We start from the raw sequence: 72089 nt of genomic DNA on the forward strand, positions 1-72089 counted from the left end.
CAGGGAATCAGGTAATGCTGCTAAGGCACCCAAATAAATGATATAATCATAGAGGGTAGGGGTGGCACTTTTTTCTGTGGAAGCACACATTTAAAATCTACTCCTGACTACCAAGTGAGGGCAGACCCAAAGTCCCTCTCAATAGCATTCCTCAGAGCTCTTAATAGGCTGATCACATTGCTCTAAAAACTCTTAACTTAAAATGACTCCACATTCATACATTAATTATACTAGCTCAAACACACAGAAAGTGTAAAGTTGGGTCTCAAACAAACTTATGAATGTTTTTAATGTTCTATTGTAATGTTTTGCTGCTCAAGAAACAATTTTATCAGAGGAAGCCTTGCAACTTTCAACAAGCTACAAAGATGAAGCTGAGGAATTCTCACTGAATTACATTACTTCATAAGAATTGGACTGTTTTAATGCTGTGAGGTAAGCCGAACTCCATCCAAACTTACATACTTTCTCAATTTTGTTTGTTCTCCAAGATCCTAAAACAGACAGGTTTCTGCTGGCCCTATCAGTGAACAAGTTCAGTGATTGAACATGCCATATTTATATTTTCAAATCCAATGAGCAGTACAAGTACCAGAACTGATACATAGAGCGTTCAGGGGATATAGTAAGTTTTACAACACACAAAGCTGAAAAAGCATTCAAGCTAGGATAAAGTGTCACATGCGAAATAAAACATGTTGGGTAAATATTGCTATTATGATAAATGATTATCAATAGGATTTTGGCACCAACATCAAAGTTACATAGCACAAAGAAATGCAGGTGTTTAACATTTGATTAAATGTTTAGTTCCATTCAGAGTTGCAACCAAATAATGAGCTTTTGGTTATTTTCCAGTTGGTAAGAGTATACCAGAAGTCTCTCACTTTGTCTTTGCCAGGGAAGTTTTGTTTCCCCAGGTTATGTTCTAAGAGGTATACCCGCAGTCAGTTAGGTTTTCACCAAGTTTGCTGGCACGTGTAGATCTGTAAGGTAGTGATCATATTCTATGGGATATATTCCTTACAATCACCAGAAATTATGCATTATCTTAGAAGGATCATGTGAAATGTCCAATCACTACAGTGAATGTCATACTAATAACAGTTCTTCCACATGATCAGTCCATAACATCACTACATCTGAGCCAAAAATAAATAAATAAACCACCCTATATTCAAAGATATTACAGATCTAACTTTCTATTAGTAATGGCAAAAAAAAAAATATTCACAATTAAGAAAAATATTAGATCAGTTTAAGTATTGTTTATTGATCAAAGTCATTAAAAGCTGAACAAATCAACTTTCTTTTAATATAAAGGCACAAGAGACAGTCCTTGAAATTCTGAAATTAAATAACTTTTAGGACATTTAATGCACATAACCTCCAATAGTCAAACCAGTCTCAACATATTGGCAGGGGCACAACATAATTTAATCACTGTTAACTAAGCAATGATTGGTGTAAAGCAAACTAGATTTATTGCTCTGTATATAAACCCCGTTCTGTAAAGGGAACAAAACATCTGCATTTTGGAATGAACATTTGCTAGTATTCACTTTTTTAAATTTACCCCTTAAGAATTAGTGTCCAAACTACAACTGTATGAAATTAATTGAAAGACAGGCCTCTCAAAGCTGGCAAGAGTTACCAAACACATTCTTAGAACAATTGCTGTGCTCAAACGTTTTGAGCCAGGAAAGCGATAAATTATATTAAGATTTAAAAAATATGCAAGGATTGTAAAAACAAGCTCTTATTTACCTGTAAATAACTAAACACTCCAAGCAGATTTTTTTGTTTTGTTTTTTTAATAGTGGGAAAGCAAACTGACTTGTTAAGTGCTTTAAAGTTTGTGGTGTAGAAAAATATTCAAGCAACCTTTGAGAAACTAAAATGAGCATACTAGATATGCATTCTTTAGCCAATGCAATAAAACACTGCAGACTAGTGAACCAGCTGGAAATTTACTTCACTCGCAACATGCTAACCCAATTGTACACAATCAGTAAATACAATACTTGCAAGTCAAATGCAAAAAAAACAATGCGATGGAGATGCCTTAAAAGAAATAAGTATTAACAGATTCTATGGCATTAACAAAGCAATCATTTCCATTTGCTGATGATCTTTCTATATGGATAAAATTAATATCCTTGTTCAAGTTAAAGGAAATTTTGAAGCCAGTCATGAAGTGGAAAACTTGGATGGAATGTATGGAACAAGCGTTTTTTAAACAACCCATGAATTTGATGAGTCAGGGACTGGTGTGTTACACTGGGGACACAGGGCAAAGGCTTGCTGAAGTCCACATAGGCCCAAGACTGAGGGATTTTAATACAGAAAGGATAACTGACAACCCTTTGCATGATTGAATTACCTCTTGCTACAAATACTACCAAGTTAGTCTTTCAAGACTGGAATGCAGTGAATGCTGTCCTGGTTAGAAAGCCCAGCAAAAGCGCCCACAACTTAAGCACTACGTACTGCAGAAGAAGTTAATAGTCATGCAAACCAATTTCTTGATAAACAAGCTATCAGGCAGCATCATGGGCCACAGTATATTTTAATCAAAGAGCAAAGTAACCCCCACAATGAAAGTGACATAGGCACTCACACTTTTTTAGCTATCACCATCAAGACTTCTAGGTCCACATTTACTAACACTTTGTACCAGATTTGCATCACAAAACTGATGTAAAATGGCAGTGTTTTGCGATCCAGCAAAAATCTTCTTTTGCACTGAAAAATATCACCAAAATAAAGTGAAGAGTGGGTGGTTTTATAGGAATACACTTGTATCACCCTTGGAACAGCCCGGTTTACTTTAAGGAAAAAGAAAAAAAACTGCAATGCAGAAAAATAAAGTAAGCCCCCTCAACATGGTTGAAACTTTCTCTCGTCTCTAAATGTTTCCGAATTTGCATGTGTAAACAGCACAGCACATGCAAATTTGTAAAGGTTTTGAACTGGGAAATCATAGTATTTCATACTGAAGGATACCTTCAAGCACACACCATAGCAGTAAGGTGGAAGGATGGTTGCATGGCACTAGCCTACCTAAAGTTCACCAGTGAGAAAAAGAACTGCACCACAACTTTGTAAACATGGCACTGTCCTGCTCGCTGACTTTCATGCAACAATTTCAGTTGTTGAACTTTGTCAAATGTTATACGACTCTGCCCTTGAACTCTACTTCTCTTCAGTGTGAGCTAAGATATGCTATTGGCTCCAGAAAAAAAAAAAAAGAAAAAAGACAGGTGGTCACTTTCAGGACAGTAGGCCTGTTGACTGCTACTGATTGATTCAGCTTCAGTAGGTGATTTTTCAACAAAATTGTCAAGCTCCGTTATAAATTCAAACTTTTTACTGACAACCACCACTGAACAGAGTAGAGAAACTACTTTGCTGAAGCGGAGTAATGTAGAGCAAAGAAAGAACAGATTTAGAACACAATAACTAAAGAGGAGTATTTGTGTACCAATCTCACACCAAACATTCTCATATCCTCCAATGAGAGTTTGGCCTTCGTTATGCTAGTCTAGTTTTTACTTTTTGTTTTTGGTTGGGGTGGGGGCACTTTAAGGAGAGAAAAAAAGTCATTGTTATGAGAGGTGGCTAGCTGTAGTTCATTCGGAAAGGCCGATTGAGAGGGCACTTAAATCACCTACTAATAACTGAAATGGCACCGACGAAAGAATAGGACTGTCCACGTTTGGATTATTTGAAGATTAACGGTGTTCTGTCGGATAAATAAAACCGAAGGGAGATCAGGAACTCACACGATTTAACACATTTTATAGCTTATGAGATGTTGACTGCCTAATACTGACAAATTAGATTAGAACATATCAAAGAAAGCAGAATCGGCCCTCAGTTTCGTACAAACTGGGATTGAAATCTGGGAAGGAAACTTCAGTCTTGCATGCACCTCTTTCCTCACATCTATCATAAGGCATTCTACAATGGTGGCGTTAGGACCTGAATCACATGCCAATATCCGATGGAAACCCTGTGAACTGTCCAATGAGGTAAGTAAGGGCTTCCTATCAGTATATGGTGCCATCATCTGGTTTTACAACTTCTTAGGCCAACGTTCTTGTTTGGACCAAACAGGCTTTCCCTAAGAGATTCTATTCAATCAGTTAAAAATATTTTAGGGCTTTCCACAAAAGGTTAGAATGGAAGTAGATGCCCTGGCACTGTCCTACCACCACCCATGTTTGGTGGGGTTGGGGTGGGGAGGCAGCTTTTCATTAATGAAGATGCAGATACCCATCATTACCCTATACAAATAAGGGGGATATTTGATTTACCACTGCTTGTTCTACTACTTTTCATAGGATCCTTGCTTTCAGTCACTTGCAATGGATTAGCTAGGTGGATGTAAGGCTGTGTATGCACACAGGAAGTCTAGCATGCCGAATCATTCCAAATCTTAACTTTCCACTAACTGCAAAAACATTTTTCGGCATAATCTTACACAGACACTAAATTTGGTTCTTGCAAACTGTAGAAGTTATAAATGAGTACAGTATATGGTTAAGTTTAAGGACAAACTCAAATTCCTTCAACCATTTTACTAGACTCAATTTACTTTGTTTTGGAGATAGTTTTTAACTCCCTGTTAAAAATGTTACGGAATGCTGAAAATCTGATGAAGTTAATTTCTTGCTTTGAGCAGTTTGAGGAAATTTAATTAAAATTGTTTAAAGAAAAATATTAATCTCTTGTGTATGGTTTCCTCAGCTGCATTTCCACAAACATTTAATTACACACAATTCACGTGGTTTTATAAGTTCATTTAAGCAAAAAAGGTATCAAAGTAATTATTTTAAGAGCTTATGGCTGTTTTTTCCATTATTTTGTGTAATTCATCCGGTTTGAGCCCTCAGAACTGAAATGTTCCCGTTTAAATGGCCTCACACTTCTGCATAGTATTTGCCTCATAGGGATGACAGAACTTACTGAAACAGTGAAACACAATGGTTTATTTTTAGATAAAAGCAGTATCAGAGCCACTGCAACTGCCATTCTATATCAGGGCCAGAGGCTCAGATTATGCTACTCTTTCTTTACTGCAAATGTTAACAGCGCCCAGAGTTTGCCACACATTTATGTATTTGTGACATAATTCACTATTCTCTGCATAATTTGCAGATTAACAAAAATTGTAGGAACAACATGAACTACTCGAATCTGCCCCACCTGGTTCCGGCATACTGAGCAACTAAGTCACCAGCAAAAAAAAAAGCAAACTTGTGAAAACCTTCAACACGAAGACCTCAATTGTTTTACATTTTATCTGGATCTGCCCCTTTCAGTGAAGGCTGCTTTATTGCTCTCACACAATGGAGTATCAGAGTAGCCATTAGCCCGTTTAAAGATGTGCATGTTTGTCTGTGCAAGCTCTATCTGCACAACTAGTTCAATGTTGAGGGGCAAAGTGGTTAGGCAGCTTAAACAAATAAGCTGGCTTAGGCGACCTAGCAGGACTTTGAATGTCTAGGACTTCTGTAGCATGGCCTCTGCCTATCCTTTAGTCTATTGCTAAAAGTGCATCAGCATTGTTTTGACATAGGTGAGCTTTAATCTGGGAATTGGTGGTCAAAGAATTAGCATATTAAGGCAAATAGCATAGAGAACAGCATTGAAACAAACAGATTGCACAATGTTTTTTTTATTGGGTTATCTCAATGCTGCCAGGAATTATGGGTTACAACACAGGTACTGCACATAGTTTGTGCAAACACCACCGACTATTAGAGTTACATGTCGTAGATGTTTCCTGGTACTGAATGTAGCCATCTAAGATGTCGAACAAAAAAAGAAAAAAAGCTCAAACAATCTGGGTGGGGCTAACATTTTTCCAAAAGAAAATTGGAGCAGCCAGTTCCCTGTAACAAATGATACAGCAGACAAAATCTGTTTTTAACTGACATTTTGCATCACACCTCATGAGAGGCAGGAAAGGTTATGGTGCATGGCTAGATTTCAAACCCACCTCTAGATCATTTTGACTAAACATCTCATGCCACACAGCCTGCTCTAGCTTAGATTGGCTCCCCCCCCCCCCCAGCCCAAAAGCCTTAGACGCTCACTGTCCTCCATTAAAAACAAACACTTGTGTAGACGCTAAAATGAACCAGCATGGAGACTTTCATGTACATGTGCCTTTTAGTAGAAATAAAGTTATATAAGCTATTCTGTATGTAAACTGGGAATATTTACCTGCACAAGTATAAAAGTACACTAGCAACACATTTTAAAGAGATCAAATTAACATTACAATCTTGTGCTGAAATAGTCATTGCTCTTACAAAATGTGCTCTGCTTACACGCATGAACTACAGAAAACTTTCATAAACTTCAGAATGTAGTGCATAACAACTGCCTAATAGTCACGGCAGAAAGTTTAGTGGATGTAGTTTTGAAGACTGACTGAAAAGGGTCTCCTCGAGAAAGATAGGCAAGGGCATTTGGGAGAGAACTGCATACTTGGTGTTCAGATAAGCACTGTGTTCGACTTGAAAAATTAAGGGCCACCTTCCAACCATAATTTGTTTGGGCAAGGACAAATGAACATTGCTTTCTTAAATGCAACTGGCTGTATCCAGTGTGCACAGACATTCAGCCAGCCTTTTGCCCTTATAATTAAGGTGATTATCATGCTTAGATTTTGCAAAAAGAAAAAATGGTTAACTGGCACAACATTTGAAGAGAATACAAGCTAGTTCTCATGGACGTAAATGTTGGTGTTAAAAAAAAAAAAAAACGGACAAGAGAATAAGGGCCTTTAAAACAGGCCATTTGTCCAACTTGACAATCCAAGTAAAGGCATCAGCTTCGCAAAATGGATACCAATGCAGTGTTACTTCAAGTATCATGTGATACAGAAGTCCTTAAGCAAGAAGTCTAGACTCCAGGATGTTGAAGTCTGCCAGGCTCGTACATCTGTTTGACCAAGGAGCACAGTGGAAAGATCAGGTGAGAAATATGTACCTTTTTCGTAAAGAACATATGTTCTCTCCAAACAAGTATCAAAGTTCATTAATTAGAATAATGAAATCAGAGTTACAAAGATCCCTCTTAAATATATTGTTGACAGTAAAAATAACTAGTTTTTTCACAGCTCCCCTCTCTTCAAAGCGAATCCCGAAAGTTTTAGGATGGTGCCTTTCTGACTACCTCACATTATTAGTGAACTGTGAAAGGTATTCGCGCAACTCTTTTGCTGCTTGAAATCGACCATATCGCTTCTTTGGATTGGCACACTCATCCAGCAAGGCTTCGAGGCGACCATCTTTGGTGATTTCTGCCGGAGGATCATGAAGAAGTCCTCCAGACGTGCCACGCCAAGTTGCATGTCTGGACAAGAGGTTCTGACAGATAGCATAGTAATTGTGGTCCACAGTAGTACGAGAACAGAGAATTTCTTTTGAGAATGATAGGCAAGCTTCTTTATCACAGTCATCAAACTTGCTTTCATACCAAACATCCCAATTTTCAGGCTTGTCTGGAAGAGAAGACAGAAGAAAGGGTCAATATGATAAGGAGACAAAAAGATGATAAAATTTAGCACTGTAATTTAAAGGTTAAACCTGTGCCAACAAAAGAAAACAGTTTCACTTTATTTCACTTGCAGCTTTTGATCAAGTACCAGCCAAATGCACAATTACATCCACAGCTGAATGCTGTACCTTTTCTTAAGGCAATAGTTGATTCCCAAGAATATATAAAAAAGTGTACTAAACAGCTATTCTGATTCATTCATATTCATTACACGCCCTTTCTGGAGGGAGCCAATTAAGCTAGTTTAGGTGCCCCACACCACAAAATACAAAGTATAAGTAGTGAAATCAACTTACTTTGTTTAATTAACCTTTTATCTGCCACCAACACATTTTCAGCATCTACAATTATGACCTTCCCATCTCTTGGACCCACTGCAAAGTTGTCAAAGCTGACATCTAGGAGGTAGAGGGCAAACTCAAAGTCATTGTTTGTTAGCTGTTCAGCTATTTCCATTAATTGCCAGGCAAGGTCCACTCTCTTCTCCCATGGTGCATAGAAAAAACTCCACAGCTCCTCTCCAACGTAGTTTACTGCAACCATTCTTCCACATGCACCCAAGTATTTTGCAAAAGGCCATCCTTCATCTGATGGAAAACTCTGCAACAGAAGAGTAAAATAAATTAATACAAAAAAAAAAAAAAGATTAAACCATGATTACATGTCAATTCCTCATCACAACAGGACAAATATTTTAATTAATACTTTAGACAAACATGTTTTTCGTATTGATAATACTGAACTGTAACATGCCCTTTCAGGAGTGGGATAATCTGTTTGCTCAGTTTGTCCCAACCTGTGGTCCATGGACCCCTGAAGGTCTGCAAAGCCTCCCATCAGGGGGTCTGTGACTACTTAGAAAATTAACTAATGTTAACAGATTAATAAAATGTATATAAATAAGATGGCTAAATGTACAAATTAATTTTAAAAACTCTAAATGTCCAAGAATTTGAAATTGGAGGCTAAAATTTAAATAGGATCCTTAGATTGATTCATGGGAGCAGTGCAGGCACATCAAACAGAATATAGTATGGACAATGGGGTGCTTCAATTGATGTTAGAAAAGCTCCAACCTTTCTATTAAAATGGAAATTTTTATTTGTTTGCAAATTAAATGTGCTATTTGTGTACGAGTCTGATGGAATGCCTGTTTATTTTTTGTGCATTATTTTGCGGTTCAAATCATCAACAAAGTTTAGGCCTGTGCCCTGGCTTCCAGTAATAACTCTGTGGTGGTCCCCAGATTCCAATAATGATACAATGGGTATCCCTGCGTTTCAGTAATAAGGGGGGTGGTGGCATGGAAATCGAGAGCTTGGGATCCACTGGGTTAGTATGTGGAATGTAAAAGTTTATTTGACTTCACATGGTCAAGAGGTGAACAACGCAGAAGCTAACCTTTTTCCAAATTTGAAGATTAAGATGAACAAAGGAAGCATACACAACTGTAAACATAAATAATGCACACACAAAAAAAAAAAAAAAAAAAAAAAGACTTTCTGCTACAAAGATTACATCCAAATCATAAGAAAATGCTAACTCAAAAGAACAAAAAGAGTGAGCAAGTTGGTACTCAAATACCTGAATCGACAACAGAATAAGTCCACCTCAAACATGCCCAGGAAAAATCAGTCATAAAAAGCTAAATAAATGCCAAATGTCCACACATTAAGATGTTCTACTGTTTTTGAAAAGCCATACATATTCTTGTTTACACCTTAAAGAAACTGAAGTTAGTCATTGTTACACTGTTGAGACATCAGGTAAATAGGACTATGATTTTTAAGGGCTAGAAGTCAAAATTGGATGTGGAAACCTGTCAACAGAAAATGGTTGTAAGTATTTATTCAGCACAGAATCAGCAATAAAAATTGCTAACCAGTTTTGAAAAAAAAAAAAAAAAAAAGAAGAGTATATTTAATAAATAAAATGAGACCAAAGCTTCAAAAACAACCAGTAGAACCAGCGATTTGCAAGTTTAAAAGGTTCAAATAATAATAGTGCCACGAGGCAGAAAGTGCTAACTGGATGTCTGGTCGTGCTGGACCAGGATAAAGTCACCAGTTTAAGTAGACTGCAATGACGTGCAAGCTGTATACAGGGACCAGGGTATTCTGCTGAAAATTTCACCTTTTCAGAGTACGGTATGCAGAGTTCAAAACTTCAGGATTTTACAGCAGGAGCACAAATAATGCCAGACAAGGGTCCAGGACATGGGAAGGAACCTCCTGCGGTCCAGGCACTCAGTCTAGCAGAAACCAGTAGTGCTCAGGCAGATCAAATTGCTGCAGAGGCCTCTGCAGCTTAGTGTCCCTGTAGCTCAGACAACTGACTCCTGGGATCAAGCAGCAAGGCAGTAAGTACACTTAAGTACAAGTTAACCCCTTCTGGGGCTCTTCTCCAGGTCCAGGAGTGAAATGTGTGGCTCAAGAAGTCCAATATTTATACTGTATGCCACCCTTAAGTGGAGGACAGTTTTAGTCCACCTTCATACCTGGAAATGTCCTTCCTTGCCCTTTCATCCCGTGCCCAGGCTCCAGGGGATTTAGGGTGACAAAAGACTGGTATTGAGTTCCTTTGTGAGCACTCTAGGTAAGCCCTTTGAAAAATAACAGGGAAAAGCTCAGCCCACAATCACCCAAGCAGGATGACCCATCTTGCCCACACCTAGTACCCCTTTTTGCTGTCTGGGCCCAATACGCATTCCTGCTAGTGGAGCAACTAACAGGCCCAGGCAAGTGAACCTCAGAAAGACTAGGGCAGGAAAATGACAACCTTCTAAAAGGAATACATACAAAAGAACAGCCCAAAATGACCTTGAAGACCTGGGTATGAACGTGGAAAAAGTGCTGACAAGTGTATATGACATCGATGTTAAGACATACCATCAAATCAATGAATGACACCCTCAAAACAATTACTCAAATGAATTGAGATTTTCTTGAAATAAATCCCTTGATGGCACCTTTTCACTTTTTAAACTTTCACAAAGTGGCATTTTCAAAATTGTAATCTAAAAAAATTAGACTTTACCAATAAAGATGTTACATTACAATTCATTGGAGTCCAAATATGACATTTTTACCTACTCCCAGTCAAACGTTAACACTTACTAAATGCAATGAGGTAACCCAATGTTAGCCTAAGGCAGAGGTCAGCCTAACAGTAATGAAAAACTTATTTCCATGTTTTTCACTACCAGAATATGCAAAACTTAAAAACACACGTCCTACTTTTTAAATACAAGGCTCCCTGCCTTGTTGGCTGTTCAGGACCTACTTTAGGAGTGCCTTAAATGTAATAAAAGGGAAGGCTTAGGCCTGGCAAAAAGGAGTATCTTGCCAGGTCAATTTGGCAATTTACAACTAGCCTACAGACTTTAATGGTAGGCCTGAGGTGCATTTTATAAGGCTACTTTTAGTGGGTGGCACAATGAGCAGTCGCCCACTAGCTGCATTTAATTCAATGCCCTGGATACCTGTGGTACCATATACCAGGGACTTACAATTAAACTTAATGCACCAATTGGGTGCAAGACAACTGTACCATGTTTTGGAGGGAGAGCATAAGCATTTTAGCACTGCTTAGCAGTGGCAACATGTACAGTCTCAAAAGCCAACAAAAATGGGTTCAGAAAACAGTAGGGAAGGTGGCAAAAAGTTTGGAAGAAAATCACTCCAAGGCTGTCCAGTCTAACAAGTGGGATCGGTTTAGGCCAGCTCTAAGTAGGGCTTTTTTTGATCAAAATGTTATTAGCATTTCTAGTTTTGTTCCATTTATAGAAATGAATGTCACGAAATTGAACTCTATGCAAATGTCACACAGCAATGAGTCCATCAATACACTGTTGCTCATTGTTTTGTGGTCTTGCGGCTTAAGGTGTACAGGGTCTTGACTAGTCCATTGGATCACAATGGCAAAACAGCAATGTAGGTACAAGATGCATGTTTTAAGCATTGTACACGGTTAGCTTCAAAGTATTGACAGTGACAAATGCCTGGAATTAAAGACTAACAAAAAGATTGTAGAAACAGTTACAAACCTAAACCTCCAGACTGCAACCACTTGTCTTGTGAATTTACATTCCAGTTTCCTGCCTTGGGAGTCTTAAGTTAACAATCTTTCTGGATTGCACCCGAACAGCCTTTTGGATAGGTTCATGTTCAGGCAACTACCATGCCGGGCTCTCAAACCGTTGTGGTCAGGTTACCACAACCTTGAGGTGGGCGAATATCAGACTTCGCCTCCATTTTCTCCAGGTATGAGTCCCACAATGTAGCACTTTCCCCTCTTCCTTGCCTACTGTTGGGAACTGCTAATACCACTAGCTCAACATATGCCCAGCTCAAGGTATCCCGCTGCAAGTCATGGAAGGAGGGTGCAACTGCCACTTTCCAAGTCATCAGAATGTGTCTTTCTGCGAGAATGAGAGCTAAATCTATGAAGGCTCACACATACTTTGACTCCTTAGTGCCAGCCATTACACCGAGGAGCAAGCAGTGGCGGTCTTTTCATATCAATCTTCACATCAATTCTGTGACACCCTGTATATATAGCGCACCAGTAGGCAGTGCCACCCCATATGCAAGAAATCTTTCTCAGTCTCACTATATCTGGGGCAGACAGCAGCAGCCAGAGGGTAGAGTCAACCCATTTGTTTTGGGGTCAGGTGCACATGATATACAGCAAAATTGAGGATAACGCAACCTAGACTTCCTGGAGATCTAACAGTCTCCGACAGCTGCGTCCACTAAGATCTCAACTGTCCTGTATTCCAGCCCAATGTTTGTTGCAACACTGAGTAAAGGCATGTAATTGCTTTGCTGTTAGATGCCCATACTTTATTTCCAGCCATCAACCACTCAAGTTTTGGGTATCTAGCAATTGTTGCGTGGCATCTTTGGTTCCCAGGTCCTAAGCATTTGAAATCCAGCACACTGGCCATTGTAGCTAGGCCACCGCAAAGTACAGCCCATAAAGAGTTGCCTCTAATCCTCCCTCTGCTAGTGGGACACAGTTGAGGAATTGTCACTTAACATCTACCACTGGCCCATACCACTATGGTTAATAAAGTATACAAGTCTGAAGAAAGATTTCTTTAAATGACTGGTTATGCAAAGAAGAAACACAGTAACCTCCATTGGATCAACATTTTAGAAATGGGTACATTAAGGGTGGACAGCAGGAGTGTGTTCAACAAGTTGAGTTCCTAATGGATGTAAATGCTTTGCGTAGATTACCATCCACAGGTCATGACCCACGATATATCTGTAAATGCAAGTATTTCATGTAGTCAAGCATAAGTCATACCCCATATGTGTGGGTGATTCAGCTGCAGTCATTCTGTGCGCTTGATCAGTGGGAACAAGCAGTACTTGTCCCAGTTAAGTTGCAGTCCTGATAAATGCACTTCTTCATCTAGCAACGTTATCAAGGGGCCATATGGAATTTGGAACACCCGAGGTAGTTTACCACATCATCCAAGTACTGCAAAAATGATATGGTGTTCATAACTGATGGCAATGCCCTATTCAGGGCTTCACAATCTTACTGCACAAACAAGCGGTTCAATGGCCAGTGACAAAGCACCAGAGTCAACTGGCAGCCCTGTCTGGTACCTATTAATGAAGATGGGCTCACTGTTCAGTGCAAACCCGAGCTCTAAAGGTCATTTATAATAATAATCGATTCTAGCCCAGCAATTCCTTATGTAGACCCAGCCAGCCCAGTATTGCCATCAGAAAGGCCCAACTCAATGAGTCAAAAGCCTTCTCATTATTAATGGGGACCGCCCGGTAATCCACAGCTAACCATCTGGCCCAATCCATTATTCAGACAGTCTGCGGAGGTTCAAAGTGTTTTTATTGGGAATGAACCGTTTTTATTGCTCTGTACTAGACTTTGTGAAACCGGGGAGCAGATTGTTAACCAGTACTTTCCCCAATATCTTACAGACTAGGTTCAAAGAGCAAGAGGGGCATATATGAACCCACCAAAAAGGGGTCCCTGCCTGGTTAGGAGAGCACAACAATTAAGACTTATTGTATAGAGGTGTATATATACACACCAGCAGCTTAAGTCTCCCTATACCCACAGCAATCTAGGGGCCAGTCTTGAAATATACACCCTACAGAACTCCACTGGGTGTCTGCTGGGTCCATGTGGCCTCACTCTGCTCATTTGTGTGATGGCCAACTGGATTTCGTACAGTTGTATGGGATCACTCAATTTCAGTCACTCAATGTCATAGAGTCTTGGAAGCAGAAGGTGTTTAAGATATTGTTGTAACCTGGACCCACGTGCCCCCTCTGGGGATTTGTATAATGTTTCATAATATCAAAAAACACTATTGATCCCCCTAGGAATGTGGATTATCTCTGCAGTATTATCACATACTGCAGACACCACAGTTCCAGGGGTCTCAGCCTTAAGCAGCCATGCCAATACCCAGCCACTTCAGCGTGTTATTTGGAGGCGTATTCCTTGTAATTCAAGTTGCCCAGGTGCTTTCACAAGTGTTTGATGTTCTCCCCTGACGTGCGTCAGAACATGTACAGAGCGTTCCTGCGTGACAGAAAATTCCTAGTGTTTAGAAACGGACGCTCTCACCACCGCTCTCACCACCACCACCACCTTAAATGCATTTCATATCAGTAACTCAGCAGTACCAGTCATCAGCAAGGTATTTGTCTTTGTGGCTCAATAGCTTCTGCTTGATCCAAGGGTTGTGTAATAATGTCAGGGAGAGGCATCATGTGGGTATACATGGTCTTGTCCCCACAATAGTGTTAATTTCAAGAGATTATGATCTGACAGAGAACGTCCTACTTATTGGGCACCTGCCACCTCATGACAGCTTCTATGTTACAATAAAATAAGACTATGCCGGAGTGTAACTTGTGAAACCCTGAGTAGAATGAGTATTCATGATCAAGAGGGTGAAGATTTTGCCAAACATACCTCACTAGAGTATTTCGCCCACTGGGATAGATGGTAGGAGGCAATAAGGAACTGAACCTCTGGCAGCAGCATGGGTCGATCTGTCCAGATCTACTTTGGGAAAGCAGTTGAAGTCACACAGACCCACCCTCCCATATACAAGGATTATCAATGGTAGAGAGTAGGGGCAGTGGGCGCAGCCAGAAAATCTGCCACATTAACATTTGCGGCCTACACAGCAACTCCCCATCCAGGTGGCTCTCCAACATCCCATATATGTCATCTAGATCTACCTTGCTGTGTGTGGCTGCAAAAGGGATGCCTGCTGGGATGCAAATGAGCACACCAGAGTACTCTGCTCTCTCTACACACTGCCACCCCTTTCATTTTGAGTGCAATTTGTTAAGTTCAGGGCCCTTTAAGTGTGTTTCCTGCTAACATGCAAAATGTATATGCCTTCTCTACAAATGGGCATCTACAGTAACATTTCACTGATATGGATTTCCAACCCGACCATTGCAAGTCAGGCTGCTAAACATACATGCTATGGTTGCAGTGTGTGTTGTCATCTGCCAAAGTGGATAGTGTTGGGGCCTCGGCATATCCTTTGCATCAGCAGTCCCCACGGTGTGAAACTAAGGTGTGCAATTGGGTTTACAGCATTGTAACACCCACCTCCTCTTTAAAGAAGTTGCCAGTAACCCATCACAGCTAGAGTGAGAAACATGCAATGTCAAAGTCAGGTGGGCAGAGAAGCAAACGTATGTGCAGGCTCCCTGCGCCTGTGTGGGAAGCCATCACCACCCCCCCCGCCATTACCCCATAAATGTAGACACCTTGTCTTTTCAGCCCCACACAAATACACAACTAGGCCCTAGTGACCCCCAATAAATGTTTAAATTGTGAAAAGTAATTGAGTGATCTAAAAGACACTAAACTGCCCTCTAGTCAAGTTCATTTTAGAAGAGGGTGAAAATGTAAACGGATAAGATCCAAGTGCTCAACGCCAAATCTTTTATTATATGGACTTAAAAAAAAAAAAGTTCATTTAGTCCAAACGTAGTAACCGAGATCAGTTGGAGTGGACAACATAATGAATTAACACTTCAAAAGAAGAAGAAAATAAACATTCAGAAACACCTCAGAACAAAAAAAAAAAAAAAAGAATTGTGGAACAAGCTTGACACATACCTTTACCTAATCAAACCACTATGATCAAACATGTTTCTCCAGCCCGCCTCACAGCTCCAGTGATACTCACCTAAGGACCAATCAATACAATCAGAACAGTGTTTCCACACACTCAACACATGCTCAAAAGACAGCATGTTCTCCTTTTCTTCTCCCCTTACTTTCTCGCATCCCTCTTCCCTCTTTTCTAAACTTTCAGATGATTTCACATCCTTAACCAGTTTCATTCAGATTAACACTAAAAATCTGTATTTCCTAATATTATTTTGTAATTCATCTTATGCAATCGATGAAGGCACGCCACCAATTCTAACCACATGCTAACAGCCCACACATAAAAATGTAGCTTTAGCATTGGTTATTTTTTTTTCACAAGAAATTCATAGTCTACTTACAAATCAATACATATTTGAGTCTAGAGACAGTCTTCAGATTTTCCCTTCAGATCATCTGTATCCTACAACTTGATGCTGCATTAAACGTTCTCAAAGTGTCAATAAAAAGTTACAAAACGAAAAGAGCTGCTATAGTTTAGTCAAACAATCTTAAGTTTTCATCTCTTTTCATTTACAAATATTGTTTCAGAACATTTTATTTTGAAAGTAAACAAAAGTAAAAGTGCATGGTAGTTTATTTAAAACTATCTGCGATCATCATTCTCCCCAACCCCTTCAGACCCCTCATTTTTTAGTATATTTTATTTTTAACACAAATCACGAATCCTGCTGTTTTTATACAGGCAATGGCATACTATCAAGAAGCATCCCGGAAGCATTTCAAGAAGTACAAGTATTTATACTTTTCAAACTTGTGTGCAAACATTTTATATTGGAACACTTGTCAATAAGAAAGCTAAAATTACAGCTTGTCACATTTTCTTATGAGCGCCTACCTACCAGTATGGTTTTAGCAAAAGAATTATACAAGTCTGAACACCTAAGATAAACACCTTGCCTTAGCAGTAGCAGACAAACCTGCAATGGCAACTGGCAGCCAAAGAGTTTGGGCTGAAGTGGGTTGGTTCTACTTGTGGAGACAAATTTGTCCTCAAACCCAAATAGGTCTTTAGCTTCAGGTGATAGGTGACAGACACACGTATCTTACCCTATTTACAATTTCACAAAAAAACAAGTTATCTCCCACAGTCGCTTCCAGGTCTTCCCAAGCTTTCCGTCTGACTTCCTCTTTCAGAAATTCAGATATGGTTTTATAGGATATCCGACTTTCTTCACATCAGCATTACACCTTGTAGTTGTTTTAAAGGCAAATTTCAACGCTCTGTGTGCTGCTGAACATGCCTCAAACCATCTGCCTAGGTGAAACACACCAGGCTGCTTTGTCAATATTAGCTTACCCGCAATACACCGATACAATGGACTACAGCCCTCCAAAATGGCATCCAGACTAGAATCTAGAGACAAACAAGCTTGAATCGCCGAAGCATTCGCTATAATCAGGTTACACAAGATAATATTGCTATCGAAATCGATCCCAACTGGCATAGAGGCCCTTGTTATTACTAAATTGAAAATCAGCCTATCAACTGCCAACTCACCGTTGTGAGAGTCTGACCTTATTGGTTTATTATAAATGGAGAAGGGGAACAATACATACAGTTCAATGCGCAAAACCTTGCGACTTGATCCGCATATCCATTTCCCATTGACAAAAAAAATCCTGTGATTTCAGATGTGAACTGCATTTCACCATGGCAATCTTTTCGGGCAACTGAATAGCTTGTAACAGTTCATAGATTCTTTCATAATTTCTCACTGGTGAGCCAGAAGAGGTCAGAAAACCACTCTGCGACCATAATTGGCCAAAGTCATGGACTATCCCAAATCCATACTCACTGTCTGTATAAATAGTGACCTTAAGCTGTGCAGAAACATGGCACGCTCTAGCAAGAGCTACCAACTCTGCCACTTGTGCAGAATATACTCCTTGGAGAAGGATGCTTCCAGTATACCAGAGAGTGCATACAGCATATCCTGCTCTTAATATGCCTGTGTGATCCCCAAAGCAGGAACCAAAGACAATTTGGTCATTCTCTTCCAAACAAGTATCTATAGCATCAGGTCTTGGTTTTGTGCATAATTCAGGTACTTCTAGACAGTCCATTTCAATGTCATCCATTTGGTCAATTTCAGCATTTTCATTTGAAAGCAAAGATGCCAGATTAAGCACTGTACATCTTTTGCTCGATACATTAGGGGATCACAGAAGTGCTGGGTCTTTGATCTTGTGAGCAAAACTTCAATTCAATTGAGTGAGTGACCAGTACCGTAAGGGGGGTGTCCCATCAGAATGCTCTCACTCTAAGTGATGCTCTGTTCAAGTGCTGCAATGTATCTTAGCCTGGTAAAACTGCTGGAATAGGTCCAGAGTAGCTGAAAGAGATGCTACTGGGCGATTTACACTGCATTGCGTTTGTGTCAAGACAGACAAAAAACACGCATCATGCTCATGACAGAACAACATGAAGGGTCTCAAGTAATCAGGCATACCCAAAGCCGAGGCTTGACACAGACTCTTTCAGTTCCATAAAGGCTTTCATACAGGCTTGGTCCAACACTAGAGGATCAGTGATCTCCTTATGAGTCAACTTTTGCAAAGGCTTTGAAATGACTGAAAAATTTGTAGTCCACTGGCAGCAGTAACCAACCATTCCCAAGAACATCCTAAGATCTGGGTGGTTGGGTGATTCGTTTGCAATATAGCTGCACAACCCTTTCTCTGGATATTATCAGAATTCCTTTTTTAATTAGGAGACCCAAATAGTTCCTCTTTTCGACAGTACTATAATTTAGCCGGAGACACTGTCCATTTTTCGCTAGGTGATTTAACAAAGTAATTGTATTGTGTTTTTCTTCCTTCATTTTGGATGCAACCAACAAATCAATGTACTGCACCAGACTCTAAACTCTTTTTCAAGCTACGGTTGAAAAAGAAAGGTGATTGAGAACCTTTGTGGGATTCTACACCAACAATAGACTATTTAAGAATATGAAACAGAAGAGAAATTGGATGTCCTCATAAAGATGACCACGGAAGAATGCTTGTGACAGATCCACTACGGTGAGCCATTCAAGCATTGCATGGGATTTAGAACATGATTACAGCGGGACTGGGTACCACCGGACAACATTTAAGCACAATGTCATTTATTTTTCTCAAATCTTGAACAATTTGAAATTTCCTGCACACTTTGCACAATCCCATTATTGGTGAATTACATGGACTGCTCAGCACTTCTTTCAACACTCCCTGGTCTATACATTTTGCCTTTCACACTAATCCTTTAATCACATCTTTCAGCATGTGGTACTGAGGAATCTGGGGAAAAACTGCATTTGGTTTGACTGCGACTAACTGGTTCAATCCCTTTTTCGGCCAGATATCCTTTCCTGACAAATCCCACACTCATTTTAAGTTTCCTGTAGATCGGCAGGAAGAGCTCACAGTAAAAACTGGAAAGAAACTAATCGGAGTGTATTCCTCATTCACTGTGTCACAATTTTTCTCTGTGACTAAGTCATCTTCATCATCACTGTTAGTCTGAAGTTCAATTGCATCATTTGATTTAATGGGGGCGCTGTCAGGCAGGTAGGTGTAAATGCCTATGGACGACTGATTAATAATGTCAGTTCAGTTCCTGACATGCTATTCCTAGGAGCCTTATCCTGATACCGGGGATGGGCGACCTTTTTTGACATAGTACAAACATAAAAGAAAGTGACTGTTTTTGTACTCTTTTCCCTAGTAGGGCTCATAACAATTTGTATATATTTTTTGGGAGAAGTTAAAAATTATTTTTGGTCCTGATGAAGCGTCATTGGATCTGGCTGGACCACCAGACGCGAAACATGTAGACCTGATGACTAAAGGTACCATAATTGGTTTAATCCTCTTGTGTAATTGTTGGGATCACGTGAGCATTATCGCTCACTTTTTGACTCCCCCCCCTCGTTTTTAATCTTGGTCTCCATCTTATTAGTACTGATTAAACCTATGATTAATATTATTTGATGGATAACCAATTTTAATATTCCACTCTCTCCTTTATTTCTCGGATACTTGAATTTTGGCACTCCTTTATGATCTGATTCCACTTGCTACTATTAGAGCAATACGGTTAAGAGCCCCCCTCGGGGAGCACGTTAGGCATTGCAGCACCGGCCTAACGAGGAGCTCTCCCAATGATGAAGCCAGTCATCCAGTGTGATGCTTGAGGGTTCTCGCTCCTGTTGAATTAGGTCTCCCTTCTCTCTTTTTCTTATTGATTGGAACAGTGTACCTTTAATTTCTTTGGAATAAGTCATCTTCACTGTTAGTCTGAAGTTCAATTCCATCATATGAGCAAGTAGTTGAGCATTTCATTTTGTGTAACAAATCTCTTCCCAGTAGGGACACAGGACTCGAGTTGCAAACTACAAATTTGTGTAGTCCCCTAAAATTGCCAATTTTGACTGGTACTGGTTCTGTAATTGGATTTGTCAAATATTGGTTTGCAACTCCTACAATCTGAGCTGTTTTCCTGAAAGAGGTAGGTCTGGAACTTCAGCAGTTCAACCAAAAATTTGACTTTGTGACCACTCACCTTTTCTTTCCAGTAGGGACCTTTCTGAACTACCTAGAGATACGGCCAACATGCATTCTTCCTCATCCAAACTCACTCATCCAGTCATGGTTTATTCCATTCTCACTGTGTAGGGGGAATAGATGGTGTTATTACTCTGGTGAAACCTTTGATCTGTGACCGGCCGAGAAAGCATCACTTGCTGCTGCTCCATTGGGGCTTGAGTTATTTGGATTTGCTGTCTAGGCACCATTTGCACTTGAGGTTGCATCTGTTGGGCTGGGTATCTGGAATTGTGGCATCTGCACCTACTGCATCGGTTGAAAACCTTGCATCCAATTCACAATATTCTGAAAATTCAGACCTCTCATTCTTGGCCCTCTGATGTCCATTCTTTCCAAAAATATGACTAATTTGCTGAACACCACCTCCCTGATTTATCATTTGGCACTCCTGTTTCCAATGCCAGAGGCGTCCACAAGCATGACATGGCATCATTCTCTTCATTCCTTGTGCTTCACCTTGTACTACTACTGTATTTAAATCAGGACTATGATTTACACTTCCCATGACTCCGACATCTACCTCTGCCTTAATTCTGAAACGCCATGTTACCCTCCTGCAGAAAACTTACCTATAAGCCTGTAAGTGCCACTTTAATTTGCATCACCATTGCCTTTTGTTTCAACTTTCTCTGCTTCAACTCAATCTTGACACTACAGTACTTTGCATACTGCAACATCTAATCTATCTGTTTTGCTTGCCAGCAAATCAAATGGTTCTTAATTATCTGACTGATTTCAGGTCTCAATACTTCAACAAATCTGAACACAAAATTAATCATGTCTTTTGGCTCAACGGTCTCTGTACCACTATAATGTTTGAATGCCTGTAACAATCTCTCATGGAATGCATTAATCAACTCTTTTGCTTCTTGAGCCGTCCTGTCTATGCGCTGCCAATTAATGATTTTGGGTGAAATCCTTTTTTTCCAAAATTCAACCACCTATAGTAATATTTCATTACTTCAGGAGAAGGTGCACCAGTTGCTGGATCTCTCTCCGGTTCGCTTGTTGGACAATCTATGCTCTTCTTGCATTCCACCCGTAAGTCCACCAGAGCTACTATCTCTAACAGTGTGTTTAGGTCTTCCCATAAGCATTTTGCAAGTTTCACAAATCTGTCTGTTTGCTGGTACCATTCTACTGGCTTCTCCCTCAGTCTGGGGGTAGTCATCTGTCAATGACAAAATGTCACTTCGGCTCCAATGGACATGAGAGTTCCCTCCCAGAATCTCTCATGAGTAATATTTTTACAGGGTCCTCAACCTGCTGCACATTTGCAGGTAGAGTTTTAGAATCCCTCTTCTCTCGTTTCTTCACCCATGTGCTTTCCCATTTGTCTAGTGCTCTCCATGTTTGAATGATTTGAAGCAATTCTCTAAGGTGCGTTTTCATTCCTGCAGTTCTCAAGTGTTCAAAATCTTTTGCATCAAATTCTAACCTGTAACTCCTCTTCAAATGTTTAGTTTTCTCAAGGTCTATGTCATAATTGTCTGCTATTGCTGCTGTACGATTCCTACTCTTTTGGTTAATATTGGACACAAGTATATCAGTCTACTGTGTATGACCAAAGTCTGTTTATTCCCATTGTTCCCTCAATCAGTTCCTCTACTTATATCACAAGTCTATTATAGTTTCTGCAATTGGCTCCACTAGAATCACTTCGAGAGCTACTCAGTTTTTCCAAGGATTCAGTTAATTGTTGGGCTGTTGGACTGGGCACTTGGCAACTGCTATAAGGTTAGGTTTGGAACGTCTGGTGCCACTAAACTCAGATTAGAGCTTATACATGACTGCCTCAGTATGCAGAGGAGCTTTATAAAGGTCTTAAGGTCCTGTTTTACTTGTTGTTAGTCTCATGGGGGATATCAATTGAGCACTTTCCTCCAGTCTCTCTCCTGATAAGTTCTGACTCCTGGCTCTCTGGACTTTAGTCTCACAGATTTCTCCCTGTGCAAACAATAGTATGACTGGACCAATGGTAACCAGTACTGACACTGCATCTGGACTTGGTCTGATATTTGCGTTTTGCAGCTGCATTATTCCCACACCCTGATTCATCAGGGAAGACATTTCATTCTGTGATCACATCAGAGGTGTGTACCTTGGAATAGTTTGTGATTGCACTGAAGGCATTAAATGCAGAGTTAACGGTCTGAACCAATGTTGATTTCAGGTAAACTTGTCCTGTCTGCATTATTAGGTTTGTTGTTGCATCTATGATGGGCACATCAGGGTAGGTTCTGTGAACGCTCATCTGTGGTGTTGGACTTGGAGCATATGAAGAAGGTGGTCTACTATGGCTAATCAGTATCGACTGTCTCGGCTCAGCCTGTGCTGGTGCTGTAGGATCTAGATTACCATTTAAGCCTCTCATATGCTGCATATGGCAGTGGGCGACTTCTCAATAATCATCTGAATCTTCGATGAGTCAAAGACCTTGTAGCCTCCGTCGTATCCCTTCTGGTAGCTTTTCTTGCTTTCTTTTCTTGCGTGATTGCAGGAAACTTTTCTTCCCCGTCTCAGATCTCAATTTCTGATCACTATCCCATCTAGCCTGCGCTAGCGTTTTTTTCAGCCTCTCTCATTCGTTTCTCAAACTTCAACTATTGTTGCGGTCCAGCTACTAGTTCCCAGATTGCTAATGCTTTGAACTGTGCAGGTCTTGGGAGGGGTTTCAAATTGTTTAGTACCCTCCTCAGATTCTCTAAAAGTCCTCAAATTAAATGTCCCAAAAGTAGGAAACATTTAACTCCCATCTTTCTCTGTCGTTTTGCACCAATGCTTCACCCAAAGGCATGGCACAGCACTACATATGCGGGTGTACCTTCCGGTGGAGTAGCCTTCCCTATTGCCCCTGGAATATACACACCCCCTCTTAGGGCACTCTAACACTTTGAAAAATGTCATCTTTGTAAAATATTATGCTACTTCAATCAAATCCGGAAGTTACGTAATCCTAAAATCCTCTTTGCCTACCTTTCTCAACAAATGTCGCTTCACGGTTGTCCACCAATCCATGTGCAACCCTTCACACTAATCAAACTATCCCAGCCCGGCTTCAATGCCGCCACATTCACACGTACAGCGTCCGACAGTCTTGCCCTCCTCAACTCAGATTCTCACTAAACTAATGCAAAATTATTGAGAGCACTTCAACAAAATCAAAACCCATTTTGTCTGTTTACTACAGGTAGGGTAACAGTCGCTTCAGAAACCTTACGGATTTTTCAGTGACCGCGTTTCGCTCTAGCGGCTACCCTTTCTCAGTTTCCCTGATTTGCAAGCAAAATTCGGCACGCAAATTTCATTCTCAACTGTCAGTGGGGTCTGTCCTGGTGCACATAAGAGTCACCAAATCTCAGTCGAAAAATTATTTCACTCACTTTGACTGACTCTGACTTGTCGACCAAGCACAACCAACCTCCTAAACAGACAAATTACAACACAAACCAAGTGTCTCATACTTTTCAATATACTTCTGAGTCTTAGACCTCGCAGGACCCGTATACCAACAACCATGTGGACAATTGTGGAGCACAAAGCACCACGCATGCGGTGATTGGTCTTCGTCAGGCGGGCATCAGTTCGTCAGCAACAGGACATGCAAAGGGTAATTATTCAGAATCAAGGACTCTAAGCTCTCCGGGCCATTTGAAAGAAATATCTAAGATAGGCTGAAAGCGACAACGAGCTCTAAGCATCGAGCGCAAAAGTGAGCACCAGCATTTACATGTGGAGCACGAAATAAACAGCGAGTAATGGTGAAGAATGAAAATGACCCAAGACGGATGAGCTCAAAAAGCCAAAAGCAAGAGCCGAAAAAAGGGGCCCCAGTTTCCTAGTGCAGTGCCACTAAGTTAAAGTTGTCCCACATGGTCACAGGTCAAAGAATCATATGATAGCCATGAGTCCAATAAAATATTCTAAATCGGATATATAACTAAACAGTCTTTCACACGTTTGACAATTGGCTCTTTATGCACATCGCTCGACTTGTCAAGAAGAAATATTTACCTCCTTCTGTCCATACAGCCATTGTTAGTTCCTGGGAACAATGCCTTCACACACATTTCAAGATAACATTTATAACAGTTTTGGAGCATTCAAGTTTGTACACACATTACGTAATACACAGTTCCTTAAGAAGACACAAAAAACATTTGCTAGTTCATATGATTTGGTCAACCTTCAGTTAGAAGCAATTACATTATTCTTTATTATTCAGCAAGCCTGAGATCATATTTAATCCTGACATTGCATTTTTCGTATAAACAGCTATGGAATACTAAAGCTGTGTAATGTTAAGGTCTAGGCCATGTCATCTTGAGGTCTACAGTTAATTTAAGCAAATACATAACATTTAATCATAAGTATAACCTATTACTGCAGTTTATTATTAATATAAACTCCAAATAAACACTAATACATTTTTAAATAAAACATCTTCATATTAAGTGGCTGCCATTCAAGTGGGCACAACTTCAAGTTACAAGTTTTCTATGTTAAGTCATTTTCTATGCTTATTCAAGATACAGAATAGCTAAAATATTTATTAGTAAAACGTAAGCGCTCACAGTCCTTAAGGCCAACAGTAACTGCTTATGGTCACTAATGCACTGTGTAACTACTAAGGACTTGCCAACAAAGGAATCTATTCTCTGGATATTAAAATAAAACCAATTATTCTGGACGAGCTGTGGTAATTAAATGTAGGTATTTGAAGGGTATCAGAGAAAGCAACAGTCTGCATAAATACCAGGTTTTTTTTCTTAAAATTTGCTGTTTTGGAGCATCCTCATATTGAGATTTTTTTTTAATTTAAAAAAAGGCCCCATAACGCCAAATGGACACATCACATACCTTTCGATCCCTATATTTGCATAATCAAGTAATCGGCCCAAATAATATGTAGTTGTGATCTAGAGTTGCCCATGTACTTAGTCAAAGTCATTTGTCCAACCACTTCCATAATTGTTATCAAAATTATAAGAATTAAAATAAAATCATGTTTGCTAAACACGCAATTTGCAACATTTTAAACCAACAGGAACTACCAATTACAACTCCTACACTGGCAGGAATTACTTTAACAAACATAGGAACTACCACACCATCCTTCGCTGCCCCTGCCATGGTCTGAATTGCAGGACTACAAAAGATGCAAATCATCAGCATTAAAGGTTTCTAGTATCCATGTTTCTTGGCAGCAAACTACATCATTAGACATTATATTCCACCAATCCGTGCTAGATAACTTAGCTCGAACTCCAGCAATATTCCATGACAAGATAGTTAAGCCCAACGGAACGGGTTCCTGTCTTGATGGAAGGCGGGGGAAAAAAAAAAACGGAATTTGATCCTCCCTTCGAACAGTTACACAGAGCAGTCAATGTTACAATTAGCAAGCCAACAGATCTCTGTGACGATATCTAAGGGAGCAAAACGATTCATTTTTTTTTTTTTTTAAACATTATATAAAGGCCCTGGCTCACCACGGAAATAGTGGTCAGAACAAGGGGCAAAACATTTGATTGATTAAAATAGCCCAGCAGGTGTGCATGAATTCTCCCCAGCAATGTTGCCAGATAATGTAAACAGTGCAACAACCCCCTAACCATTACAGGGTTCCTGAAGTTAATCACCACTCAACCCCAGGTTGACCATATTTTAGCCGCAGCCTACCCATCCGTCCTTTCTATCTGAAATTACTTCCACAAACAATTCGCCTTTCCATCCTGAAATAGCTTTAACCAGTGCACAACTTTGTTTCAAATTCCTCTAATCCGGTCTTCAAGAGAAAAGCGGGAGGCAGAATCTAACAGTAACAAACAGCGTGCATTCACAGGAGAGGCGGGGGTTTGGCGAGCTGCATTACATAGTATGCCCAGGTAAAAACTACTGGGTGAAATAAATGCATGGTACATCCGGTCCAGGGTACTATAGCTATTTAAAATAACTCAATTAGCCTCAACAGGAGGATTGGTGGCCATATTAATCGGGGTTCCTGAAAGTAAACAGAAGACCTAATTTCTTGCAAAAATGCATTTGTTTCCCACCCTGTATATACTGCGCAGTACGTTCAGTGCTCACAGTATTCTTAACACCAGGGCAAAGAGCGCAACAAGTGCAAACAGGGTCGAGAAGAGATGCGTGAAACACTGTTTATTTTCAAGACCACTGAGCCTCTGCAATAGGTCTGTTCAAAAGAAGAAAAAAATCTGAAGGATTGCTGGCCTACTAAAAAGAGCTGCACAATGATCCATTGTGTTTCCGTTCGGGGTCACCAGTAACAGGAGAGCCAACAGCAACCCAGCCCTTGTTAGTCAGATTGCCACAAAACTTAACAGCTTAATTTACCCCTAGGGAAAAGTTGATACCATGGATTTCCCCGGATCCCTGTGCATGCCTCTACTTTTGCCTTTATTTGGGAGGAGGTGGACTACTGTTATGACTACCTAGTGGGAGAGATTGATCAATGAGCGAGGCAGGTATGTGTAATGCATGGGATGATGGTTCATTCAAAGCAGGATTACCCAAGTCTATGGAACTTTGATTACTACTTATACTACCAGATGTCTGCTTAACAGCGGGCAGTACATAATTCCTTGATTGGTGCTGCACCTCTTCGATTCTCCCTTCCACTAGAGAGATTTTATGAATTGCGCCCATAAAGTCAGCTAGTAATTAGTATTATGCAAGTTGTAGGCTCAACCTTCTCCCTCCTTACCCAATTTGCCGTTTTGTTTTTTTAATGGTCACTTGTTTTTATTGGATAACGCTCCAACACTCCTTAGGGGTTGGGCCAACTCCTCCTCAATAAACATGTGTTATGATGATCGTATGGTTTTCCTATGGGTTATACTCAAAAACTATATGTTCAAGTACCCAAGTGACACGTTTTGTGTAGGTTCTTGTGCAAGGAGATTTTATTGTAAACGTATTTTCTGGTGATCCTACATCTTCTTCGTACTAGGTTTTTTACAATCCTTATGTGCAGGCAACATGTGTTTCACCCCTTAATGTGCCTGATTAGTTTTTTTTTGGGGTGGGGGTTGATAAAATCATTTTCTGGAAACTAACTCAATATAATCCCTGCTTAGTGATTCATATTAGAAACTATAGCACATCCTGTGTGATCCCTGAACTTAATATCAAAACTGCTAATAGATCCAATTTAAATTGTGTTTGTGCTTAAAAGCAAGGAAAGATAACTGCACCCTCGTTAGCTTTTTTTTTTTTTTTCTTTTCAAGAAATTAGATAAAATAAATTCCACTAGCATTTAAGGAGGTCTTATTTACCATAAAAGACCATATGCTAAAGTGGACACAGGTGCATCCACGTTTGGGTTCACTTGGTGAAAGTAAGTTGCAACATGATGCATGGGTAGGAATGAGCATTTGAGTCATAAGTTAAATCTGGTGTGGATAAAGCCAGTTGGCACATGTCTGGGTGACAGAGCCCCGTATCCGCAAGCCAGCATGGTTAAGCACAAGCATGACTAGACCATAATTAGCAGTAGTCCTAAGAGCAAGCTGCTAGTAAAGGCAGACTCACACTGTAGTCTAACTTTAACTATTACAGGGATATTTTTTATGTAGCCTGAGGGCTCCATTTGGCAAGGTGAAAAAGCATACAAAATGCCAAGCAAAGTGGATACCCGCTGTTAACCAATATGTGATTGTGCTAGAAAATGACCAGGTAATCTGATTTTACCAGGTAGTTTTGAGTACCTGAGAGGAGACAGACAGGAGTGCACTACCGCTAGTTGTAGTGTACTGTTACATAAGCATGCACCGTTCCCTGCAATGAAGACACCCACTGTTAATAGATGGGTTATTGCGTTAGACCAACTGGTTATTTTCTGGCTATTTAGGATAGAATTATCACGTACAGTAGCAAGTCTTCATCATTTTGTATAGTTGCAAGCAAGACTGGAGAATCAAAGCACTGGACAATGTTGGCATTATGTCGATAAGGCAGTGGCATAAAGCCTTAGGAGGTAGAGTCAGAGGAGCTCGAGGGTCCTACCTTAGGTGCAGTCCACTATAAGGGATGAAACGTGTTGGCTGCACAGCTGTACTTTAACAAAACTAGCATGAAGAGGATAAAGGATGACCTGCAAATATTATGTTTACAATAAACCTCCATGTACAAGTAATTACACAAAATGTGACTTCTTTTCGCTTGGATATTTGAACAAATTGTATTTGAAAACAGAATATCACCCATAGGAAAGTCGTATACTCATACCAAAGGCAAGTAATTAATGAGGGAAGAGGAGACTGAGGACAGAGAAGCCTCTCAAGACAGGCGGGTTAGCTTTTCTTTTCCATAATTAACATTTAGTGCACGAACCATGCTTCAGTTCCCACCAAGACATAAGGCTAAGAGGGAGGGCACAGCTCAGCCTCATCCAGGCACAGATGGGCCCGCTCTTGGCGCGGTCTAAACCCAGGCACATCCTGTGCAGGGATCTGTCCAAGCGCTTTAATGGTGCATCGCGGGAGACCCTCCTCCTAAACTCAGGAATTAAATTGGGGAGAAAGAATCCGTAAAGGCAGAGTTGGGGTCCCCAGTCTAATTCCATTGGTACACCTTACAGAAAGGATGACTACTGTAATTCAAACAGGGGCCAGTTCCGACTGGGTCCCGAAATTCACAACTTGTTACAAAACAAAACGTCTGGATTGAAACAACTGCACACATTCTAGAATGTCCTTTGTACATTGGGAGTAGACACAAAAACCAAACTTGGTTAAAAACAAAAATGGTTTTCTACCTGCGAACAGCATCTTGAGAAAAAAAAAAAAAATCATAAAGAAGCATTCTACCTGATCTGAACAGACAGACTTTAAAATGATAATAAATATATTATCAAAAGATTAATTTGAATAAGATGCTGCATATGTTCATGGAAACTGGCAAGCTGAAGCGAATTTTAAGCTTCATTATCAATGGCTCAGCATTATCTTGGTCAAACACCAACATCTTTACTCTCTGAAAATCAGATCAAATTATCCCAATCCCTACAGTGTCTTTAAAGCCATCCACTGCTCTGAGCTTCCATGAAAAGAAAATTCCCTAATCGAGGAACCAGTTTACCAGGCTGATCCACAACAAGGGTGATAAATCAATTTGAAGAGGCTATATAATTTTTTGTTCAACTTTTTAACATTTATTGGTTGCCTATTAAAAAAAACAAATAAAAAAAAAAAAAAAAACACAGCCTTCATTACACAAGCTTGGTTCAATGCGAGGGATAGAAGAAAAAGGAAAAAAAATGGTGGCAGCACAGAGATGAAGATGGCCATGCCACATGAGTAAAATGAATACAGGTAGATGACCAGCCTCTGACGTAGGCACCAAACATGTCAGAAGCCTTGGAATTAATGTTCAGGGAGGAAAGAATCAGTTACATATGATGTATTGTTATAAACGAATCTAGAAAGATCTAAGGGTGGGCACGTGTTTGAAGTGTGCTACGAAAACGAGCATGTGAACCTGCTGAAGATCAGTCTCTCCTGGCAAGCCAGCAGCTGTGGAAGAAAGCAAGATCACTACTGTGTCAATTGAAGGCAGAAGAACCTCTTACAGGAGGAGAGCAGGAAGGGCAAGTGTTTGAGGATTTGGAACAGTAAAAGTGAGATCACTACAGTGCCAATTAAGTCAGGCTAAGAACCACCCGTGAGGTGCTGACGAGAATCCTTATGGAGTGGAACAGGTAGGGCAAATGCTTAATAATTTGGAAGAGGGCAAAAGGTTCTGTCGGGGGCAAAAAAATCAAGCATCCTCCAAGAATTAGCCAGTACAATGGTACCTACCACCATTTAAAAGTTCCTCAAAGATTCTCAGTGGTAAGGGGTTGGCAGATTATATTGGGTGAGGACCGAAGAGTAAGAAATAGTCAGTAAAGTGGGAGGATTGGGGTTGACAGCAATTACACGGGCCTTAAAAGCAAAAAAACAATAAATCACAGAAAATTATTGAAGCGGTTAATAAAAAGTCAGAAATCAGAATGCATGTGTTGGGAGAACATAGAACCCGTTGGTGTGCACAGAGGATCATGGTATGCAGTGTCCTACTTGGGTCTCATTTACAGCACCCTCACACCTGACACTACCAGCATATGCTCACAACAGAATGAGAACCACACCATGCAAGCTCAGATGAGAGAAGCGAAAAGACACTATGCAGGACACATGGGACCGAAGTAAAAAGCAACATAAGAGCCAGAGTAAAGAAAGGCACTTACTCTTCAATGTGCTGCCCCCTCTGAAAGATTTACGGTTAGTGTTGATCCTTTTAACATAAGATTATGAGGCACCGAATTAGGTTAAAAGATGCATTTTCGATTTCAGGAAATCGCGTAATGAATCAATTATTGGCATCAAATGTGTCCCTGCTATCGGGGTGTGCTTTTTTTTATTTTATTTAAACAGTGAAGGTTAAGTTGTACATGAAGTTAAGAGTAAATGCTTCACAGTACCAGAAGTGTAGTCACAGACAGGCGCTGTGCCAGGGGAAACATCTGAACGATTCACTGCGGTACTTGTGTTTATCAATTTCTGAGCTAAGTGAAACTGGCCCCACACGATTACCACCCCACTTTGGGCAATAAGCTTTATCAGATCTTAACAGAAGTGAGAAACCAAAAATCGCATCTGTCAAAAACGAGGGCACCAAGTAAGAAACCAAAGACCTGCTTGAGGCTGCCGATATTGGATTCCAATATCTTAATAATGAGCACTTAAGCAAAATTTTTGAAGCAACCAGGCTTTGACGATGGAGTCAGTCCTTGAGGCTGTGGATTTACGGGGAATACAGAGCAAACGTAAAATACTTGCTGAAGTGAGGACCAGCAAATCATACCCGAATGCCAGTAGAAAATTCAGAATCTAAGGTAATTAAAAAAAAACCACCAAAATTAACAAGGGCCGCCCGTCAACATACAGGTATATAAACCATGACTGCTCCGTTTATGTGCTCTGTACTGTACCATTCCGTAAACACTCTTAAAAGGAGTTTAATGCAAACGTTATGACCACTATTGAAACCTTGTCTATAAAACAAAGGGTAATTAAATGGACTATAACTATTTACTGCAAAAAACGTCACGTAAACAGGCGTGGAAACGACATGCACCGCCCCACGCCGGAAATAAACAGCACCATATGCAGCACACTCGCTAAATTCTAAATGCGCAAGTAAACTTTAATAGGTAGGTCTCGTTGTTGTCTTGCAACAGTTTTTAAAAAGTCAGGTTTAAGATAATTTCCATTTATTCCCAATCTCGTATTCACTTATCACCGAACACGAGAATCGGAAAGAAAAAAAAAGCCTTGTGAGAACCACTTCCAAGGTGTAAAGTCACTGACTAGTACACTGTACACAGGCGATTTAAAACTGGACCCGTCTCTTGGTCAAACGCACGTTAAGACATGAAACTCGTTAGCAAGGGGAAACAGCCACCAAACACAATGTTGTGATACGATCCGCACGCTATGCGTTGCAAGGCAGACAGACACAAATAAGTCTTTGTGGCAGTAAAAACCTCATTGGTAGCAAGGGAAATTGGACGAGAGCCAAAATATCCACATGTGAAAACATCTTCTCTCTGCATGTGGCTCGTTTCCAACTGCACAGAAGAGCCAGTGCTACATTTCATTACGGGGTGAGGCGGGGGACGGGGGTCACTAACACTTGCTATTCAACCAGCTACTAGGACGGTAGATAAAGGCATCTATTGTTAACGTTTTGTGCGCAAGTGCTGCAACACTGAAAACTTTTCTTAGCATCATATGGCATGGTGTTTCAACTGCTACATTTAAGAGTGCAAGCGATCAATTGCCATGTTCTCAATGCAAAGTTGAAGGTGAAACTACGTGGAACTACCCTTGCTTTGTATTGAATTTAACCAAACTCAACATCCTTTCACAACAGATTACAATCGGCTACTGGCACTCGACAGAAAATGGAGGACTGCATATCCAAACACGCCTGCTGAGACCTGCCTACGGTCTCCATGGGAACATGTGACAAGTACCTTAGAGAACTCCGTAAATGTGTTACCACAATTGACTCGAGTCCGGAACCGTACACCATTCGGTTAGTAACAGATTTGCGTCAAACACCAAAACAAAACTCAACTTCATGTCATCTCCACAGACGCTTCACACCACAATACTTCAGCAAATATTCGGGAATAACGTCACAGAAAAAAAAAATGTTTAAATGAAAGCAGTGTGTCGATTTAAACAAATCTCTAGACTTTAAAAAGAAATATCCGGTGAGGTTGTGCCTCTTGCACAAACCATAAAGCTGAGACATTTCAGAAAGCTCGAATGTGGAGCACAAGGAAGCACCAAAACACCAATAGGTTGGTTTTGATCTGCATTCTCCTTTGTTTGTACGATTTTATTCAATACACCTTTAGAAAAAGATACAGACATGCTGCTCTTTATGTGAGGAACTCTAACACGGTCACAACTCATCACCACCCGAAGACCTTACCCAACCTGGAAGCAGTTAAGAGCTCACATGTGAAGTAGTTGAAATTTGAGTGCTGTCCCTCATGTCACAAAGGTCATCCATATGTGACAGCCTATGTATTAATGTGCTAGATTAATTCACTTGTGTTAGCTTATGTGAGACTTGCTAAGCCTGTATTTCATGACTGGGAAGGAAATGCCGATTCATTTTCTTTAATGTGAACCTTTCCTTCAGACTTGTTTTCCATGAGAAGACTACCTTTGGTAATAGACCCCTATTAGACAGAAAGAAGTTAAACAAGGTCTTTTAATGCAGAACATCCTGAATCATGGACTGATCCTCTGTACAATTGTTTCAAACTCGTGTGGAGCTACATGGATGGAAGAGGTTCTCATGACAGACTTGGGAAAATACTGAACTGTTGCAGTTTGGAGTCATGTGATCGATTTCTTTTGGTTGACAGCCCTTCAACATAATGTGGACTATTACCTTTGGAAGGTCAGAATCTAGTATGAACTTTGATATGTCATTAACCAGTTGGATGTGGGGCAGATCTTCAGATTCCAAAGACCCTTGCAGATGAAGATCCCCACAGGCTGAGCCCCCTGGAAAAGAATCTTCCTCTCTGCCTTTGACTCTTGCAATACCTTATTGAGACCTAGAGATTTCTTCTACTGCCCTGCAGAAAACTCTTGATCGAGCTTCTGACACGCTGACTGACACTTTCCCTTTTTACGTATATTTTTATCCACCCTAGTTAGTAGTTTATTGCCCAAGATTATTATCTTACAAATTCTTTTTGCCCCTTTTGTCTTTTGCCCATGTGTTCCGCCCCACTTGTCTTTCCCTGTGCCCATAAAAATAATAACTGTTGATTGCTAATTCTGAGCAACACTTAATTACTATATCAGAAATAAATCAGTTAATGATTTATCGTATTCTACTTGAATGCTCAGTCTTAATAATGTTAGCCCTCCTGAACTTATTTTGACGCCTTGGGCAACCTTTGGTGATTGTGTATCTATATAACTTGGAGTTGCAAATTGTCTACATGACCGAGTTTGTAATAAATTCCTTAAGTTTATTCCTGACTGAAGTTTGCCTTCCATGGCCACATTGGTCATGGTGTGTAACTTATTTGAAGTTTCATTGAAATTGTGTTAGAGGTTCAACGACAGCCTATGCTGGGTCCAAAAATCCATTGACCTCAAAGAGCATGGACTCCTGCGAAGGACTGTGGTCCTTGTGGCATTAAAACGTTGGACCTTGTTCTATGGACTGAAGGTTTACATAAGTGGTCCACCATTCAAAATATATGGTGGTGTACAATTTCCTGTAGAGTGTTTGTTCATGGTTTCTGGCCCAGTGAAACCAAACTGAGGCCTTATATTGGAGACTTAAGTAAAATCAATAGCCAATGGTCTTTTTGTCAACCCAAGACACAATCAATACAAACTAGTAGCCATTGCTAGAGGGGCCTCCACTGTTTTATTATGTCTATCTGAAAGATACAAGTGAACTAAAGATTGAGATAAAGATGCCCAGGGATGGAAGTCATACTCCAACACCTGTCAGGTTTTGTACACATTCAGAAAGAAAATGCATACTGGGTCATCATCTGGCACAAAGCCCACTATGCAAAAAAATAAATAGCACAAACAACTCCACTAAACTGTTTTCCATCTCTTCTGAACCAATCCTATTGATGTCAAAAGGACTGTATGGTAGGTAGTATACCCAGTGTGCAGGTGTTCCTTCAAAATGGAAGTTCTCACAGTTTTCTCCTTCAGCTTAAGCATGCTGCGACCCAATAAAGGTATGGACAAAAAGCCAAGTGGTATGCTACAGCTCACTCGTGTTGGGCTACCACCCTTCTCTAGAAACAAGCATGTGATTGTTGCCCACTTGGTCTTTGTGTGAAACCATCAGGGCATGATCCAGGAAGAACTCGTGTACATTGAGATTCTTCACTCTATTGTAGGAGACAGTTTATTCCATTTTAGGGATGTGTATGGGAGCTCTAAAATTGGGCACAGGACACATGCTCTTCAGCCAGCAAACAAGTGAATTATTTTATCCAAGAACTCATCTTCTCTTTTGAGACCACAAAAGCTGACCAAACGCATGTGCGAATAACCTGGGAATACAGCAGACAACCCTATTGCTCTGAAGTCCAAAATTATCCAATGACTGGATCAAGCAAGGTAGTGTTCTGCAAAGAGTAACTGAATGTCCTCATGGAGCAAACCTTCAGTGTCTCTGCCTCCGAGTACGAGTTGCCATGCAAGACACTGAGCCATGGGACTAGTCACTCGCTCCTTAGACACAATGGCACCATACAGTAACACAGGCACCACCTACAGGACCAGCGGCATGTGGGTGATACAAATTGAGCTAGAATGGTTTTGCTTGTGTTCATGCTTTAATTAAGTCACCACCTGAACAAACCAGTTCACCTACAGATGTCTTGCATCTAGCTAAGTATCACTACACCATAGTGAAGAAGATATGACAGCTACAAGTTGCCAAGGTGAAGACCGGGAGGAACCCTCACAAGAGGAAAATTATTCAATTTTGCATGTTCTTAACTCTTGGTGTGACAGATAAGTGGTGTCCCATGACAATGTGACAAACTAGTGTTAAATTACTAGAACAAATCAAACCTGAAAATTACAAATGTGCAAGCTCAGAGTCAAATCACTTATGAAGCTCATTGGCCCATCAGGAAGAATGAATTGTGCGTCAGCCGGTTGAGTTTCATCTGACATGTTTGCTTCAACAGTAAACTGAACTACATCCAAACCAATGCCACTATAATGAATTAAACTGAAACAACAATAAATGATAAGTATGTATGTTAAATAATAAAAAGTGTTGTATCTACTACACAGCATACGATCCAATCCTCTGACTAAAATGCTACTGGCAGCACTCTGGTCATGCCACACACAATTTGCTATTTGCCAGCTTTAATCAAGCTCACCCCAGTGACGGGCCTTGCGGACCAGGCCAGTTGAGTACTGCTGTTGGCGTTTTGCAGTTGTTCAGGATATTTTAAAAAAAACTACATGGAATTATGTCACCTGCCTGAAGACCCCCCCCAACCAAAATAACCCTCACAATTAGATAACCTGCTAAAGTTCACAGACAAAGCTAAACGGCTGGCGCTTGATGGCATATAACCAATACATGTATGCCACAAAAACGTCATGAAAAAGTGAGCACAAGAGGGACATCCTGTCCACAGCTGTGGGTTCATGTTGCTTTTCTTACAGTAATGTCAGTATTGGAAATTTTAAAATGTTAACGGAAATTTAACATAAAGAGTTTAAGTAGTTATACATATCTACTAAGAAATCATAACAATGCACCATGGCACACCAAAACGTCCATACGGTTCAGTCCTTTGTGTATTTAAACAGAAACGTATAACACTGTAATGTGGTCCATCAAGAAGATTTAATTTGTTTGTTTTCGTATATCTCCGAGAAGGACACCATTCAAAAGAAAATACAGCCGACGTGTTTAGTCAATGAGACTTTCTCAAGGCCAAGTTATCTTCTGAGGCCCGCCAATATATATTCCTGTGAAGGTTTCCTATCTCCAGACATGATATAATGCTAGATATATAACAAATGCCAATTATATAATATGCTGTGATATGTCATGTCTGGAAGATAGGAAACCTACAAAGGAATATATATTGGCGGGGCTCCGAAGATGATAACTTGGCCTTGAGAAAGTCTCATTGACGAAACACGTGCCGGCTGTATTTTCTATTGAATGGTGTCCTTATCCGAGATATACGAAAACAAATTAAATCTTCTTGATGGACCACATTACAGTGTTACACGTTTTTGTTTAAATACACAACGGGCTGAACCTTATGGACTTTTTGGTGTGCCATGGTACATTGTTGTTACGAACTCTAGATTGTTTTTCAACCAGCATTTGTGCACCTGAAGTGGTTGGGTGTGGTACCGTTTGGCACCCTGATTACATTGCAGTACAGCATATGGCAAATTGTGCCACTGAAGGAAGTGCGAACCATACAGCACACCACTTCTCTTTTTATCTACTAAGAAACGACAACATTGGTGTTCAAAGTTACTTTTATTTTCCTCACAATATCAGATTTAACATCTGGCAGAGCAAGGTTTCTGATCTTTCAAGAAGTCGCAGAACCAACGAGTCGACCCTAGCGGACAGTTACACAATATCTATTCAACTTATCGTCTAAGAAAAAAAAAATGAAGGTCCAAACCTGGCCAACTCTTTTACAGTGAGCTACATTTAAACATGTTGTGAGATCACATTTCATGTCCATATAATTTTGATAATTGTCAATTTAATTTGGGATGCATTTTAATTTTTGAGTCCGCACCAAAAACTGTTCCGGGGAGCGAATACTAAAAACATTTTTCCCGTAGTACACATTTACAAAGCGGTTAAAGAACAAAAGCTGACTTCGACAGAATTGCTTCTGCAGAATAAACGAAGGCAAGTCCAATGTCTACATTTAAGGAGAAAATGTTTATAAACTGAGATATGTAATTGTGTAAGACTGGGACTGACTGGGGATTAATATGAACTGAGAAAGAAATCAACGGGGCAAGGGGAGAGAGACTGCATGGGCACAAGGTCACTTTAAAAGTAACATACCAAAATCAGAACGACATGCAAAGGTGAGCAAAAAACAAAAGCCAATGGAAAGAAAGCTTGCATTTTGTGCAGCTGCTAGCAATCACAGAGGCCATCATCTCAACCACTTTTGCTCACCATTCCACCTCACTTTGGACTCTGCCAAACGCAAATCTGTCTTGACCCTGCTTCTCATGGGAACAGTCCAGCCCGAACTGACAGACTAGGTCCTCACTGAACTGGAACACAAGTAACTCAGACTTTCAGCGCAGAACAAAAATGCAGAGTAACTGAAGCCTCAAAGAGAAATGTGCCATATCTATGTTGGCACAGTTATGTCAAAGGCAGTTTTCTATTATGGCACAGAGAGTAGCCAACTGCAACTCCTAGAATACTTATACCTACAGGCCCCGGACAAAGGCCAAGAATTACATGGGTCACTATATGGACTCTGAAATACTTCACAAAATTAGCAGGCAACCAACTATGCTTGCCACCAACTCTCTCCTAGTGACGTGACAACCTGATAAATTTGATGGGTGGTGCCAAGTCAGGTTAAATCCAGGTGGGTAATGCAAATGAAGGTAGAGAGACAAACAAAGCTTTAGCAAGGTGTGTTTTGATCAACTTAAAGCTCCCACACATTACTCCTCAGTTCTGAGGAAGTAGATTTGCAATTGAAGCAAAGCATTTTTTCTGGGTAAATTATATTTGCTGAAAAGTCATGGGGATGAAGAGCAGAGTTACCACACATCGCACCAGCACCACTGCTACAATGTTCATCATCTACTAGTCTGACAACAGGGATGGAATTTAACACATTAACAATTAAGTTATCAGTTATACGGAAAAGGTGACAACCTTTGTTGAAGTCACCTTTAAATTTGGCATGGTTAGTTCTGCTTCGAACTGTTCTTTATTTGTGGAAGGTTTTTTTCCTGAGTCAAAGCCATGGTCGATGGTCGGCTCCATCAACTGAAATCCGCTGACTGACTACCGCAACTGGTTTACTGCAAACTAATGAAAATGTCTGAAGCAGACATCAGAGACAGAAGCATTATTTGTAGCACTTGACCACTACATGCATATTATTTAAGTGTAGAAAGTTAGTAAGATATGTAGTGCACCCATGTATGGGGGCAATATGCAGATAGTCTATGCGACCCTTATTGGTTTACAGCGATACAAGTGACAATCCCAAAAGCTCTCTTTTGTGGTAGTGTGGGTTATCAGGAAGTAGTGCTGAGCATTTGTTGTACTCACCGAGGCAATAAACAAGACACACAAGTTGGAACTCAAAACCAACTGTTGGGGGGGGGGGAAACACACACACAAGAAGACACTGTTTATATTATGTTACAACACCAGAATACTGTTGCAAGTATACATACTGATGAAGTTTTGAAGGGAACTAGGAAAATACTTGTAGAGTCTAAGTCCTTAAAGTAGTAATGCAAACCATAGGGGAGAATAACACAAGCATTCTGCAGCATCTTCCAGGACCAGTTCTCAGGAGTTAAGGTGAGAACGGGGTAGGGTACAAGTCACCATTTGCCTAGTGGGCGTCCAGGTGCTTTACTAAATCAGGTGCCCTGTTCTTAGGAAAAGAGCACTGGGGTACCTCAGCCAAAAAAAACAAACAAATAAAAAAAAAACGTATGTGCCGGTGGGCAAAAAGTGGGGGGTGACCATGTCAAAAGGGGCATTTTCCTACAATATGCATATAATCAGAGTACACTATATAGTTTATATCACTGTTCAGGAAGAGGCTTAATGACTCAAGAGAAGCAGAGGCTTGTCCCTCAACAATGCCAATAAATAGCATCTTGCACACTCTGCATCTGCACATATAGTTTATACTATGGCATATTTTATGAATAGCGTTTTATCCAAAGACGTACTGGTTTTCCTTACATAGGAGAGAGCATAACAATGTTGAATAAATAGCAATGAAGAGATCAGGTGACTACAAGGAGAGTTGTTTCCTTGCGTAAAGTTACATGCACTCTTTATCGCCCTAAATTGTTTTTCTCCTGTCAGTAATGCTGTACTGCGGTAAACTTGAGTTTGACCTTTACACTGATGTGGTAAGTGTCCCCATGCATGTTTATTAGTATAACTATTCTAAATAACTTGTTATCGAGTCACATTTGTTTTCACTGCGAAACCATAAAGAAACATCACAAATCAAGAAAGGAAATGTAATTCAACTGTGCAACTGTGAGTCGCAACTTAAGGTGTAATTAACAGAGAAGTATTTAACTGAATTTGTCCTCATTATCACCCCTAAAATACTGCAGCATACCTTTATGTTAAAAAAAAATATCACACAAACAGGGTGTTAAAGTGGAGTGCAGTACACCTGGCCATCATCACCTGATGCATGAAGTTATCGAGACTGAATTACTTAGCAAAACCACAAGATACAATGGAGGCAAAAACCCATCAGCTGTGAAACATGGAAACAATGTATGAGCAAGAAAAATAAGAACCTTCTAAACAGCAGCGATTAAGCACAAGCTATGTCATTTGTTACATGCCCCAAGACACCTATCAAGAACATGACCAGTTTGAGTACAAGATTTTTTAAGTGGTTTTGTACGTCACAGCTTGTCAAAAAGGTGACATCTGGCATGGCAGTCGGTTTAACTTAATGGTCAGCAATCAGATGAATATGTTTTTGCATGTGTTATATCTTACACACTACATCCAACAATTTGATGCACAGTGACCAGTGTAACCTAAAAGTGGTATGCTACCAATAAGCACATGAAACGATAAATCATAACATCTAGAGCAAATTTCAAACTATTCAATGTAAATATGAATTTAGTTGTTTACCTTCCACCTTACTAACACCTAAAATCCACCAACCATAAAAACAAGCCATCTGCAGGGCTCCACCACAAAACTGCACAATATTATGGAGTATTGCTGGATTCAAACAGAAGTCTATTGATGAAGAAAGGAAGCCTATGTAAGAACGGCCCAGATATGTTGCTTTCAAGAAACCTGGTCCCTAGAAGAGGCAATGGGTGGGATAAACCCCTACTCTTTTGCAGGCACTAAAATCAATCAAGGCAAGATCAAGCAGAGGCCCGATTATATGGTGATAAGAGTTCCAAACTTTCAAAAATCTGAGAACCAATTCTTGCAAGAGATGATGTACTTGGTCCAGGGATACTGATGGATGCATTAAGAATTGAATTACAGCTAGAGGATTGTGATATCAAGTTAATCCTAAACAGAGTTTGGACCAGCCATGCTGATAAGAGCTATTTAAATGCTCAGAACTGTAGGAGATTAGTAGACATTGACTGGATGACCCACATTTAAAAAAAAATATATATATATATATATATAATAATAATAATAATAATAAAAGTATTAAAGCAATAGGCCTAGAACATTGATGAATCCTGGTTCAATGTTCAAATGCAGCACTGCATCAACTAAAAAAAAAAAAAAAAAAGACAGATTATATATATATATATATATATATATATATAGTGCAGTCACTTGAAAGGAATAGCTCACGTCAGTTTGAAAAAGGAAGCCAGCACAGATCCAGATGAACTCAAAATATAAGTACTTTCGTAATGTATTTAGATCACGTGACACCTGGTGAGAAGTGTTTACCTAAACTTTAGATAAGGGAGTCTTCCCGATTCTGAATTTTACTAAGTGGTCTCCCTTCAAGTCCAGCTCTGACAAATTATGCCGAAAAAGGTTAGCACACTTCATGCGGCTGTACTCAATTATAATGACACACAGGAAACGCCTCCTCTGTCCTTTCTTAGGGGCTTACACAATAAAAACATCCAAAGAGTCTCAGGTCCTACGCCGAAACAACGAGCAACCTGGTAATTTACTATATTTCACACTAATCTAAGTTAACAAGACGAAACACAAGAATCAAACTTTATAGCAGCAAGGTTCCTAGTGGTGCATAGCGTTGAACAAAAACTGCTATTATTAATATAAATGTATATTTTATTTTTAAATCGCGTTAGCGTGGCTATAATTCATTTCTTAGCCAAATTAAAAGAGCCGCAATTATTTAAAGTAGCATAAATTTAAACACTTAAGAAACCTAACTCCTCTGTACAGCTTGCTACAAAAATAGCAATTAACTTACTGTTACGATATGGCACAGATTAATAATCAGTGTTGCATAATTGTGTTGGTTAACTTACGACCATATCCTATCAGGCGTGTGCGTAATTACTGAAAATAGTTCGTGTGGGGGTATGTACGATGGAGCTTAATACAATTAACTACACCACTATCCCATTTAGAGAACGTGCCAAAACTAGAATTGCTGTTGCAATTTGGATCGAAGTGTGAATGGAAGCCAGAAACGTGTCACCCGTACTTCAATGCCTATGCATTTCTATAAGAGCCAAATACGCCACTTGTATACACTGAGCCGATTGCCACTTTGAACTTTTACCTTTGTCCTTGTGACAACGACACTTAATTTCAACACATTCAATCAAGCAAAAAGTGAACCTTTAAACTCATGTGAGCTTAAGAAAATCTTTCAGTGTGCGTTGTGTGTCTGTGGTGGTTGGGGGGGGGGGGGGGGTGCGGGGGAAAGGTAACCAGGTTTTACAAATATTTTAAACCTGGGACTCAAGAGCACTTAGAATAAAAAAAATATATATAATAATAATAATAATAATAATAATAATAATAATATCTGACCCCCACCCCCCCCACCTCCAAAAAAAATACTGGTAGCGAAACCGTCCTACAAGATTACCAGTTTCGACTGAAAGCAGGAAATTTAAATTCTGTAGAGCATATGGATATTAATATTTTCTGAATGTTTTCAGCTATGCTGTTATATCAATGCTACATTAATGATTTCATATTGAGAACATACGCCTACACATTGTCAATTAAACATTGCCATTGAAAGATATATCACTTGTTTTCTTCCTGGATTTCTTCCGTCGCTGATGCTGTACCATTAAATCGCTAGTGCATTTTTGCCCCCTGTGGAATGTAATGTCATCAGAAAAGGATTCAAGTTCCATGTTCCTCATTTCCCTCCCAAGTCTAGCTCGGATTACTACATGAAGTCCTAGTCATGCTGCTAGCGGGAGCCGTGCCTTTCCTCTCGTGTTCTTAAAACGAACTTTTGCTACTATTTCCATCTATCGTGTACCCACTTCGCTCAAAAACGCGCACCTTTTCCTAAAGTGTACCAATTATGCTATATCGCCTGATAAATGCAACATTCTCTATAATACTATACAGCAACATGGATAAACATGTTTACATCAAATAGATTTTGGATAAACACACCAGGGTCAAATGTAGATTTGTGTTCCTGAGTACCTTTGATGTACACGGAGTGTGGTCGCATAGATAGCGGTTTAACACTGGCAGGGCCCCTTCGTTATACTCTGAAGGGACATGGAATATTCCACAAACGGAAAACAACACGCACTGAATATACAGAAGCCCGGCATTTCATTATTGGGCGATAAATGCTAGGATGCACAAATCGCCCCCACTAGTTAAAAACATCGGGCCTAGCAGTGTTTTAAGACTACAGCAGAGATAATTCCAAACCCATTCTTAAGAGACAGGTCTGTCAAAGGAAAAACAATGCTCACTCAATCGCGGATCATTTAAATCGGGTGGAAGTCCATGTTAGGATGCCTTGCACGCAGGCCAACGGGTCTGGAGACACGGTATGTGCACCATTAACGAACAACAAGAGTGCTTCTGAATCCAAGATTACAGACGCACGGTAGCTCTGCAGAAGGATCCCTCGGTAAACTCGAGACCACACAGAAAAGCCCAAAGGCTCAGGGACGTTAAGGACTTGAATCAAGAACCATTAAAAGTAGGCAATCGCAATGGCTAATTTTCCTAGGCCTTCCTCGAACTGAGAGAGAGTACTAAACAGTTAATAACGAGACATTTAGATCGCATAAGGCGCAGTGAAAAGAAAAAAAAAAAAAAAACAGGCACACAGCCCTCTGAGCAAACAGGGTAAATTACAGCCTGCTGAGGCAAAGGCTTACAACAGTACGAAAAGAAGTTACATAACAGGCATGTCCGCCAAGTCACTGTGGTTTAAGATACCAGATTCTGAATGCGCGTGGGTTTCCCTGCGGTGAGCACGACAACGGCACAGCGTTGGAAGCGGTGATTAGGTAGTGCTGCGGTCACTGGTGACAGAATACCGCCACTGAGTGGTGGATTGTAACTGCTACGGTTTCGCACCGTCAAACACGTACCTACACGCACGGTGGTTATAACAAGCGGCAGCTGGCAATGCATTCCATCAAGGAGGCGTAATCAGAACGAAAAAAACGTGGCTGGACAAGTTAACTGCAGTAAATGGTACTATTGTCAACGAACATAAAACAAGAGGAACCAAGGGCTGAAATTAGTGTGGCTTGGGTTTGGACGGTAGTAGGCGTCCACAAATTAGCAGCTAATACTTCCAAAGTGATGACAGAGCAGGGTTACGGGTGGGACTGAGACGTCCGAAGTTACTAGCCGCTAAACACGTACCTCCATGCAGAGTATTTGTACTTATATAGGGGGGTGCAAATAGTGGGTGGATTAAGGTAAAGGGCAGAAATGAAATTGGAAAACAGCAAGTCAGAGCACGTCAACAAGATTTAAAAGTACTTGTAACATGGGAGTGATATGCAGGGGAGTTTAGAAACAAAAAATCAGAGGATTTGGGGTGGTGGGGTGAGTCCAACTTTGAGTAGAGATGTGAAGACCCTATGTTTACCGCTGCGTGAGAGTCGTGATCTAGAGAACAGAACGTAGTCTGTTAGCACTCCATAGCGACTAATGCGGTTTCTAACCACTAGATGTCCACCTACATACAGAGCAATTTATCAAAAAGTAGCTGCACCAGATCTACGGATAAACATATATGGATGGGAAATGTGCTTTATAAAAGGGTGACAGAAGCAGAAATTCATTAGGTGACCGGGACGGGAAGTTCAAGTGAGGTCGGGTTGAAAGTACGTTAACAGTTCCTGGATTCTGCCCCCGACTGACACGTGTCCAATGATCTGAATACTCACTGCTGAAAAGACGAAAATTGTATAGTTGGGTAACTGTAGAATAAACTAGCAGTTTAACTGGTCACGTACCTGCAATACGAGTGGCTCGGGGTTGAAAGCCAGGGTGAGCAGCAACTGCATACGCTCGCTATCCTTTAGGTTGCGGAGCAGGAAGCTGCCCGAATCCTTGGTCTCTGCGTACCTGCGGACCAAGCGGTCGAGCAGACGCTGCGAGGGGCAATGCACCAGGTCGGACCAGCCTTCCACGGCCTGCGGGGTCAGGAGCCGTACATCGCCGTTAAGCCGCGCGAACTCGGTGCGGGGCATGGCCTGGATGAGGTCGCAACGCGTGCGGCCGCCGGTGGCGCGCCGGCAGATGTCGCGGTCCAGCTCGGCCAGCTCGCGCGCAGAGCCCAGCCGCTTGAGGACCACGCGCCGGTTGCCCTCTCGTGGCTCTCCGTAGCGCGCAAAGTACACGTTCTTGACGTTGAAGAGGTCGAAGGCGCGCAGCCGACCCCAGGACTCGAACGTAAGCTGCCCGTTGAGGAACTTGCGGCACCAACTGGTGCCGAAGCATGCGGGGCACTTGTTGAGCGCCAGAAAGCGACGGTCGGTCAGCTCGTTCCGCTGAAAAGAGGCTAGTAAAGAGTGCGTGTTGAGTAACATGACGAGTAGCGCAGCCGCCAGCAGCGCCAGCTTCAGTAGCCGGCACAGCCGACCCAGCTTCACGGGGAGCGGCCGCAGCATGCTGCGGGACCCCGCTGGGCGGCCAGCCTTCCCCCTCAGAGGCTCTGAGTAGCAGCCTCGGTCCTTCACCTCGCTCACTGTCCAAGCACAAACACCACTGCTGCCAGGAAATCCAACTTCCACTCAGGAGCGACGGGAACGCGCCCTAGGGCGGCCCTCCCAGATCCTCCCACCAGTGGTAGAAACAAACCGAGGTGGTGGGAGGGCCACGTGGGCTGTAACTACTCTCTAAACTCCTCCCACACGAGGCGGGGTCCAAAGCGCATTGAACACTAGACTGCTGTGGAAAGTCTGGGATAAATAACCCGTCATGTTACATCTCTACCAATGAAATAAAGGTGACAGGCTTGCTTTTCAAAACCTCCTCTAGTTCTTGGACACTGATAGGCATTTGTGCATTTAAAATGTCCACAGGCTACGTGACGTTAATTTTAATTTCTGGGCCTTCTAGTGTTTGAAACGTCCAGGGGCGGGTCTTTCACAGAACACCAACCTCTGCTTTTTAACCGACGACCTCTATGCCGTTCTTCGTGGGCAGGGCCACAGTGGCCTTCAGGACCAATGGCTTAGGTAAGTACAAACCGTCAGCAACACTCCGATCACAAACTGAAGTGCGAGCCACCATATTGAGTATACTTGTGGAAACCTCTTGAACAATCGCTCAGATGCAGTACTATACAGTGGCAAGATGTTCTAGGGCTGTGTCGTTAAAAGAATTACACCTTGCCGCGAAATGGCAGTGCTCCTTGTTGTGTTACGGGTGAAATACCATTCAGGCGTACATGAAAATAGTGCCCTCCCGATAGAGGGAGGGCAGAGGATGTGGCGTAAGGCACAGAGCTGTCGACCTTGGAGTGAGAGAACCAGGTTCAAGTCTCGGAGTCAGCACAACTGTTTCTAATTTTTTTGGAAATAATCTCACCGTGCCTACGAACATGAATGCGTCCTTGTATAATGTAACTGGTGCTCATGTAAAGCGTTCCAATACCGTCGAGTTCGTGCAATATAAAATTACAAAAAAAGTCATAGCGCTCTTCAAATTACATTTCGGTAGCCTGCTGATGAGCATTGTCACAATTTTCATCCGAAAACAATAACAGGCTCATTGAAATATGTTTTGTCCTTTATCAATATCCCACCCACAACCTTGCAAAGACTTTCGGATAGGACCAGCGAACACATCGGAGAAGGTGCACAATAAAGGAAGTCCCCAGAGATACGAAAACAACGATTTAAGAACACCGTTCAGGTGCAGATGCATAGCCTATCCTTGCCTTGCATATTGAGCTATGTGGATGTGTGTTAAATACGTCTGAAAAACGATGTGATACTTCGGTCTCCTCAGATCACGTTCCAGGGAAACCTTTTGTTCCAATTGCATCTTATTTTCTATTGTTCAGAACTTGTGCAGAGGTATCCTTACCCAAGATGGACGAGCCTTGGCTTCGGTGAGGATCGCCGGGGACACCTCCCACAAGAGGGCATCACGGGAATAGGCGGCGATATATTCCGAACAATTTGATTGTAGACCGTGTTGTGGACACGGCTTCCAATGTTAATCGACTCCTAAGATCAGTACATACTGTTTTTGAAAAATAAACAGCACAAGCTTGATAGCTGCAGGCTATTGCGATTGCGTAAAAATATACAAAATAAAAGTATGGAATATTAAACAGAAAGGTGTACTATGCAGAAAGTGGTGAACAACTGCAACATGATCACTTTGGGAAAGAAAGGGATTCTGTGGCCCTCTGTGGGTTGATAACTGCTCGTTTCCACGACAGGCCTAAACGAACGAGGGCAGCTGGCAGCGCCACTATTCAACGGCGTTTCTGTTGTGTGACAAAGTTGATTGCAAATCACAGAAGACTTCTTCACCACACTCCAGAGGCAAATCTTAACTTTTAAAAGCGGGCCCCTTGAAGGGCTTACTTTTATATTATTTCACTGCCAAAGAATACAGAGCATAATTTACATAGTTATTTACGCGCTTAAGCTAAAATTTAGCTAGCGCGATTACTCTGTTTATAATGCCAAAATGCCGTCTGCTAATTGACATTTAACATGGGAAATGGAAAATGACATGAGAGGAACATTGCATATTAAACAAGCATTGGCAAAGCCAATAGGTTTGGCACTGGCCACCAGCCTTTTGGCAATTCTTAATTTGTCATGGTTTTTGCAAAAATTTATTGTTCCCTAAGATGCTGCCCCCCCCCCCCCCCCCCAATCTGAACAAAACATTGGTTAACAGCAGCAGTGTTGTTTTGATCTCAATAAAGCACCCACTGCCATACATAGTATTCCCTGGCACTGATGGGAACTACTTTGTGTGTTGATCTGTTCTTTGTAAAAGGGCAGCAAACTTAACTCGTAGTCAGTACCACTGGAATTATCCATTGTGCGGCCTGGGTGATTTTCACATAATTATAGTTTTAATTACAAGACCGGAGGCGAGTATTATGCAGTCTTTTCTTGCTTTAATTTTAACAGCAGCCAAGAAGAAAAACTACATTTCCCAACAAAAACTACAAAGTGACATCATAAGGTAATAGGACGTCGTAATGCACTATTAGTATCCTGACTGCGAACAACAAGTCCTCTTTTCTTGCTGCTCGCAGTCAAGATAAGTACCAATATTTTGTCCTCCATGTAAATGTTGAATATTGTACTAATAATGTGTTTTATAATCTGTTTCAGTGTATAGGACATGTTTTATCTTTGACGCGCTCCTTCTCTTTTGTTTCATTTCTGTCAGCGAGTCTTGCAACAGTCGTTTTTTCACCGTTCTTGACGCGGGCGTGTGTGTGCGCGTGCAGCCGGCTTGTCAGCCATTTCCTGACAGCCGGCTGCATTCCTACATTCTTCGGATTCCTCTGCTCGCGTCTTGAACGTGTTTTCATTGTTTATCTACACGCGTCTGTTAGCGGTTTCCTTTTACCGTTACAGACGCGCGTCTGGGCCCATTTCCTCAGCTTTGCTTCGCGTCTCCTGAAGTGTTTGGTTTAATTATTTATTTATTTATTGCCAGTCACAGCGCGCTGTGGGCGTTTGTAAATATAATTTAATTCCCCCTTTTTAGTTAACGGGCTCCTAAGGTTATAACCTCCTTCTTTTTCCTCAATTTTGTTTTAATATATTTTATATTTATAATTTATATATAATTTAATAACTCCTCGTTATGGCTGACGAGGAAGAATCCCATTTTCTTCAGGAATCACTGAAGTCCTTCATTACAGACTCTGTCCAGAAGGCAGTTTCTGTTTCTATGTTGGACGTATCCAAGAACCTTGAAGCCTCTCTCTCCAAAATTATTTTGGCTTCCCATTTGCCTTCTACGAAAGGCAAGAAACGTGCAGGTTCCCTTCCGGGACCTTCAAAAGGCGTTTCTGCTGGTCCTTCCACCCGAGAGGTATCCAAATCGGGACCCCCTCATTCTCCACTCCATATTACTCACGTAAGAGACACCGATGATGACGATGATGACTCTCCCAGTCATACGGACGATATGGATGGATCTTCTGATCCTTATTATTACAGGCCTCCGGAGAAAAGGCGTAGAATTTCTCCTAGTGACGGTGGTGACGTTCACCCGGTGTCTCAGATTTTGGTGGACCATTCAGGTGAACCTTTGTTTGATCCTTCCCTGATGGTTCATCCAAACTCTAAAGAGTGGTACCCTGCTGACCACGTTGCAGACTACGTTTCCTTTTTCCTACGCCATTCCTTAGACAAAGTTGCTCGCAACAAGCTCAAATCCGAATGTCCCCGTCCCTCCTTGCCCGATAATATTACTGCTACACCCACCATTGATCCCAACATGCTTATGTTTTTCACCAAATTTGGTAACGACCCTAAAAAAGGTGTCGATAGAGCTTGGTCAGGCTGCCAAGACAAACTTTTAGATTTGGTGGGTCCCCTCACCAGAATTTTTGATATGGCAGAGGAAGCCAAGATGGACAATATGCCAATTGATCCGGTAGTCCTTTCCAACTGGGCGCAGCATGCCATCTGTATGCTGGGTAATGCGAACTCCCAGTTGTCCATCGAACGACGAAAGAGTCTCCTGCTCTAGATTGACCCTAAATTGACTTCATTAGCCACTAAAGATGAGGGTCCTTCAGCTAAAGGCCTTTTATTTGGAGACTCCTTCATCAAGGAGTTGGGCAAGTACGTCTCCACCTTTGCCTCCCTGGACAAGGCTCAGGTTTCTATCAAGAACATTTTTTCTTCTCAGGTTTTTGGCAGGGCTGGCAAAGGCAGGAGTCGCTTTGCTGGCCGTTCCATCAGAGGTCATTATGCCAACCGAGACTCCTACAATCAACAAACCCAGCTTGACACCTACTCAAGATACAAGCCGCGTTTCTACCCCGCCGCTCAAGAGGCTATCGTCAGAGGGGATATATCAATAAAGGAGAACAAGTCTCCGGTAAGTGTTTCCAATTTTGGCCTTCCTCCAGTAGGAGGCAGACAGGGTCTTTTTCTAGACTCATGGCGTTTTCTCACCTCAGATCCCTGGGTAATTCAATCCATTCAAGGTTACCTCTTAGAGTTTTATCAACCACCAACTCAGTCCCTTTTCCCTCTTCCTCTAGTGTTTTCTCAAGAGCAAAATCAACTGCTCCACGACGAGATTCAATCTCTCCTCGCCAAATAAGCCATAGAGTCAGTGCTTTTCGACACTTCGGGTTTTCTCAGCACCATTTTCCTGGTGCAAAAGAAAAATCAGAAGTTTCGGCTAGTTCTAAACTTAAAGAATTTCAACAATTTTGTGGTTTATCGACACTTCAAGATGGAGACCATTCTTCATCTCAGGGATATTTTACTTCAAGGCGACTGGTTGGTCAGACTAGACCTTCAGGATGCTTAACTCACGGTCCCAATTCACCCCTCACACAGAAAATTTCTTCAATTTCAATGGCACAACTCGTTCTACCAATTCAAAGTTCTTCCTTTCAGGCTTTCTTCCGCTCCTTGGTGTTTCACCAATATTCTCAAACCTGTGGCGGCTTTTCTCCGCTCCCACGGTGTTCGTCTGATTCTTTATCTAGACGATTTTCTCTTGATGGCACAAGACAAACGCCTTCTCCTAGTTCACCTACAGTTCTGTCAAGATCTTCTTCTCAAATTGGGTTTCCTTATCAATTTTCAAAAATCAGTCTTGCTTCCAACTCAAAAGCTAGAATTCCTTGGTTTTCTCATAGACACTACTCGTTCAATTCTTCAACTTCCTCAACACAAGGTCTCCTTAATCAAAAAAGAGATTCGTCAATCCCTCTCTCTTCCTCACATCTCCCTCAGAACTCTGGCTCGCCTTGTAGGTCTCCTCGCTTCCTCTATCCAAGCCATTTTTCCGGGTCCGTTGCATTATCGCGCCCTTCAACGGTTGAAGATCCGTCATCTTCACAAGGGTCTGGCCTATTCCGATCCTTTGGTCCTGGACTCCGAGTCCAGAGAAGAGCTTCTCTGGTGGTTGACTCACCTAGGCGCCTGGAACGGAAGAACCATTTTCTCTGCCGCCCCAGATCTTGTATTAGAATCCGATGCAAGTCGGACGGGTTGGGGCGCAAGATGTGGTCAGTTCTCGACTGGAGGCGCATGGTCTCTGAAGGAGTCGTTCTTGCACATAAACAGTTTAGAGATGCTTGCAGGTTCCTTTGCCATCCGCTCATTTACAAAAGACAAGGTAAGCTGCACTATTCTTCTCAGAATGGACAACCTAACAGCCGTCCGATATATCAACCATTTAGGGGGCACCAGGTCCAAGATCCTCTCTACCCTGGCAAAACATCTTTGGGAATATTGTCTCTCTCGACAAATCTCGGTCAGAGCGATTTACCTACCAGGCGCTCTGAATACAGTTGCGGATTGGTATTCCAGACATCTTCACGATTCCAGCGACTGGCGTTTGCACCCTTCCATATTCAATCAGCTTACTTCCCTCTTTGGCATAATGTCCATAGACCTCTTCGCCTCTCGCCTCAAATCTCACCTTCCTTCCTTTTTCAGTTGGAGACCGGACCCCCAGGCTCTCGCCACAGACGCCTTCCTTCAGGTCTGGCCATCATCCCTTCTTTACGCTTTCCCTCCCTTCCTTCTCATTCCTCGGGTTCTGGCACAGGTACGCAGACAACGATCCATACTTGTCCTAATAACCCCATTTTGGCAGGCTCAACCTTGGTACCCAACTCTATTGGAATTAACAACCGATCATCCTGTATGGCTTCCTCACTTCCCCGATCTTCTCTTAGATCCCCAAGGTCGACAACATCACCTAGTTCTCAACAACTCTTTGTTTCTCATTGCCTGGAAGATTTCGGGTCATCCTGGAGAACCCCAGGAATTTCGGAGGATGCTCTCAGACTCATCCAACAGGCCAGGGCCCCTGGTACCTCGAAGGCTTACAAATCCGCATGGGCCATTTGGTCCAGCTGGTGTCTGGACAGGAATTCAGATCCCTTTTCAGCTGATGTAGTGTTGGTTGTGAATTTTTTGGCTTCTTTAGCCTCCCAAGGTAAGGCTTATCGTACTGTCAATACTTACAGATCTGCCATTTCCGCTGAACATCATAGAGTTAACGGCAGACCAATTGGTGAACATCCTCTCATCTGTCAACTCTTAAAGGGAGTAAGATGTGTTTTTCCTCCAGCTCCAAAATATAACGTTATGTGGGATGTCAATCTAGTGTTGAAATTTATTACAGCTTGGCCAGATAATGAAATTCTTTCCCTCAAGCCACTGTCTGCAAAATTAACTATGCTTTTGTGTCTAATTTCACTTAAACGTGTTTCGGATATTAAAGCCCTTAATGTTACCTCCTTTTTCTTTTCTCCTCTTGGTGTTTCTTTTCAAGTCAGACGACGTACTAAGACTAATTTGGCATCGGTTAACTACCCATTTTTTCCCTCTCAACCCAGGTTGTGTGTTGGCAATTGTCTTAAAGCCTATGTGACCCGTACTGCAGAATTGAGGTCATCCTCTTCCTCCCAATTACTTATTTCCTTCCAGAAACCCCATAAACCTGTCTCTGCTCCTACCCTAGCTCGTTGGGTTAAATGGATCATGTCTCTAGCTGGGATTGATATAAACTGTTTTGGAGCCCATTCTGCCAGAGGCGCTATGGCTTCTCGGGCATTTTGGGCGGGATCCTCATTACAGGATATCCTCAAATCTGCAGACTTGTCTAATGAAAGTACCTTTAGAACCTTTTACTGTAAACCAATTTCGCATGTTTCAGATTCTGTTATTGCTATGCTTTAAACATGCATAATATGAGCCTCCGGTCTTGTAATAAAATTGAGATTTTCCTAGCCTTGGTGTCTGAAAGGCTAGATTTTATTAAAGACACGGAGGCGAGTATTATCCCACCACTGGCTTAACCCTCCCTGTTCCTTTATTTCAGTGCCAACTCCTGCTCCCAAAGTTGGCTCTTCATGATTTGCGTAACGACCTTCGTTCAACACTGGACTCCGTCATCGGTGGACATCCTTCCCGGTTTCCTCTCTACACTCACCATCTTCAAGATTGCCTTATAGACTTTGTGACTTTGGTTTCTGTTCTTTATGTCATTCTGCTGGTTACTTCTCCTCTTTAGTGGTTCGCATCAAGAAAAGAGGACTTGTTGTTCGCAGTCAGGATACTAATAGTGCATTACGACGTCCTATTGGATGGTTACCTTATGATGTCACTTTGTAGTTTTTGTTGGGAAATGTAGTTTTTCTTCTTGGCTGCTGTTAAAATTAAAGCAAGAAAAGACTGCATAATACTCGCCTCCGTGTCTTTAATAAAATCTAGCCTTTCAGACACCAAGGCTAGGAAAATCTCAATTTGCCATCATCTGCTGCATATTCTGCATATTTTAACAAAAAATGCTTCTAGCTCACACAGTTCAAAAGTTACTAAAATGCAGCAACATATGTTGCCTCGCAGTGGAAGGACCTTTGCAGAGCTTGGCTGGTCATCTGTCTGTTGATTATTGCTTTATTTGGATATCAAATGGGTACTAATGAGGTGTAATCAATGCTCGGACAATGTTACCAGGTTTAAAAATGACAAAATAATGAAGTAATTCTATTACAGAATGTGCCACATTATGTCACCTAATTTGCCTTTTCTTGCCACATAATTTACTCACCCCTGCCTCATAATTTGGCCCTTTTCCTGACGCATAATTCCAGTGGCCCTGATCATAGTGAAGTCCACCAATGGCTGAAGTGGGTTGATACATTCACCTTTGATGCATGCTGGAGTGGGTGGAAGAAAAAAGTGAATGACAGAGACATAGAATAATGGACAAGGTCTGGCTGAAAACCCCTACAGGTAAAAGCAAAGGTCGTGGCTTACACAAACTTTAAAAAAGCCAATTGATATGGCCTTGGCTGGCAAGAAAGAAGTAAAGAAAAAAGAAAGAAAGAAGGAAAGAGAGAAGGAAGAAAAGCAGGAAGGAATGAACGAAAGAATAAAAGAAGGAAAGAACGGAAGGCAGAAAATAAATGAAAGAAAGAAGTAAAGAATTGATGAAAGGAGGAGGGAAAGAATAGACGAGAGAAGAGAAAAGAATGATAGACTGAAGGAAAGAATGAAGGAAAGAAAGAAGAGCAAAAAAAAGGAAAGAAAGATAAAAAGGAAGGAAAAGAATAGAATAAAGGATGAAAGAAAGAAATAAGGAAAAAAGATAGAAAGAAGTGAAGAAATCAGAAAGAAAAAAGGCAAGAAGGTAAGAAAGAAGAGATTAATAAAATAAGAGCAGAAAGAAGAAAGGAAAAAAGAAGGAAAGAAAGAAAAAGGAAAAAAGAAGGGAAGAAAGGGGAAGGCAAAAAAGGAAAGAAGGGCAGAAACAAGGAATGATTGACAGACAGAGTTGCAAAGATAGAGCACCCCCATGAACTTATATTCAGAGTTCATGTGAACTGTTGGTATGGTGTGAAAAAGTAGCAGTTAGATAAAGGAATTTACAACAGCATTGGCAGGAGACAGGAACTATTAAAGCTAAACTGTGCCATGTGCTCTCATCTGGTTAAAAGCCTCCTGACATCCCATCAGGCTCTACAACTAAAGGCAACGCTAAAGTAATAATAAAGTAAAAACAGAAACATTGGCACTGAAGAGAACTAACTCGTGCAGATGTGCTCTTTGTGAAAGGGTTAAATGCAGATATTCAAAGTAAACGTAGCCAGTGCCTGAAGTAGGTTGACCAAGTCCCCCATGCTGTATGTTATAGAGCGCAGAAGCCAAATCTGAATGACACAAGAAAAGACAAATGGATAAAAAGAGTTGGCTGAAAGGCCCTATACATAATTATATTATGCATAAAATGTTGGTACAATCAAATGTCTTGGCTAACACCAGACCTAAAAAATAGTCGTCTTCCAAAGGAATTTACAACATTATTAGCAGGAGGCAGAAAATGATAAAGATGGAATGTTGCTAGTGCTGTGCAACACTGGTTATAAAGCCTCTGTTCACATCAGGCTCTAAACACAAAGCCAACACTAAATTAGTCTGTTTTTTTACAGATAAATACAGACAGAAAATAATGTGTTTTCTTTCTGTATTTATTTTTAAAAACAAGAAAATAGAGAAAATTGGGCACCTTTTGAGTGACTCTCTGTGCTATCATTCGTGACTTCTGGGACAACAACTGAGCAGGTTCACAGCATAGGCTATTACAAAACTGGTTGAGATGTCCTTAAATAAATGCATAACTCATCATATATTTGTGGAATAATGTTAACATTTTCATACAGGTGTATTGTTTTATTTTAGTTAGCTATTTAATATGTGTAAACCAGACAGACATCAAATTAAGATTGCATATTTATCGGTTAAATAAATGTAGTATTATACAAGTTCCGACATAATTTATTCACAAAATAAAAATGAATAATACCAAAAAGATAGCCAAAAAATAAATATGGATAAATACAGAAGTAAATGTTCAAAAAATAAATACCATAAAACCAGGAGCCCTAATAATAATTAAGTACCAACATAAACAGTGGTACTGGCGGGAACTACCTTTATTGTAGATGTGTTCCTTGTGAAAGAGCAAAATGCAGTCACTCAAAGTGAAGGAAGCCAGTGGCTGACATAGGCTGACTCAAAGCAAGTCTCACAAGGGGGGGAATACCACACTTGTTCTGGAGGGGGCAACATGCCCCATGCTTGGTCCTGCTGAGTGCAATGCCACAGTCTCTCAAGTGGGTGAATCCCACACTGGTTCTGGTGGGGGCAGGCCACACAGCAGCCCATGGAGGCTGAACTATATGGCGTCCACCGGCTGTGACAGCTACACTGTGGTGGTGGTTGTGGGAGGCTCCTATTCAGCCCCTGCACCCTCCATGGCTGCACTGTGGTAGATGTGGGAGGCTCCTGCTCAGCCTCTGCATCCTCTGATGGCTGCACTGTGGTGGGGATTGTGGGAGGCTCCTGCTCAGCCCCTGCACCCTCCGATAGCTGCACTGTGGTGGTGGTTGTGGGAGGCTCCTGCTCAGCCCCTGCACCCTCCGATGGCTGCACTGTGGAGGTGGTTGTGGAAGGCTCCTGCTCAGCCCCTCCATTCTCTGATGACTGCTCAACCACGGCTGGCGGTGGGGACTCTGTGACAGCTGCTGGTGCAGGCTCCTTCCCCTTCTTGGTGCCTCGTGCAGGCTCCTTCCCCTTCTTGGTGCCTCGTGCAGGCTCCTTCCCCTTCTTGGTGGCTGGTGCCGGCTCCTTCCCCTTTTTGGTGGCTGGTGCTGGTGCAGGCTCCTTCCCCTTCTTGGTGGCTGGTGCAGGCTCCTTCTCCTTCAGTATTTGTGACCTGGCATCCTTTCCACCACAAGTAGGTTCTACTGAAACTGGGCCCGTGGACTGTTTGTCTGAGGTGCTTGGCTGGGTCCTTGATATCCTAGCCATACGTGCAGGATGGGGGGGGCTAGGGAAGAGGTCAATCTGGGAAAGGAAAAGCTTTTTAGGGACATTGGGGTGGGAAGAGGGAGAAGTAATGGGAGTTGAGGAAGAGGGAGTGGTTGTTGGAGGTGTTTGCTGGATTTGGGTGCAGGTGCATGGGCTGTATGCTGTTGTGAGGTGGATGGCTGTTGGGTGTCTGAGTACTTTGGTTTGTGTACTTTAGGATGGGGGACAGACATGGTGGGAGAGGACACGGGGCGTGTGCATAGATGTTGTGGAGGTGTCTGCCAGTGAGGTGTGTGTTCTGCTTGGTGTGCTGATGATGCAGGTAGTGGTTGATGATGTACTGCATGCAGGTGTGAGTGTGAACGAAACTGGGTGGGAGGTGGAGGAGGAGTAGGAGGAGGGGACAGTGGAAATAGTGGATGTTGTTGTGTCTGCAACTGGAAGGTGTTTGTGTGAGTGCCTGTGGGATGAAGTGTGGTGCTTGTGTTTGCCTGTGACACTCTTGGGTGTGGTCTTGTGTGCATGCTTGTCTGGCTGTGTGCTTGAGATGGGTTGGGGTTGAGGAGCATGGGACTGGGAAGTGGTAGTTAAAGGGCGTCAGTAGAAACAGGGACAATGGCTGCCATCAGAGAGTAGGCCAGAGCCAGGATCGATCTCTGTTGGGCCGCCAATCCACCGTGAATGCCCTCCAGGAATGCATTTGATTGCTGCTTCTGGGCTGCCAGCCCCTGGATGGCATTCATGCTGGTTGATTGCCCTACAGAGATGGATCTCAGGAGGTCACTAGCCTCCTCACTCAGGGCAGCAGGGCTCACTGGGGCTGGGCCTGTGGTGCCTGGGGTGAAAGAGATGCCCACCCTCCTGGGTGAGCGCACTCAGGCAACTCTCTGAGGGGCTGCTAGGAGGACGGTGCTGGTACGGGGGCGGTGGCTGTACCTGTAGCTGGGGTGGTGACAGAGGTGTCCGCCACCACCAGGGAGCACCCATCAGAGGAGGTATCAGAGTCTGTGTTGTCCCCTCCAGTCTCCGCTGTGGTGCTCCCCTCACCCTCCGTCCCACTGGTGCCCTCAGCATCGGTGGACTTTGCCTCCAGGTTCCTGTGTGATGCAGCTCCCTCTGTCCCTGGTGCCTCTGCTCCTCCGCCAGATGATCCTAATGCACATAAGGACAGGATGACAAAACAAGAAAGGGGGGGAGAGAGACAAAGGATACACTGGGTCAATGACTGTACCAACACCACTGTTGTCGTACACAGCACCCTCACACACAGGGTACAGACCTACGCACTATGCATTGCACTACCAGTGATATTGCTAGCCACCAATGCATGAGGAGTACACACTGCCAACTGCAGCACACCTGGGACCCACGCAGCCCTGACCAGTAGTGGATGCTAACAAGCTAGGTAGGCAGTATTCCCCCTTCAGACCCTTAGCCACCAGAGGACCTATGCTGCGATGTCTGGTCTGGCCTAGGGGCACCCACTGACACACAACCACCACCCGGATACCACTCCTCCAGCTGTGAGTTTCAATGATGGCCACTGTACTCACCCCTTTGTGGCTGTTGTGATGCCCTCCAGCGCCCATCCAGCTCTGGAAAGACCACTGCCAGTATGCGGGCCATCAGAGGGGTCAGGGTCTGATGGGCACCCCTTCCTCGTTGGGAGGCCATCCCCAGCTGGGCATCCGCAGTCTTCCATGCCTAGCGTCTCAGGTCCTCCCACTGTTCCTGACAGTTGGTGCTCCACCTGCCATAGGCCCCCAGGGTCCTCACCTTCTTGGCCATGGCACGCCATATACCCATCTTTTGATGGGCACTGACCTGCCGATGCAATACAGACAGGAGGACACCATTAAACAAACAGTCCAGCCATTAACACCAATGGCCCACAATACCCGTTTCCATCACCATTGGCACAAACATAGCCTATTACACAACGTGTACCCAGCCAAGAGGACATCCCTTCCCCCTTACGCAATGCCTTCACACACAACTCCATGCATTCATGCCACATGCATTGTGCCCACAGTGTACTCACCTGTTGGTCTGGAGGCCCATACAGCAGTCCGTAATGGGGTATGAACCCATCCACCATTCTCTCCAATTCCTCAGAAGTGAAGGCTGGAGCCCTTTACCCGGTCATATGGGCTATGGTAGGTTCCAGACACAGGTCACAGCAGCACATTCAGTGTAGGTCCTTTCCTATGTAAGGTCAGGAAAAAAGTTAGGAATCAGATAGAAAATGGCGGTCACATCCACGGCGGTGCATACCATCACTATTGGCGTTGATCACCATTGGCCACTGTACCCCATAGGGCCCAATCATAACCAATGAGGAGTTGCACGGTGGTTACCGGCCGCCTACCGCCACGGCACAGAACATCAGCGGAATTACCTCACTTCCATCTGTCCTTCCACACAGGACAGGCGGACGCCATATCGGGGGGGGGGGAACAGGCCTATGGAATAATGCTGCGTCACAGGATAAATAGGCACACACTTGACAAATTACACGGTCCCATAACATGTTTGCAGATTGTGGACTACTGTTGTGGCTCCATTGTTCAGTTTGTGACAGCCTCCTCACTCTTTTGTCCCTTAGATACCTACCACTGCGGATTAATAGGAGATGGAGTCATACCCCCGTGTACAGACCCCTGGTGGACTTGACTACACTGGAGGACAGGCACATTATACTCACCCATAGACTGGAGAGGGCCACAATCACAGAGCTGTGTGCCCAATTGGAGCCTGACTTGATATCTGCTATCTGTCATCCCACTGGGATCTCCCCTATTGTGCAAGTTCTATCAGTGCCCCATTTCCTAGCCACCACTTCTTTCCAAGTGACAGTGGGCTTGGCAGCAGGAATGTCACAGCAAATGTTCTCAATAGTGCTGACAAGAGTGTTGTCCGCCCTGATAAAACACATGTGCAGCTACATTGCATTTCCCCAGGTTGAGGATTTGGCCACTGTGAAGGCCGGGTTTTATGCAATGGGACATATCCCCAAAATAATTGGGGTGATTGACGGAACACATATTGCATTTGTTCCCCCCCCCCAACAGAATGAACAGGTGTTCAGGAATCGTAAGAGTTTCCACTCCATGAATGTGCAGATGGTGCACTTTGCGGACCAGTACATCTCCCACGTCAATGCTAAGTATCCTGGGTAGGTGCATGATGCCTTTGTCCTGAGGAATAGCAGCATCCCAAATGTGATGGCCCAATTATAGATGCACAGGGTGTGGCTAATAGGTGAGCCCTGGTTCCCACCCAGTAAATGTTGTTGTATGCCTATTGTGTGGGTCATATAGGATAGTGTGTGGCTAAATGTTGTCCCTCAATATTTGCAGGTGACTCTGATTACCCGAATCTATCATGGCTGCTGACCCCTGTGAGGAATGCCAGGACAAGGGCAGAAGAATTTATAATGAGGCACATGGGCGAACCAGCAGGATCATTGAAAGGACCTTTGACCTCGTGAAGGCCAGTTCCGGTGCCTCCATCTGACAGGTGGATCCCTGTGCTACTCACCCAAGAAGGCCTGCCAGATTGTGGTGGCATGCTGCATGTTGCACAACCTGGCCCTCAGATGCCATGCCCCTTTTCTGCAGGAGGAGGAGACTGGGGTTGCCCCTCTGGCAGCAGTGGACCCTGTGGACAGTGAGGATGAGGAGGCAGAGTATGAGGGTGTGTACAACAGAACATCTGTGATCCGTCAGTACTTCCAATGACACACAGGTGAGACAGTGCAACTTTACAGTTTAATGACTTTGGTTGTATTCTGTGTGGCTTTGGCATGCTGGTATTTACCACTTCAATGCCCACTTACTGTTACCTCTGGCTATTCATTTTGCAGATGTTGTGATTTGACAAATACCCCTAGTGTGATCACAACAGCCAGATACAGGATATTGAGTCTATGCTCATTCTATGTACAGTTCATTTGCAATGGTTGTACCTGTTTCAATCAATACATATTTGAAATACATGACATGCTCGAAATCGATTTTTATCCAAGGGTGTTTATTGAAGTGCTAATATATAGAGGGGGAAGTACAATGGGATGGGGTGATGATGGAGGAAAGTCCAGGGTATTGTTCCTGTCTGTTCGTAGCACAGGTGCAATGTCCAAGGGACATAGAAAGGGGAGCAATGGCACTTCAAGGTGGACAGGGTGACTGAGTGGGACACAAGGGGGACAATCAGGAGAGTCTCATTTCCTGACGGGGGTCCTGGCAAGTGTCTCTGGCTTCTATCTGGATCGCAGGAAACATTTGCAGGGTGGTTCACCTTCTGCAGGGGGAGGAGTGCTGGTGGCCTGTGGGTCCTGTGGCAGGGCCTCCTGGCCACTAGCAGAAGTGGAAGGCTATTCAGATGACTGGCTAGTGGCAGGGGCCCGCTGTTGTGACACTGCCTCCCTCATAATTTTGGCCATGTCTTCCAGGACCCCTGCTACGGAGATCAGGGTGGTGTTGATGGCCTGCAAGTCCTCCCTGATCCCCTGATACTGTCCCTCCTGCAGCCACCTGTTCTCCTGCACGTTGTCTAGGATCTGGCCCATCGTGTCCTGGGAATGTTGATATGCTCCCAGGATCTCTGAGAGCGCCTCCTGGAGAGTCGGTTCCCTCGTCCTGTCCTCCCCCTGGTGCACAGCAGTCCTCGCAGTGTCCCTGTTAGCCTATCCCTGAACGGTGTGGCTGCTGCCACTGACCCCAGGTTCCTGATTGTCTTGTGTGTGAGGCGTGGCCTGGGGTCCCTGTACAGGTGGGCACACTGCTGACTGATGTGTCCTGGAGACAGGAGTTTCGGTACGCTGGGTGGGTGCTTTGGTGTTGTTTCCTGATGGGGCAGGCTCTGTGGTGGTCTGTGACTGGGCTTGGGTAACCGGCGGTCCAGTGGTCCCTGATGGGCCAGGTAGATCTTCCAGATCCTGAAGACCAGAGTTACTCTCATCACTGTGGGCCTCTTCTGTTGGGTGACTGGATAGTGCTGGGACCTCCTCTCCAGTGACATTGGCTGGGGTACCTGTGAGGATGTAAATGATGTATTATGCTTCATGTGTATGACATATTGTACATCCCTGGCTTCCCCTCTATGGTTGGTGTTGCCCTGCCAGCTTTTACTTGTGTATGTTGGTGTATGGTGGGATTGTTAGTTTCCCTATGCTGTGCATTCTTTATTGATGAGTGTCCATGCAGGGCTGTGAGAGGTGTCCATGCATTAGTACAGCATGCAGGGCTTGGCATTGGGATTAGTGAGATGTGATGGTGGAGTGTGTGGGATGGAGTGGAGTGAGGGTGTGTGATGGCATGCAGATTGGGGGGTGATAATTGTTGAAAGTTGACTTACCAGAGTCTAGTCCTCCTCTGACTCCGGCCAGGCCCTCAGGATGCAGTAATGCCAAGACTTGCTCCTCCCATGCTGTGAGTTGTGGGGGAGGCAGTGGTGGTTCACCGCCAGTCCTCTGTATGGCAAGCTAGTGCCTTGCTGTTATGGAACGTACCTTCCCTGTAGATCGTCCCACCTCTTCTGAGGTCATCCCTTGTTCTTGAGTGCTGTCCCACGGTGTTGATCCTGTCCACGATTCTCCGCCATAGCTCCATCTTCCTGGCTATTGATATTTGCTGCACCTGTGCTCCATAGAGCTGTGGCTCTACCCTGACAATTTCCTCCACCATGACCCTTAACTCCTCCTCAGTGAAACGGGAGTGCCTTTGTGGTGCCATGGGTCTTATGTGATGTGTGTTGGTGAGGGTGCATTGGGTAATGTGTTGGGGTGTGTGAAGTGGGGTACGTGAGGGATGTATGGGTGTAGTAGTTGTTGCAGTGGTCTTGGTGTCAGTCTCGTCCTAATGATTTGTAATCGTAAAGGGTTGTGGGTAATGTGGGCGTGTGTTTTATAGTGGTGTGGATGTGGTGTCTGTATTGGTGTCAGGTGTGTTTGAATTGACCAATGTGGTGTCGTTTTGTATGTGGGTGTCCGTTGTGAGCGCAGCAGTATGTACCGCCAATGGTTCACTGCCGTTGAATGTCCGCCGTGGTGATTCATGGATCATAATGTGATGAGCGTTCTTTTGGAGTTACGGTGTGGGTTTTGATACCGCCAGTTTATCACTGACCTTTGGTCTGGCAGATTTGTGTATGTGGCTGTATTCTGTCGGATTGGTGTGTGTGTGTCATAATATAGTGGACGGATATCCACTGCGGCGAGACTGACACTGCGGCGATGGTAAGTTGGCGGCCATCAGCGTGACGGTAAAGCGGGATTTAAGCGGGATTTACCACCAAGGTCCTAATGAGGGCCTGAAATGACGATTCCAACAAGAGCGATCCAGGTAAAAGGATATTTATTGATATACAATCCAATTTCAAGTAAGCAAAGTATAAAGGGGCACAGAGAGAGGAGAAGAGCAAGCTTCAATCCGTAAGTGTCATGTGGAATGCCTAGACATCATAAGGATCCGTCAGAGGATTCCACATGACACACATAAATTCTAAGCCACATCACAACAGGGCCTTAGTCTTTTTCTTGAAGATTTTCTTCATCAAGACAAAGTCACCAATTGGATCTAATCTCCCTTGAGCACTCTTCGGATATGTGTTGTAGGGGACATTGGTGAAGAATTTTTCGTTCGGACTTAAACAATTTTTCAGGACGATAGTCTTTGTCCGGGCCAAAGCTGAATCTTGATCTGACATCCCTTGAGCCCTCATCGGATACGCTGTGCGGAAAGTCCCGGTCAACATTTTACCTTTTGACTTAGTCACTTTTTTGGAGCTTTTTCTCTCTGACGTCCGACGACCCTCCACAGCAAGCTGATTTTGAGTCGCCATTGTCTGGTTGCCTTTCCAGGAGCCCCTGGTGAAGTCCCGGAAGTCTGGGGATCCAGAGCTTTTCAGTGGGATGAACCGGCAAGTCAGGCTGAGATATCAGCCGACGTAAGCCGGTTTGACTCTGTATAGTGGGTCAGTCATTTTATGGTGCTTTTTACTAAAAGTTTTCCAATCTTCTCCAAACTTCTGGATCTTCTTCTAGAAGGTCATTGAAGGTCCTTTAGTAGTCCACAGCTCACCCCAAGGTTCCAGAAGCTCTGAGTTTCTCTTTGAGGGCTAGTACTCCAACTCCTAGAATGCACCTGGTTGAAGCTCCAAAACGGCCACTGGACAATGGTCAGCTGGTCAGTTTCTTCAGGATTTGATACAGGGGACTCTGGTTATCTATTTTTCACCTGTAGCAAGCAGGGAGTCTCTTCTTGAACCAGTTGAAGCCAGGCAAAGTTCTTTTCGTGGTGAAGTCCAAATGTGCAGCTGGTGCAGTCCTTCAGAGTGCAGTGTCCAGGTGCAGGTCAGGGGTATAGCAGGGAAGTCCTTCTTCTTCTTGTTTTGTTCCTGGTAGAGATCTAAGCTGTGGGAGCAGCTCTGCCATATTTATCTTTGCTCCTGGGGTCAAAAGTAGGGGGGGCAACTGTCCAGTCACAAGCAGGCCACTACCCACCTGGATGACCACCTCCTGGGAAGTGTGGCAAAAATCAATCCCAGAGAACAGCATTCTTTAAAAAATCCAACATGGCTGAAACTGAATTTTGAAGGTTAGGTCTAGCTGAGCCCACCCACTAGTGTGGCTAAAAATCCTTAACACACCCCTTTCCTGCCCTCTCCTAATCTAATCAAAAGGGTACCTAATTGTCTTGGTCGCAGGAAATGGGGGAGATCCTGAGCTGCTCCAAATCCCCCCCCCTTTGAGGACCAGTTTGGGTGCTCTCCCCCCATCCCTTTTCACCATCTGCTGAGGCAGATCTCCTCCCCAGGCACATCCTTTGTGTTCAACCCAGGCCACTTCATACCTTATCAAGCAGCCTGGCCAGGCTGCCAGATGCTGGCCAATCAGAGAAGGGCACTACAGAGCTGAAGTTGGCAACTCTCAGGTAGAGTTCTAAACCTCTTTACCTGAACTAGTTATATTTAATCCAACAATGGCAAGTTGTTGGATTTATTATAACAATCAATTTGATACCAAACTCAAAGTACATATGGGGAGTTTATTATTTAAAATAAAGTCTCCACATTTTTGCCTATGAAGCCATTCACTACAGTGAGGGAAAACATATTTTGCTATTTTATGTTACCAGGGCTAATAAAATAATTTGTATAAGGTCCCTGCTTATAGTTACATGGCACTCAACCATAGGGGCACTTAGGGTACACCTTAGAGGTGATAAATGTAAAAATAAGATAGCTTAAGACTTTGGAAGTACTTTTAATTCCAAAGTCGAATTTGCATATAGCTTTAGTTTAAAATCAGCCAGCAAGGTAGGCCTGCCCTTAAAATGACACAGGGCACCTTAGCAGTGCACCTATGGGTGTACTACCTGTGCCAGAGTCCCTAAACCTACATGCCTACCGTATACCAGGGGCTTATAGGTAGGTTGATATTGCAAATTATAATTAGCCTAATTTGCATATTCACGTCAGGCAGAGAATTGGCCCTGGGACTGGTAAGCAGTACCCAGGGCAGAGCCAAGAGTCAGTAAACACCAGTATCTGTCCAAAAAGTTTGGGGGTGACCAGGACAAAAATCAGAAGTTTCCTACACTGCACCCCCCAAATGAAAGGTGATGGGTTCTAACCTACACCCTGGTAGTCCTCATCAGCCAAGTGGAAAAACCTTGAAAGGCCATCTGCATTGGCATGGGCGCTTCCAGGTCTATATTCCACTGTGAAGTCCATCCCCTGTAGAGAAATGGACCACCTTAACAGTTTTGGTTCTCCCCCTCATTTGCATAAGCAATCTAAGAGGTCCATGGTCATTTTGAATATGGGCATGAGTGTCAAACAGGTACGGCCTCAACTTTTTCAGGGACCAGACCACAGCAAAGGCCTCCTTCTCAATGGCACTCCATCTCTCTGGGGAGTGGTCGCCTGCTGATGAAGGCAACTGGCTGATCATGGCCCTCTTCATTGACTTCTGCTAACGCTGCCCCAGTCCCTTCCTCTGAAGCTTCTATTTGCACTATAAACTCTTTGCTGTAGTCAGGGACCAGTAACATTGGTGCTGAACAGCCTTTGACACTCTGAGGTCCAAATTACTTTCTTGGGCTGCTTCTTTGAGGTGTGTTCTGTCAGAGGGGCCACTATGGTCCCATAATTCTGAACAAACCTGTAATACCCACTCAGGCAAATAAAGACCCTGGCCTGAGTCTGGGTTTTAGGAGCTTCCCAATCCAGGACAGTCTGAATCTTGGGCTGGAGAGGCTGTACTTGGCCTCCACCAACAAGGTGACCCAGGTACACTACTGAACTATGCCCTTTCTGGCACTTGCTTGCCTTCAGGTGGACCAGGTGATCCTCCCAGGTGGAACTGAATACAACAAATAAGCTGCACTGAAAGATTCCAACCCAGACAAGACTTTGTTCACCAACCGTTGGAAGGTGGCATGGGGCATTTTTCAGGTGAAAGGGCATCACTTTGAACTGAACGTGGCCCTCTGGAGTGAAAAATGCTGGCCTCTCCTTAGCTATTGGGCTTAATGCAGTCTGCCAGTATCCCGAGGTAAGATCAAATGAACTCAGGAACTTGGCAGCCCCCAACCTATTAGTGAGCTCATCAGCTCTAGGTATGGGGTGAGCATTAGTCTTGGTGACTGCATTTAGACCTCTGTAGTCTACACAGAATCTTAACTATTTTTTCCCACTCTGGGGATTGAGTTTGGGCACCAGTACCAGTGGACTGGCCAAAAGAAATATCAGAGATCTCAATTACCTTGAGATCCAACATCTTAGCCATGTCAGCTTTGATGTTGGCCTTGACCTGGTCAGACAGCCTGTACAACCTATTCTTGACAGGTAAGCTGTTACCATTGTCAATGTCATGGACTCATTAATTGGTGAGTCCAGGGGTCAGAGAGAACAAACCAGCAAACTGCACAAAAACCTGTCTGCAGTCTTTCTGTTGCTGGGCTGTCAACTTGGGAGAGAGTACCACGCCCTCCACTGACCCATCCTGTGAATTGGAGGAGAGGAGGTCTGGCAGAGGTTCACTCTCTTCCTCCTTTCCCTCATCACTGACCATAAGCATGGTCATGCCTGCCCTGTCATATTGCAGTCTGTTTACATACAGGATCCTATGAGGATTCCTGGGGGTGCCAAGGTCTACCAGGTAGGTGGCCTCGCCCTTCTCCAAAATTGGACAGTGCTCATTTAATTTGGCCTGAAGTGACCTGGGAGCCAAAGGCTCCAAACCCCAGACCGGCTGACCTGGGTGATACTCAGACATGGTAGCCTTCTGGTCATGCCAGAGCTTCATGAGCTCTTGGCTAGCCTCCAGGTTGCTGCTTGCCTTCATTATGTACTCAGCCATGTATGACCCCAGGCCCAGCACATAATCCAGCACATTCTGTTTGGACTCCTTAAGAGGCTTTCCCCAAGACTCTCACCAAGCATAATGGGCCTCTTACAGGGTTCCCAAACAGTAACTCAAAGGGGCTGAATCCAACTCCCTTTTGTGGCACCTCCCTGTATGTAAACAGCAGGCATGAGAGAACATCCCATCTCCTCCTGAGTTTGTCATACAAACCAATGATCATGCCCTTCTGTGTCTTGTTAAATCTCTCTACCAGACCGTTGGTCTGGCGTTGGGTGGTGACTTTATAGGTAACACCACACTCATCCCACATTGTTTTCAGATAGGCTGACATAAAGTGTGTGCCCCTATCTGAGACCACCTCCTTTGGGAATCCCACTCTGGTGAACAAACCAAGTAGGGCCCTAGCCACTGTGTGAGCAGTGACTGTTCTGAGGAGTATTGCCTCAGGGTACCTGGTGGCATGGTCCATAACTATCAAATTGTACCTGTTGCTGAAGGCAGTTGGTGGCTCTAGAGGACCACAATGTCAATCCCCACCCTCTCAAAGCGAGTCCCAACCAGCAGCAGTGGTATCAAGGGAGCCTTTGACCTGCCCCCTGCCTTGCATTGCCACTGGCCTGGCAGGTGACACAGGAGCTGCAAAACTCCTTGACCTTTGCTGACATATGGGGCCAGTAGAAATGGTTGACCAGCCTGTTCCAGGTCTTGGTGTGCCCCAAATGCCCAGCTAAGGGAATGTCATGGCTTAATGTCAGGAGGAAAACTCTATACTTCTGGGGGACCACCACTCTCCCCAGTTGCCCCTGGTTTGGGGTCCCTTGCCTCGGTGTAGAGAACTCCATCCTCCCAAAAAACCTTGTGGGACCCACTGACATCCCTCTGCTTGGAGGCAGTCTGCCTCAGGCCCTCAAGAGTGGAAAATTATCTTTGTCCATGGCACAATTCCTCTCTGATGGGCGCACCGGCCCCTTGCAGTTCTGCCAAATCTGATAGAGACTTCTAGCTGCAGATTCCTTACCTTTGAATTCCCTGGCGTCAACTTCGAATCCAGAATTTTTTGCTGAGCAATACCCTGCGCATGCTGTCGGGTGGCGTAGTTCGGTACGCGTGTGTTGTTCAGCTCCGCATGGCATCCTTGGAGCCGTCTGTGGCATCACGGTCGTCTATAAAGGCCCCACCCCAGTGCACATACGTCAGTTATTTTCCTTCTGTGCCGGTTGAGCTACCCTCTGTCTTTTTTCGACCCTTGTCAAAGATTTTTTCGTCTGTGTGAGATGTTCTCGAGGAAGCTGTGGGGTGCATGTCATCATACCATGTGGGTGATGGACCCCCACCAGGTATGTCTCTGGTGCCTCAACAGAGACCACGACTCAAAGTCGTGTTCCGACTGCCGGGCCATGGCACCAAATGCTTTGAGAGAGCGGTCTCTGAAGCTCATGGCAGCCCGGCAATCAACATCAGTTGCGACTTCTAGGAGGTCATAGTACCGCTCGAGGAGGAGGTCGCGGGACCACTCCAGGAACCCCAAGTCCTCTTTTTTGCACTTGAGGTCCATGGGACATGCAGGGAAGAGGCACAAGAAGAAGAAGAAAACATCCAAGAGGACTTTGACTTCACCATGCCCGTCAGCCGACAAGGAGACTAGGGAACATCGACATTCCACACACGGTTCCACTGAGCCGATGCCAGGGCGACTTCGCGTCTCCTCCACCTATCCGAGAGCGGCCCCCGCTCAATTTAAAGAATTTTACAAAGCCATGCACCTAGTGTTAGAGTGGGCTGCGCCCGCTGGTGAACCTTTGGGACCCGCGAGGTCAGCCGGGGCCCCATTGGGTTCGATGCCAGCGGCTTTGGCCTTAGCACCGTTGGGGACCCCAGGATCCGATATCGGATCCGGATCAAAGCTGGTACCACACAGTCAGCCTCCTCCAACGTTGATCCCAATGTCAACGCTTCCCCAACCACCGGCACCCACCGGGGGTGCGAGCCCTATCCTCATTCCGGGTGATCCTGAATGACACTATATGACGCTGATTCCAACTTTGACAGTGCCAACACAGCCCAGGTCAATGCCGGAGGCTTATTTTGAACAGCCAGGCACAGGTGAGGAATGGGAGGGGTCTGAGGACCCTTTAGAATATGTATTGGACTGTTATGAGGATCTAGGGGAAACCAGGGGACTGGATACTTCTCCAGATACTGGCATGCTTTCACCTCCCTCTGCGGTTATGAAGGAGAGAGCTTCATATGCCATGGTGGTGCTTAGAGCAGCCGAGGTATTGGACCTAGAGTTGCCTATGGTGCCGGTCAGGACTAACATCCTGATAGAGGTGATTCAGCCGGGGGTTTCCACATCGGAACCGATGGTACCCTTCTACAAAGATCTGTTACATATTGGCCAGCAAGCAGCCTCCTGAGGGCTTGAGGGCTCATTCTACCAGGAGCAAAGCTGCTACCACTGCGCTAACTGGAGGCGTACCAGTGCTGGATATCTTGTCAGGCAGCAACGTGGGCATCCTTGCACTCGTTTGCAGAACATTACTGCCTGGATAATCAGGTCCTGAGGGACGGACACTTTTCCAGTTTGGTCCTACAGGACATTTTAGTGTATAGGAGATCTATTCACAGCCCACCGCCAGGAGATTGTGGCTTGGGTATCTATTCAAAGGTAAGGAATCTGCATCTAGAAGTCTCTATCAGATGAATAAGTTACTTACATTCGGTAATGCATTATCTGGTAGAGACTCTATCTAGCTTCAGATTCCTTACACCCACCCATGCCTCCCTGCTCTGCAGATCTGTCCAGTATTGTTAGGGTTTATCCCTTTTAGGGCCCTAGTTTTTCACAGACAAACTGTTGGTTCTATCCATGACTCTGCGTTTCTGGCTTGGAATTTCGTGGTTAACAGAACTGACGTGTACGCACTGGGGTGGTGCCTTTATAGATGACCATGACATCACAGATGGCTCCAACGATGCTGATGACGTGATGCAGAGCAAACAACGCATGATGATCCGAACAACAGCGTGCGCGGGGTATTGCTCAGCAAACAATTCCAGATTCTAAGCTGACGCCAAGGAGTTCATAGGTAAGGAACCTTCAGCTCAATAGAGTCTCTACCAGATAATGCGTTATCGAAGGTAAGTAACGTGTTCGTCAGGCAGAGCTTGCAGGCGAAGGGTCCCGTCCTCAGAGGTCAGGCCCTCCCCCTCAGATTTGGATTCCTCCTAAACCTCTGCACTTGGTGGGGCTGGCAAGCCAGACCTAGTACCCCTTCTCTTCTTCTTGGAGGTGTGGCTCTTTGTTCCAGGTTCCATGTGTCCAGCACTTCCCTGTTGTGCTGCCTGTGACCTTTTCACAGCACACACCCATTCAGGAAGGTCCAGCATTTGTGCATGGACTCTTCTTTCCATCTCTGACCATTCAGATGCTTCCAGATCATTTCCCAGCAGACATTTTACTGGAAGGGCAGGAGATATTGCTACTTTTTTAGGGCCAGTTACACCTCCCCACTCCAGGCTCACCATGGCCTCTCAATGCTGGGAGGTAAGGTGGCCATAGTTGCAATGCCCACCCCTCCACAGACAATAAGGTGACCTCTGTGTACCCCGACCTGATGTGAGCGAGACTGGATCCTCGGGGTTTGCGCCTGTTCCCAATATGTCCACCTCTTGGCAGCTCCAAACTCTACTAGCTATCATAGTACAGAGTTAAAGAATGGCCAAGTGGGGGATGGGGTTTAGGTTGGGAACAGAGGGAAGGAGACCTGTGGAAGCAAGAGTTAAGGACACAATAGCCCAGTCATTCACATTGATCTTCATGAACTTTGTTTTAATTCTTTATGCTCTAATAACATGAGAGATCAAGAACTTTTCAATAACGTGACCGTTTCATAATCATATAATCTGAACAGTGAACTCTCTCAAGTTAATCCTTAGAATAGCAATTACATCACAACAAGAGTCAATGAGTACATTTGTTCCCAAAGAATTAACTGCTACAGGATTCATGAATGATACTGTAGAATTGGCAAACTGACTAAACTTATTTTCTCTAGAAAGATCACACTCTGTTTGATCTAAGTTTCAAGATTCAATTGCCCAGAAGTGATTGCGCACCTTATTGCCAGACTGCGCATCAAGACTCAAGTTCCTGGAATGATCGCGCACTCTGCTGATCTGAACTGCAAGGGTTAATTGCCAAGAATGAATCAAGCACACTGTTGCCGATTCAGCCATCAAGATTCAAATGCCTTGAAATGATCGCGGACTCTGCCGATCCGAACTGCAAGGGTTAAGTGCCAAGAATGAATCGCGCACACTGTTGCCGATTCAACCATCAAGATTCAAATGCCTTGAAATGATCGCGCACTCTGCCGATCCGAACTGCAAGGGTTAATTGCCAAGAATGAATCGCGCACACTGTTGCCTATTCAACCATCAAGGTTCAAATGCCTTGAAACGATTGCGCACTCTGTCGATCCGAACTGCAAGGGTTAATTGCCAAGAATGAATCGCGCACACTGCTGTCAATTCAACCATCAAGATTCAAATGTCTCGAAATGATTGTGCACTCTGCTGATCTAAACTGCAAGCGTTAAATGCCAAGAATGAATTGCGCTCACTGTTGCCGATTCAACCATCAAGATTCAAATGCCTCGAAATGATTGCGCACACTGCCGATCCGAACTGCAATGATTAAGTGCCAAGAGTAAATCGCACACACTGTAAATCACAAATCCAAAAACTCAAATGTTTCTAGAAAACGGAGTCGAGGCCTATCCCGAACTCCGCCTTACCGCCCTTCTTAAAGATCAGCAAGATAATGAGGACAGGGACAGGAAATGTCCAAGTAGGCCTCCGGAACAGGAGCCCTGGAAAATGCTGCTGCTCTGCACCGGGACCTCTGAATAGTGAGCACGTGGAGCTGGGCTGGGTTCCTTAAATAGACCCAAGCCCCGCCACATGCCACACCCAGCCAGGCTGCAGGAAAGGCTTGAAAATGAACAATACATTACAAACAGCATTAATGACATTTCAAGATAAATACGTGCAAAGAAAAAAGTTAAGATGCAGTATCAGCAGACAATGCATGAATGATTACATTGCATAAGATTTGTCATTTTGCATTATGTTGCCCGTAGAGCGCGCACTGTTCTGGTGTTGACACCTGATCCCAGCCCAGGGCCAACTTCCACCCCAGCACCTACACTAACAATCCCTTGGAACTGCCCACCAGTCGGGGGTTCTTGGAGGAGATTGCATCCCCTCTTTTGTGTCTAGGTTGATGAGACTCAAAATACTTGCCGGCCTTAGCAAAGCTCCTGAAACTTTCCTGCCTTAACAAGTTCATAATGATTCCCCTGGTCTCTCTTGCCCATAGAAGTGGCATGCCTCAGGGCTCCCCCACCCTGAGAAGGTTTTGGGGACTCTTGTGAGGACTCCTTGGACTTTTTGCAATCTTTCCCTTGGAGAAGAACCATGTCCTCCCTTCCTCTGGTAACTCCCTAGGGGTTTCTGGTTAACTCTGGCTCTCAACCGTCAT

The 72089-nt window shown here is 43.2% G+C and overlaps 1 protein-coding gene across 1 annotated transcript; it reads right to left on the bottom strand.

Annotated features, from left to right (window-relative positions):
- Window positions 1-1253: 1253 nt before the first annotated feature.
- Window positions 1254-45435, bottom strand: DIPK2A (divergent protein kinase domain 2A). The gene is made up of 3 exons (XM_069213903.1): window positions 44620-45435; window positions 7872-8175; window positions 1254-7519 (listed from the first exon to the last, which is right to left on the bottom strand). The coding sequence occupies exons 1-3, from the start codon at window positions 45274-45276 to the stop codon at window positions 7188-7190; spliced, it is 1293 nt and encodes a 430-aa protein (XP_069070004.1). The 5' UTR covers window positions 45277-45435; the 3' UTR covers window positions 1254-7187.
- Window positions 45436-72089: the final 26654 nt, after the last annotated feature.

The sequence above is a fragment of the Pleurodeles waltl genome, chromosome 11 (assembly GCF_031143425.1).
Source record: "Pleurodeles waltl isolate 20211129_DDA chromosome 11, aPleWal1.hap1.20221129, whole genome shotgun sequence".
Lineage (NCBI taxonomy): Eukaryota > Metazoa > Chordata > Amphibia > Caudata > Salamandridae > Pleurodeles > Pleurodeles waltl.

What these genes read in the sequence shown, in the direction of transcription:
- DIPK2A (XM_069213903.1), bottom strand. Translation starts at nt 45,276, where the DNA reads ATGCTGCGGCCGCTCCCCGTGAAGCTGGGTCGGCTGTGCCGGCTACTG. An exon ending in CCGAGCCACTCGTATTGCAG is followed by an intron (nt 8,176 to 44,619) that starts GTACGTGACCAG and finishes CTTCTGTTGCAG; the next exon opens with AGTTTTCCATCAGATGAAGG. An exon ending in TAAAAGGTTAATTAAACAAA is followed by an intron (nt 7,520 to 7,871) that starts GTAAGTTGATTT and finishes CTTCTCTTCCAG; the next exon opens with ACAAGCCTGAAAATTGGGAT.